This window comes from Melanostigma gelatinosum (genome assembly GCF_949748355.1).
Source record: "Melanostigma gelatinosum genome assembly, chromosome: 1".
Classification (NCBI taxonomy): domain Eukaryota; kingdom Metazoa; phylum Chordata; class Actinopteri; order Perciformes; family Zoarcidae; genus Melanostigma; species Melanostigma gelatinosum.
This window is the reverse complement of record NC_136634.1, coordinates 28,568,876-28,640,964: the sequence shown is the minus strand read 5'-3', so window position 1 is coordinate 28,640,964 and position 72,089 is coordinate 28,568,876. Positions and strand designations below refer to the sequence as shown.

The 72,089-nt window shown below is 46.0% G+C and overlaps 2 protein-coding genes across 3 annotated transcripts; both read right to left on the bottom strand.

Moving 5' to 3' along the window:
- Positions 1–22,188: 22,188 nt before the first annotated feature.
- On the bottom strand, positions 22,189–57,846 carry far1 (fatty acyl CoA reductase 1). 2 transcript variants are annotated; one of them, XM_079272049.1, is made up of 13 exons: positions 57,725–57,846; positions 45,046–45,161; positions 44,486–44,602; positions 43,693–43,868; positions 40,457–40,636; positions 38,601–38,778; positions 37,368–37,412; positions 36,595–36,722; positions 36,429–36,496; positions 34,619–34,790; positions 32,045–32,174; positions 27,804–27,931; positions 22,189–24,059 (listed from the first exon to the last, which is right to left on the bottom strand). In XM_079272049.1, the coding sequence occupies exons 2-13, from the start codon at positions 45,115–45,117 to the stop codon at positions 23,900–23,902; spliced, it is 1,554 nt and encodes a 517-aa protein (XP_079128175.1). In that variant the 5' UTR covers positions 45,118–45,161; positions 57,725–57,846; the 3' UTR covers positions 22,189–23,899. The 2 variants fall into 2 exon arrangements, with proteins under 2 accessions (XP_079128175.1, XP_079128176.1); XM_079272050.1 differs by lacking the exon at positions 57,725–57,846 and adding an exon at positions 45,309–45,420.
- Positions 57,847–61,282: 3,436 nt separating this feature from the next.
- On the bottom strand, positions 61,283–70,945 carry dkk3b (dickkopf WNT signaling pathway inhibitor 3b). The gene is made up of 8 exons (XM_079278774.1): positions 70,391–70,945; positions 67,749–68,185; positions 66,951–67,076; positions 66,608–66,688; positions 64,298–64,390; positions 63,443–63,587; positions 61,975–62,125; positions 61,283–61,817 (listed from the first exon to the last, which is right to left on the bottom strand). The coding sequence occupies exons 2-8, from the start codon at positions 67,938–67,940 to the stop codon at positions 61,793–61,795; spliced, it is 813 nt and encodes a 270-aa protein (XP_079134900.1). The 5' UTR covers positions 67,941–68,185; positions 70,391–70,945; the 3' UTR covers positions 61,283–61,792.
- Positions 70,946–72,089: the final 1,144 nt, after the last annotated feature.

Here is a 72,089-nt window from a genome sequence, read left to right as displayed (position 1 = left end):
AACGACCGTTACTCCTGACGTCTCCCCTGCTTCCTCCGGTAACGACGCACTCGGCTGAGGGTCCACCCTACCCCGGGCGCACCTACCTGTCGCGTCAGTTATGGTAGCTTCCTCTTTTAGATCCGTGCTCTTGGTAAATTGCCAGGTTTGGTTTTAACGGCTTGGATTACATATAAAGCCTTAAGGGATTGCTTCTTCGTCTTTCAATCTTTGCTCATATAAGGGCCGTCTTCTTCTTTCATCTTTTCTCGTCTTTCTTCCTTCTCACTTGGATTACCCCTCTTGGTTGGATCGTCCTTCTCACTGTGGATTCTTCCTTCTTGGTTGGATCGTCCTCGGTTGGTTTTCGGTCTTGCTTCTGTCGTCTTTCTTCTTTTGTCTTTCCTTCTTTCTTTTCTTCATTCTTTGTTCACAAAGGGCCGTCTTCTTCTTTCGTCTTTTCTCGTCTTTCTTCCTTCTCACTTGGATTTCCCCTCTTGGTTGGATCGTCCTTCTTACTGTGGATTCTTCCTTTTTGGTTGGATCGTCCTTCTCTGTTGGTTTTCGGTCTTGCTTCTGTCGTCTTTCTTCTTTCTTTTCTTCATTCTTTGTTCACAAAGGGCCGTCTTCTTCTTTTCTTCTTTCTTTTCTTCATTCTTGAGCAGAGACGAAGTCCACCGCTGCGTCTGTAGAGCGAAGTCCAGGGTCCTCTCAGGTGGAGCACTCGAATGGCTCTTACGACGTTATCCTCTCGTCTGTTAGCGTGTCACTTCTTTTATAACACCTTTGGGTTATCTTGACCCCCCTCCTTTCTCACTCGGCACCTGATCCAGTCCTCATCATAATGTGTGTGCGCTTGTGCTGTGGACGTGTGGAAATCACCTTGCCTTCCATTAGGCCTGATTTTGCAATCCCAACGTCTCTGCATTCTTACACACACACATTTCTAACTCAGACTGGTTATCTTAATCACAGTTACAATTGTTATAATTAGTTACAGTTGTTATAATCAGTTACAGTTGTTAACCACTTTATTCAGCACAGGCTTGCTTTTAAAATAATTATTAGATTTCCTCTTCTCTCTGCAGCAGTTATTTCCACATCCTTTCATGCCTGCACCCAGCTCACTTCCTCTTTTCTCACACACACACATTTCTAACTCAGATTGGCTATCATCATCACGGTTACAGTTGTTAATCGCTTTATTTAGCACACGCTTGCTTATAAAATAATCATTGATTTCATCCTTCCTCATTATTATGCTTTTTTTTCCTTATTCTTTCTTTTCTTCTCTTCTCAACGGCCGATATTTCCACATCCCTTCAGGATTTCACATTCCCCTCACCCTGCTTACTTCCTCAATTTAAACACTCACACAAGCTGCACTCTTTCTCAGATACACATATTATTATTATTATCAGGTTGACATTTGTTAAAATCACTTTACATTTGTTATGTAATACATGCTTGCTTTAAAATAATTATTCTATTTCATCTTTTAACTCTTAATTTTATGCTTTGTGTCCCTTTAACCTAATTTACAGGCCTACCATGTATTCCTCTTTTAAGGCTGGTCCTGGGATCTCAACTCTTTTTGACAGTAGGTAGTTATAGGAGTGTGGCCGGAAGTGGGCGAGTGGCTGAGGTGTGGTCCTGCTCCTGAAATTCAGCTAAGTTTTATCTCCAATTCACTAGCTTAGGCCCCCACCTCGGCCAGAGCGAGCCTTCGTCGGTTGTTTGGAGTGTTGAGGAATGGTTGATGGAGATTTGGCCTGATGCGGTTTGGGGGAGGCTTAGCTGGAGAGCGGACAGGTAACCGCAATTTATATTTTCTTCTGGAGCAATGCTCGGCCGGTTTTACGGAGTTTCTGGAATATGAAATCGATACTTGTGATTCAATAGATTGGCTGTTTGTTGATGGGGCTTCTAGCTCGAGGCTAGGTGAACAGGAGGCTTGTCTTTGTGAGATTTGTTGACAATAAGAAAATTAGAGGAGAACACCAGCCTTATCCTCTGAATTAAGTGGTTCTAACTGTTTATGAACAAGTGGACATAGTTGAATTATTTCCAGTATTCATTTTCTGCAGCTGTACACCCCTTATTGCAATAAGTAGAGGTCTCAGATGTATCAGTAAAGGTGGATGACTCATGGAAAATACAAATGGCATGTTCTAAATCTGTCAATCATGGCTTTGTCCCATTTGGAAAATCCACTTTTTCTAGGTTTATCTTTCTCTGAAAGATTCGCATGAATAATTTGATCTTGAAATAATCAGAATTTAAGGATTTCGAATGGAAACTGGGACAGAACTCAGCAGCTGAAGAAATATAGGACAGCATTCACTGCTGAGGAATGCAACGAGACAGACCTATACATGTGAATACCTGTCACCTTTACCCCGAACAAAAGTAGCTGAACAGCAGCTGGACATAATAGCAGGTCATTAGGGAGGTGCACCGTTAGCTGGGAAAGGAGGCAATGGCTGATAGCAAAGGTTTTACCGCTCAGCTTCACCTGGTTTCTCTTTACAGACGTTTCAGAGCTGTTGGGTGGAAGACGCAGGTACAAGTTAAGCATGAACGTGAGAGTCAGGACTCCCCCGTTACCTCCCCAGAGTGGCTCTCCGGTATCCAAATGTCAAAAATACAAACCTGGGTCAGGTAATATTGTCTGAGCACACATTGATCTGAATGGGACACATTTACCACAAAGAAAATCGCATGAAACAACAAAACGTTTATAGAATCACAAGAAAGTATTCATAATTCAGGCTGTGAAGTTTCAGTCTTTTGGATTTGTTCAACTTGTCTCATACTGGTGTTTTTTTTAAACCTCACATCTGTGTTTCATGTTCCTTGAAATAAACAATACTAAGTATTTAGAAATGCAAGACGTGACTCAAGTTTGTTCTTTTCTGTTGCTATTATTGAAATATAGTTCTGTTTTCAAAACATTTCCTTTCCCTTGATGTTCTTTTTTGTCCCTTTTCAAATATGGTTCAGATTATACAGAGCATTTTGGTAAAGTTGATCTTTTGTTGTGTCGTGGTTTTGGTTGTAGCTCGTTTTTCTCAACCACTTACTTTCTGGTGTTTATTGTTTCAGACAAAGTTTCTATTCACTCTGACATGAAGGACACACCTGCACACATAATTAAAATGAGCAATTTGACCTTCATGAAACTCGAATTAAATTAAAATAAATTAAACTTGTATGTTGTGTTTCTTTTTTTTGTTTACCTCCTCTATTTTACAGTTTATAAGAGTAACAACCTCTGAAAATGTGTCCTCTTATTGTCAAACTATGATGCCAACACTCAGCGTTGGTTAGTTCTCTGCAGGTTATATCTTATGACCTCAGGATCTCTTAAATACTTCCAGAGTGAAGCTGTAAGAGACTGACCCCCTGCCCGACACGGACGATGACATAGCCTCCATCTGACTTAAAGTTTGCCTGTTAATTAAGGCTGTAAACAGGTGGGTGAGAGAGGCTTTGTAGCTGACTTTATACTTGACAATCAAACTTGCTCACTTGAAGTTGAATGATGTTTACCTCCTCAGGATGGAAATGTACCTTTCACAAAGCACACAAGCACATGAACACACAAACACACGTCTGTACGCAGACACACAAAAACATGCAATGTGAGGAATACCCACACAGCTGGTTGTAGTGTGTTACATCTTCTTGCTTCCACAGCAGAAACTCGTTTTCAAAAATTCAAGTACATTTTGACATGAAAGCACATGGGGATAGCTGTGATGAAAGAAGTACTCAGATCCTTTACTCAATTGAAAGTACTGATAACACAATGTAAAAATATTGAATTACAAGTAAAGTATTATGAGCTAAATTTACAGTTTTAAAAGTAAAGTACTTGTATTCAGAAAATCCCTGTTATAAGATAAATGACATTATTCATACTGATGCTTAAGGCTACTTTATATACAGTTAGGTTTAGGCCATCCATGAACTGCATACTGGAGATATCTGCAGATCCTGTAATGTCTGGCGCCCTCTGCTGGAATAAAGTGGTATGCCTTGTTAGTCCAGTGAAGGAATGAGGTCACAAATTGTTCATTAGAGAGACTTCCAATTACCCCTGGACCACCACCATTTTTTACTGTATGCCTCCAGTTGTTGTGTTAGCCTGGTCTCAGATAGAGTTTGTGTTGAAGTGATGGCCTTGCACTGTTGTCTTTAGAGCTTAGAGCTGGAGAGTTAACTGGCTTCACTCTGGGGGTCCGAGGGAGAACTGACGCCAAAATCAACAGACAAAAGAATGAGAGACAACAGTGGAGAGCTCGAGGTAAGTGGGGAAACGCAGAAAGAGAGCATGCATGCATTCTTCCACCAGAGAACAGAGGCCCTGCTGTTGGCAGCCACAGGGTGCCGACAAAACACCTGGTAGAGAACAGGAGGAGAGGATGCCAGGGATTGTCAAAGCGCAGAGAGACCAGGGGGATATTTGACACAAAGATCAGGGGAGCTTGAGACTGTGTGTCTATGCGTGTGCGCCAGTAAAAGAGAAATAAAGAGAATGAACAAAATTTGATGAAATGCAGGAACATCATCGTGTGTGTAGCCTATAGAAATCTGCCTATGTAAGCTCGTGTGTGTCTAGACAGACAGCTAATGTGTAAATGTGCATGTGTGCTTTTGTGCACACCATAATCCCCATCAAGGGTCCTGTGGGAAAGCAGTGTATGTGCTTCCTGCAGGAGCTCCCCTGGCCCCAGCTGAAACGTGGCTGTGCTCTATCCAGGTCCTCAGCAGCTCAGCTCAGCAGGCTGTTGCTGCAAAGCACTGGTTTCCTGTGCACATTCCCCACCTCCCCGGCTGTGTTATTCTTGGCCCAGACAGAGAGGAACAAAGCTAAGAACTGGGGGTCTTGCAGAAGCCTTCTCGGCCCCTACTCCTCAAGGCCTGCAATCCTCAAAGCCTGCAGGGAAAGGTGGCCGGATACAGATGAACATGGTGGTTGTGTTTTTCTAAGCCCTGGTAACAGCATTGCTCTACGGATGGACGGAGGCTGCATTCGTAAACCGGTTGCGTCACAGCGCTGCGACTAGTGCTGTCCCATTTCACATTTTTGTTGAAGAGTCCTTCAATGCAGCCGATGAATGCAGCCTTCTGGTCCCAGATTTGGAGGACACATCTGATGTATCCTTCGTGGCCCACCATATCCCAAGATGCATTGCGTGCCGGTGCGCTATTACCGGCAGCTCGGCTGCCTGCATCCGACCGTAGTAAGCCTTGTAAAGTAACTTTTAATAACTTCACTTTCAAACCTCAGAGGTTGAATAATATCTTACTGAGTTTGTGATGATTTTACAGATGATTTATACTTTATTTATACTAGCTTAGGCAACCACCTCGCTTAGGCCCCCACCTCGGCCGGAGCGAGCCTTCGTCGGTTGTTTGGAGTGTTGAGGAATGGTTGATGGAGATTTGGCCTGACGCGGTTTGGGGGAGGCTTAGCTGAGGATCCACTGCGGCTCCCGGGCCTTGCAGACCCCCGATCTCCAAGGGATAGGAGCATGATGACTATGGGGGGAGATAACCATTAACAAGAGGGAGGGAGGGTGGGGTGCAGAAAACGCGAGTGTGCCGAGGCTTAGAGTGGGTAGGTAGTTATAGGAGTGTGGCCGGAAGTGGGCGAGTGGCTGAGGTGTGGTCCTGCTCCTGAAATTCAGCTAACTTTTATCTCCAATTCACTAGCTTAGGCCCCCACCTCGGCCAGAGCGAGCCTTCGTCGCTGGTTTGGAGTGTTGAGGAATGGTTGATGGAGATTTGGCCTGATGCGGTTTGGGGGAGGCTTAGCTGAGGATCCACTGCGGCTCCCGGGCCTTGCAGACCCCCAAAATAAGCCTGCGCTGGTCGGCAAGATCGAGTGAGGATTTTTGGGTTTAAAGACGGCGTTGGATATGGCCGAACCGATGTTGGACAGGTGTCTGCAGGAGGGCTGAACTCCTGGAATGGGAAACGAGAAAGCCATGGCGTTGCGGTGGCCCAGACGTGAGCTGCATCGAGGACGCGCCCTTGGCGGACGGGTGTCGCAGCGTCATTTGATGATTGGGTAACCGACTGCTAGGTTGTCAGGAGTTTAAGGGATGGACTTGCTGGGCCATCCGCGGCCCCACGTGATGCTGTGGCTACTATTGGTCCGATTTCCTAGCATGGGGGGAAACGACTTGGCATCTGCATGCAAGATCCGAGCTGGTCTACGGCAAATGTCGTCCGTCGTGGAAAACCCCCCAAAAGACGGCAGAGGGAGCGGCATCGTTGTTGGCCAATTGTGTGGGTCCATCGCTGGAAGTGGGCGGGGTGGGGGCACTGGCATCCCGGTGCCCGGTGTCCCGGCTATGGCAAGTTGCTGTGGTTGCTGGAAGTAGGTGACCAGGGGGCGCTGGCGTCCTGCGTTCTGTTGTCTCTCTTTCTGTTTTTTCTCTTTATCATTTTCCCTTTTTCTGTTTTCTTTTTCTTTGTCTTTCTGCGGTTCGTTGTTGCTTGCTGCGTTCAGTGGTTGCGTCGTTGCGTTCAGTGGTTGCGTTGTTGTGTTCAGTGGTTGCATTGTTGCGTTCCGTGGTTGCGTGTTGCGCTTAGAGAGGAGGACAGCTTAGAGAGGGGGACAGAGGCAAGAATACCTGGCAACCCGGTGCCAGGAATTTGCGTAGTAGGAAAAGCGGGATGGGGGAGGGGGACGGGGGAGAGTTGAGTTTGCCTGAGGTGGTGGAGGGGGATGAGAGGTGAGGCGCTGCGACCTGGCAACCCGGAACTTTGTGGGTTGGGGGCGGAGTTTTGGGGTGCGTGGTGGCGTCACGGTCGCTGGCGTCACGCCGGTGTGTTTGGATGTTGGTACGTTTGTGTTTGTTTGTTTTTTCCCTAACGTGACTTTGGGAAAGTTGTGAGGAGTTGGGGCGGTTTGCTTTGTTGTTTCGATGCTCTTAGCAGGCGGACTGTGGTCCAGTTGGAGATATCAGCTGGTGCATCTTCGATGGGGGACCTGGCTGGAGCGTGGAGGGGTGGCGGCGTCTTTGAGCGCTGCGTGCCGGGTAGCCAGAGTCGTCGGAGCTGGGTCTGGAGCGAGCGAAGGAGAGAGCTGGATTTACGTTTCCGTCTGGAGGTAGCGGGTCTCCCTCTGCCACCGAGATGTGAGTTAAAGGAGGACGGCCGTGAGTCCGACTCTTCGTATTGTCAGATTCTGGCGGGTGGATGCAGCTGGTCGGCGAGGTGGAGATCGCGGGTTTGGCTGCCCGGACCCTCTCGATGGCGGTTGGCGGCGTCCTCTGCCGAAAACGTGAGTGTGCCGAGGCTTAGAGTGGGTAGGTAGTTATAGGAGTGTGGCTGGAAGTGGGCGAGTGGCTGAGGTGTGGTCCTGCTCCTGAAATTCAGCTAAGTTTTATCTCCAATTATATCATGTACATAAACGGACCAACGTGAGCTCAGGTAGACAGGTTGTGAACCTGAAATATCACTTTAAGTCCGGTAACGTTTCAAACTTTGAGATTAACTACACGAGGTGACAGTTGTGACTGTCACCTTTTTGTCTCATTCATTTAAATTGACATAAGACATCCATTTAAATGATTTCTATGTGAATATGTATATATTCTGCTGTGTAAAATGCGTCAATCTTCTAAGTTTACATCCCTGTGTGAACATTATTGATAAATGTTTCTCTTTTCATCATTTTCTCAATGCGATTTGGACAATTTTGGAGAAAATGTGCCTGAGGGGGTGGGGGGGGGGGGGGGGGGCAACTTATTTAAAAAAATTTAAGTATATGTACATGTGTTACTGCAAGTTAATAAACACGTTTGCTGACATTTGTTTTGTTGCTATTAATGTTAACTGTCTTGATTGATTTCCTCTGCTTTAGGATTGCAATATATACATATATATATATATATATATATATATGTATATATATATATATATATATATATATATATATATGTGAATGAAATGAAATAAAGTTATTGATAAATGAATTAAATTACAAGAACTATAACTGATTGAAAATGAGTTATTAATATCTGATTTAATTAACTGATAGAACTCAATATAGAAAAACAATATTATGAAAAAGATCTATGAATTAATTATTGAATATATGATAAAAAACGGATTAAAACACTAAATTAAAACCTTTCCAGCATATATACTGAATAGGATTTCGTTTAATGTATTTATATGGATATATATTTATTTTAGGGACGGGAGCAGCAAGAGGGGGGCGGGGCGGGAACAGCTGTTGACGTAAACAGGAAGTCCTCTGTGGCATAGACCGTCTCATTTGTCTCATAGACGTCTAGATGCGTGTGGAACGTTCCGTTACACCACGAATGATGTCATCAGTTCACATTCCAAATGTAGCTTTATTTACACTCTGATCAGTGGGTTCTATCTGGGCGATGGAGATTCCCCCACAATGTCAAGACATGTTAGGTTAACAGACTTTATAAGTAAGTCTAAGATTCACTGATCCAGTGACTTGGGTCCACCAGATTCCTTAGATGGAATGGAATGCCACAGACCTCGACCCACAGAGGTGTAGGCCAGGGTGCTTCACCTCTGTGGGTAGAGCATATGCATTCCATCTCGTTGGCACGCTGGTGCTGTGGCTAGCACAGTCACCTAACAGGAAGGCCCCCCTGTGTGGAGTTTACATGTTCTCCCCGTGTCTGCGTCAGTGGGTTTTATCTGGGCGATGGAGATTCCCCCACATGTTAGGTTGCGTGAATGTGAGTGTGAATGTCTGTCTCAGTCCTGCCAGAGTCTGGATCCCTGTCCAGGGTGAACCCTGCTTTCGGCTCCGCCCCCCACACGCAGTCCAGAAGAGGATAAGAGGTTACAGACGATGGATGGAAAAATACTACGTGAAACAGTCGACTAGTGGAGCAACGGATCATATCAGTCACGGTCCAGATCAGCACGAAAGAAACAAGGCAGGAAATATAACTTTTACATATATGATCACATTGTTTTGCCACCAATACTCATTTTTGATAATTAATGATCAATATTAACAGTTACTGTTCTCTTTGTTGTTTTACAGCAGCTGGTCTACAAGGATATCATTTTTTTGTCACCGTCCCAAAAATCATGTCAATGCTCTGGTCAATAAACCATCAAAAATACTAAATGTTGTACTTTTACTTTGTTATAGTGATTTATAGTGTTTTTTTCTTCATAAAAACAATTCAAATGATGAAGAAATAAAAGATTGTATTTGTATTGTCTAAAACAAATCAGTAGTTTTGATGATGTATAATAATGTGCTTCGAGTTTATGTTCGGAAGTTAAACAGCTCATATGTAAAACAAGGAAAAGCATTCTCATATTTGAGAACCTTGAACGAAATCATCTTCGGCGTTTTTTCTTGAAGATTTACATAAACAATTCATCAATTATCTAAATAGTTGCAGATTGATTTCATTTTGATTGACTGGTTAATGGACTTATAGTTGCAGCTCTTGATATCTGACTGTGTGCTCCACTGGTATACGTTAGGGGTGGGGAAATCGATACAGCATAGTATCGCGATATTTTGTGCGGCGATATTGTATCGATACACGGACGCCAAGTATCGATCTTTTATTGTATAAACTATAAAAAACATTTACTAGAAAAATCAAATCAATTGCTTTTTCAGTCCACTAGATGGTGCTGAGTTGTTTTCTGGTGAGGTCATCAGAGGTGCCGGGTCAGCGTGATTGGTAGGAAGTTGGTCAAAACAAAGATAGAGACATCGGAGAAAGAAATCAGAAATGCACCGTCCGCGTTTATATCAGACGTCTGGACTTATTTTGGATTTTTTAACAAGGAAGGGAAGAAGGACATGGATATGACACATTGATATGACACATGAATATGACACCGTCGCGGCATTTTTTCACCGACACAGCCGTGCCCAAGCTCTACAGAGAAGTGAAGCTTAAAGTTGAGGAATCTTTGAGTACAGCAGAAAGAGTTGTATTCGCTTGCGATGTGTGGATGTCAAGCGCAGTGGATTCCTATGTGACTATAACAGCACAATATGTCACAGAGGACTGCCGACTGCTGTCTCACGTTCTCCAAACTAGAGCAGTACACAAGTCACACGGGCAAACATTACAGACCTGCTAAATGCAGCGCAAGAATGGGGGATTGCCGACAAAAACCTGGTGGTTGTAACCGACAACGCTTCTAACGTGGGCGTTGCCGGTCAGTTAGCGGGATTCCTGCATGTGAAGTGTTTCGCTCACACGCTCAATCTGGCCTCACAACGGGGTTAAATCTGCCAACAGTAGCCGGCTCATGGGGAGAGTGCAGCGCATCACTGGCTCTCTGCCTTGACGTCCACGCATCGCAAGTTATACTGAGTTATATAACTCTAATATCCTACTTATGTAAGTTATAGACATGTTTGCATTCAGTTAAGTTGGACTATGTAGTAATAGAAACAGTTCAGTTTGTCAGGTGCAACATTTATGACCTTGTTGGTCTGTCGCTCTCCAATGTCTCGGTTTATTTCCCTCTGCTCACTTTTCAGGAAATATAACAAGGGGAATCATTCAGGCTTTGTCATTAAATGGCAAATGTGCGCGAAACTAATTCTTTTGATTTTAAAAAGAAAAAAACAAAAGCATGCAAATGACTACAGGAGCTAAAGTAGATGCTGAGCTCCTGTAGTTTCATCATGTTATGCATTATAGTGATTCACTGAACACTGCAAAACATATTGTTCCTCAATAAGGCCTTTGAAATCCAAAATATGAATATCAGAATTAAATGTTGACTCATTTTTGTGCATTAAAACGAACAGAATATCGTAAGCAGAAGATTGCTGAATATACTGGACCGCTTTTTGGAACTTTGTTTGAAGTAAATGACAAGGAGGATTATCACAACAGACAATGACAACATGAACTAAAACACAATATCACAAGTAGGAAATGACAACCATGATGCTTATCTCATGCAGGGTGACACAAAACTCAATGAAATGACGTCAATGACAGCGCGTGTCTCTCTCCTCCCTCAGAAGGAGCAGGTTGCGTCAAACAAGCTCCTCCTCCACCATTTGCTGCTGTGCGCTTCCCATCTCCATCGCTGGAGAGCGGACAGGTAACCGCAATTTATATTTTCTTCTGGAGCAATGCTCGGTCGGTTTTACGGAGTTTCTGGAATATGAAATCGATACTTGTGATTCAATAGATTGGCTGTTTGTTGATGGGGCTTCTAGCTCGAGGCTATTTGGTTGCAGCGGAATGTGAGAGGTGGGCAGACCCATGTTTTCAGCATATAACCTGATTTATGTGTCTCTGTAGGTATGGAGCTCGTCTGTTGTGTCTCTGCTTGCGCCTCGCTGTTACGCGCAGGGGGCTTTGGTTTGTACTGCCAGCAGCTCGCATGGAGGCTTTAATAGACGCTATCATGCTGACCGCCGAAATCAATGTGACTCTGTAAAAACAGCTTTTGAACTCAAATCGATCGACAATCTATGATTGTAAACATGCCCGAGTGGCCATGGAGTCAAATGAACAGTTCAGGAGTCCAGAGAGGTTTCAGAAGACACTTCTTTTATTTTTAAAAGTCGACCATCGCACCAACGTTGACACCAGTCTCGAGTTGCCTCCACTAATTCTCCCACACAAACGCTCTGCCATCTACAGGTAAATATATTTCTAACCATTGTTGGGGTCTGACCATATGGCTTCAACATGTGCTGTGTAACAAAGAGAATCAGGTCTTCCCTTTTGCAAGCAAAGGTTTCATCCTGATTGTGGTTTGATGAGCACAAAACCTCCTCTGAAGGAATTTCACATTAGGGTGTGATTTTCCTCCCCCAAAAAACTATGCGTTCCTGAAGTCACCTGAAAGCACCGCTGAAATCTCATTGGCCGAGAGCCAAGACACCCCAGGACCCCTGTGGCTCAGCCACTGTTCTACAAAACTACCTGCAGCCCCCACCTCAACGCCCCCACCAACGTTGATTCTCTTTTTAACCAAAAACCTAGGTTTAACAGTTTATATTCGCTGGCCGAATTCACCAAACGGTCTATTTTATCTTTGTTCGCATCCACGAAGCGAACCCGTTTAATCCTGCAGAAGTGAAGAAGGAAGATTCCTTCAGAAAGAGAGAGAGAGATTCCACTCTCACCCAAGCGCCTCGTCCGCTCCGGCAGCAAAAGGACGCGAAAGTCCCTTCTCCAGACGACAGCGATTCTCTCCCACCGAGAGAAACACGGCTTCCGCAGCCGTGCTGCCCGAGCCCACCGAAGCTCAGAAGGAACCCCTCAGAAGAACCCCCCTCAATCACCACCATTGCATCGTACCGTAAGGCAAAATAGAGTCTGGGCAGTTAGAGAGAGTTCATTTGTGTTTATTTTACTTTTTACACTTGTTTTGTGTGCTTAAAGTGCTGTTCATTTTTATAACGAGGTGTATGCTTAATAATCGCCGACACTAACGATCGCTGAGATCGTAGGGGTTGTGTAGAAGTAGCGTGTATTCCGTGCTACTGTGATCTGTGTTGAGCGAGCCGCCCAGTGAGGTCGAAGCTGCTTCTCATCAGTTCAGGAGGTCAGAACCGCCGGCTGAGACAAAGAGTCGCTGTTCTCTCCGCTGGCTGAGAGAGCAATCCTCCGTACTCCCGCGCGGCGCAGAGGATCGTAATCGCTTGTTTTATTTCATTTTGTTTTGTTCCTTTCCCTTCTCTTTTACAAACCCACACACACACATATAGCTTTGAGCTAATCTAGCTACGTGCTAAACAGCTACCGGCACATGTAGACACCGGGTCTCCTGTTGGCTATCCGCCATTTTGGGTCTCACGCATGAGAGACGTCACCACGTCCCAACTACGTCACACGTCACTGAGCTGTTCCCTCGCTCCCCCCCCCCTTGCTCACTCACACACACGCGCACACACACACACACACTCTTTTCAATAGTCTGTTGATTTTAGATCGCGTGCTCATGAATGTATAGTTGTTGTTAGTTTAGATATTAGTTGACTAGATCATTAGCATTAGAACTTAATAAACTCTGTTATATTTTAAAGAGCAGCTGTCTGTGATTACTTTGTGCATGCGTATTGTGATAATAACTGTATATGTGGTCTGTGCTCGAACTTAAACCTTCACTTTCATTCTGAATGTGTAATAGTACTCAGACTACTGACATTATGAGTGAACACTAATTATGAGACTTAGTTTTATCGTTTGGTTATTGGTCCCTGTTCGCAGGGTGGTGCCCCGTTATTATTAATAATCATTAATAATTGTTACTTACATCAATAATTCTATTAATGTCCAGAATTTAGTTTCTTAGAAGCTGATAACCCAAACACGCTCCTTTACGTTCCCAACACCATATATGTACAATAAATATTCACCTGATGTTACCTACACCACAAGTATCTATAATAATAATGAACATCTAATTATAATGCCTATGAATAAAGTAAATTATAAACACCATCATTTATCGAACTAAACACAGCAACACATATCTTCACTTCCCCCTACCTGCTTCCTGTAGTTGGTATTTCCCAGAACAATAACAATATATATATATATATATATATATATATGTGTGTATATGTGTATATATATATATATATGTATGTATATGTATATATATGTATGTGTATATATATACATATGTATATATATATGTATATATACATATGTATATATCTATGTATATATGTATACATATATATATATATATATATATGTGTATATATATGTATGTATATATATTAGTGGTGTCACGGATCACGGATCGATCCGTGATCCGTTCGGATCAGCCCTCACGGTTCGGATCACTCGTGAACCGCGGATCAATCGAGTATTTTTTTTCATTTTTGTTTTTTACAGCGTAATCATCATAGTGTGTAATAAAGTTCTACTGCTGCTGTTCCTTTTCAAGTAACAAGTCCCCGAATATCAATGCAGAGTGTCAGTGAACAGATATGAAACAGTAGTGTGTTCACGTGAACGGAGCAGCTTAGAAGCATTTAACGGTGAAGTCATGGCGAGCGGAGGAACGTCAGAAGCCGCGGAGTCATTTAAGTCGCAAGTTTGGGAGCATTTTTTCTTCCGTGTAAGGTATAATGACGGATGAGGGTGGTGGACAAAGCGTTACGGTATGTAGGCGTTATTTAAAGAGAAAGACACACGACAACGGTAAAAACATCGGCATGTCCACACATATGAAGAGACACCATCCCATACCTCATGTTGCACTTCAACTTAACAGAATTCTTGAATGCATTATTTTTATTTATTTATTTCACTTTGTTTCAAATTGGACATCTTCAATATTTTTGTTTTCATGTAAGACTATAGCCCAAAGTTCTTTGCTTTAAGTGTTCTTGCGGTTCTTTAATTAATAAATGGAAAGCAAAGTTATATTTGTTTTCTTTGTTGATCCGAACCGTGACTCCTGAACCGTGATCCGAACCGAACCGTGAGGTTTGTGATCCGTTACACCCCTAATATATATGTATATATATATATATATCTATATGTATATATATATGTATGTATATATGTGTATGTATATATATGTATATATATATATATATATTGTCAGAAGAGTTGAGATCACGAGAGCTGCCTCCATACACGTTCAGGGGAAAGTCAGGATATAAAAGCATGAAGCATATATTCAGAAATCAATAGTTAAAGTATAATCGAAAGAGAAGGATTGTGATCATTATATAATGAATGTTTAATGCATAGAGTGATTTAACAAATGTAAAAACTGATTATAATAATGTTCTGTGTACTGGAGCTGAGATGTGGAAAAAGTGTTAAGTCATGGTGTGTCAGCAGACTGAGTGAGTCAGGAACAGATGTTTTTGGGTGTGGGTCGGAAATCAGTCATAAGACATGGAAAACTGTTGCAAGAGATGAGTCACACAGGCCAGAAGAAAGTCGGGTGCTTTCCGGAGACAAACGCACACACAAAAAGGAGGGGTGAAGATCATGCGTTCAGGATAGGTGGGGGGAGAACAGATAGCCCAAATCAAGGATAAAAGGAGACGCTTGCAAGCCCCAAACTGGGATTTCTACACGAGAGCCGTCCAGACGCTCTGAGAAGATACGGACAATCGCAACTGAAGTATTCGAGGACTTCGTCTCTGTTCACGGAAAGAAGACCGCAGTTCGTGGACAAAGAATTGAAAGACGGAGATTTTCCTCTCCCCACTGCTCGACTCTAACAACTGAACAATGGAGAAAACGCAGCAGCCCTAGAAAGACTTTGTACTGAGTTTTGAGGACTGTTGGCCGAACTCTGTTGCAAAGAGCAGGAGGAGCCCGAGGGTCTGGCCAGACCATCGCTCCTAACAACTCCAAAAGAACCTTTTCATCGCACCTTTGGAAATCCAGCTCCAGCCGAGCCGTCTCGGCATCTAAAAACCAATGAGTATAACCTAAGAAGAAAATTAAAGTAACGAATCAAGTGTTGTGACATTTTATGTGAGCTGGAGCTTAACCCTTGCAAATTAACTAAATATAACCTGCAATAAATATCTAATCTGCATTTAAAGTAAAATTCTCAAGTGCATTTATTTGCTCAAGTAGTAAAAGTTCCTCGTGGCAGTAAAAAGTTAAATCCATTGTATGTCTAACAACTGAGTTCTGTAAGGTTATCCTAGAGACTGAATCCACTTAACAATCCCTCACGGTTTTAGAAGTAATCCTAGCCGTTAAAACCTAACCTGGCATTTACCAAGAGCACGGATCCAGAAGAGGGAAGCTGCCATAACCGACGCGACTGGTAGGAGCGCCCGGGGTCAGGGTGGCCCCTCGACCGAGTGCACTCAGACCGGAGGAAGCAGGGTAGATGTCGGGAGTAACGGCAGTTAGAAGAGCCAGGCGAGTTCCCTCGCAAGAACACCAGCTCGACAATCTTTTAATAGAGAGCTGAGTCAGTAAGTAGCCCCGTATCGGGCCAGAAGTACCCCAGGATCTAACAATATGTATATATGACAATAATGTTCTGCCACATAGACATTTACCACAGTCAAGTCTATTCACTTTGTCCCTGACTGCAGTTGTCAGTTTGTTGGCAGGAGAACAAAAGGACCATCTCTGTGTCCTCGCTGTGCACATGGCTCCCAGCATCCAGTCCAACAATAAATCCAAACAATAATTTGTGTTCTCCTTGACTCCATCACACCCCACCTCACACTATCCGTGGTCTAAGTAACGGCGGTGCGTCGTTACAATGATATACGGCTGAGTACCAACTCAGGTAAAACATCACTTTCTTTGCGACAGGTGACACTATAGATATAGATCATAGAACGCTGGACGGGTTGGACAATCTGCTAGAACTCTCCGGGGCAGTGCTCGATTGGTGCTGGTCTTATTTAGAATACCTCGTCGCCTCCTCTTCCTCTGTTTACATTCATGTCACATTCATAACCTGCTTTATTATTACTAATATTAGTCATATTTATATTACTCTTTCTGCTATTATTGCTTTTATCATGCAGTTATTAATATCATGTTTTATTATTCTGCTATTATTGAGCTATTACAGCTACCTTTTATGATATGAATCATATCTGTCCTATGCATTGAATGTGTTGTAACTCTGTTGTTCATTCTGTACACATGACATCTATCACACTTCTGTCCATCCTGATAGAGTATCCTCCTCTGTTGCTCTCCCTCTTCTCTCCCCGTTAAGGGTTTTGGGGAGTTGTTCCTGTTCTGATGAGAGGGTCCTGGTCCTGGGACAGAGGATGTTGTATGTGTACGGATTGTAAAAACCTCTGAGGCACATTTGTGATTTTGGGCAAAACAAATAGAATGGAATTGAATGAAATGATAAAACAGGCTCAGCAGCATTGGCCTGAAGGTTCCAGACTGTGAAGAGGAGACCAGCAGAGAAAGCGCTCAGCCTCAGAGGGCAGCGGCGGATGGAGCCGGAGAAGATTCACTGTAAACGACATGCAGCCAAAATATCTAAAAAGAATACAGAAATAAATAGTCTGGGGGAAATTAATAGGTGAAATACATAAAAGTTAAAAGATGTAAAATGAAATAGAAAAGTAGATAAATAGGGGAATTAAAACAGAAATATCAATGTCACATTTGATCAATAAATGATTATGAAAATCTACATTCAATATTATTCTGGCTCAATTAATGGACAATTCATTTGTTTTTCAAGTCATTTATTTATTATTATAGGTTCCATCCATATTAAAACAGACAGCAATGTAAGAGCTAAAGAGCCCACTCATCAACAATCCATAACATGAAGTGTGGTTCAGAGTGTGTGCTGCCTTTAATTGAACCTGATTCAACTAATATATTAATACATTTTACGACTATTTTATTTCTTACTGTTTTTTAATGTTTCAATCAACATTCTTGTTTTTAAATCTCCTTTTCTTTTGCCTTATGGTTTGATGCTTTTAATGGTTTTATGTGAAACTTTGAATTACCTTGTTGTTGAAATGTGCGATACTAATGAACTTGCCGTGTGTGTGTGTGTGTGTGTGTGTATGTGTTGTCAGCCCCTGGATCCTGTTCATGGAGCCCGGAGGTCCCACTGGGTGTCACAGCTGGTGGAGACATGGTTGCTGGGTCACAGTTGCCATGCGGCAGTTGCCAGGTGTTGCAGAGAACACAAACTGAGGGTTGACTGAAGGACTGTTTCCACCATCGAACACATGGAGAGAGGCCAGCCGCCAACCAGAGCCGATGACTGTCTCTTCTTCCTCTGTCCAAGTAAAGCTGCACAAGAGTTGGTCCCTCACACATGCGCTCAGATCAGATCTCTGGCTTCACTTCAGACAGTTTACATCTAATGTCATGAATTCTTTATGTAAAGCCGGAAGCAGCCAAAGCATTTCATCAGTGTGAGGTCATCGCTGTTAAAGTGAAGTTATCTGAGCTGAAAGGATGCCAGAAAGCAGACGTTTGAGATAAATACCGGGAGCATTAATGTCTAATATTCTCTACATTGGTCTGTAAGACAGCAGCTGCTCTCACACCTGCAGAGGTAAATGTTGGGAAGTAGATGTGAGTAAGAACTATAGCTCATCAAAGTGAATAGTGGGAAAACATTAGTTATTCAAAGCAGAGTATTTGTAGGACTTCAAGAGTTATAGAGGATCTTTAATCTAGTATGTCAAAATGTACTATTAGTGTTTTCACCTGTCAGAGTTCTCCTGCAGAACTATTCCATGAGAGTGATGCCACCTTCCATATGTACTGTTCAGTAGATTTGTGTTCCATGTTCATATCCTTGTTAGGACAGTGTTGACTACTTTTGGTTTACACCACCTTTGCATCAACATGATTCAATTACTTTTCTTTCACTTCTGAATTTGTTTTATAATCCGGTGAGGAGCGATCGTCTGCTAATCACGAAGTCGGTGGTTGGATTCCACCGCGCGCACGCACACACACACACAGCCTCCCTGCAGGACTACAGACACACACACACAGCCTCCCTGCAGGACTACACACACACACACACACACACAGCCTCCCTGCAGGACTACAGACACACACACAGCCTCCCTGCAGGACTACACACACACACACACAGCCTCCCTGCAGGACTACACACACACACACAGCCTCCCTGCAGGACTACAGACACACACACAGCCTCCCTGCAGGACTACACACACACACACAGCCTCCCTGCAGGACTACAGACACACACACACACACAGCCTCCCTGCAGGACTACAGACACACACACACACACAGCCTCCCTGCAGGACTACAGACACACACACAGCCTCCCTGCAGGACTACAGACACACACACAGCCTCCCTGCAGGACTACAGACACACACACAGCCTCCCTGCAGGACTACAGACACACACACAGCCTCCCTGCAGGACTACAGACACACACACAGCCTCCCTGCAGGACTACAGACACACACACAGCCTCCCTGCAGGACTACAGACACACACACAGCCTCCCTGCAGGACTACAGACACACACACAGCCTCCCTGCAGGACTACAGACACACACACAGCCTCCCTGCAGGACTACAGACACACACACAGCCTCCCTGCAGGACTACAGACACACACACAGCCTCCCTGCAGGACTACAGACACACACACAGCCTCCCTGCAGGACTACAGACACACACACACAGCCTCCCTGCAGGACTACAGACACACACACACAGCCTCCCTGCAGGACTACAGACACACACACACAGCCTCCCTGCAGGACTACAGACACACACACACAGCCTCCCTGCAGGACTACAGACACACACACACAGCCTCCCTGCAGGACTACAGACACACACACACAGCCTCCCTGCAGGACTACAGACACACACACGCAGCCTCCCTGCAGGACTACAGACACACACACGCAGCCTCCCTGCAGGACTACAGACACACACACAGCCTCCCTGCAGGACTACAGACACACACACAGCCTCCCTGCAGGACTACAGACACACACACAGCCTCCCTGCAGGACTACAGACACACACACAGCCTCCCTGCAGGACTACAGACACACACACACACACACACAGCCTCCCTGCAGGACTACAGACACACACAGCCTCCCTGCAGGACTACAGACACACACAGCCTCCCTGCATGACTACAGACACACAGCCTCCCTACATGACTACAGACACACAGCCTCCCTACATGACTACAGACACACACAGCCTCCCTACAGGACTACAGACACACACGCAGCCTCCTTACAGGACTACAGACACACACGCAGCCTCCCTGCAGGACTACAGACACACACACACACAGCCTCCCTGCAGGACTACAGACACACACAGCCTCCCTGCAGGACTACAGACACACACAGCCTCCCTGCAGGACTACAGACACACACAGCCTCCCTGCATGACTACAGACACACAGCCTCCCTGCATGACTACAGACACACAGCCTCCCTACAGGACTACAGACACACAGCCTCCTTACAGGACTACAGACACACACGCAGCCTCCTTACATGACTACAGACACACACACACCCTCCCTGCATGACTACAGACACACACAGCCTCCCTACAGGACTACAGACACACACACAGCCTCCCTACAGGACTACAGACACACACACAGCCTCCCTACAGGACTACACACACACACAGCCTCCCTACAGGACTACACACACACACAGCCTCCCTGCAGGACTACACACACACAGCCTCCCTACAGGACTACACACACACACAGCCTCCCTACAGGACTACACACACACACACACAGCCTCCCTACAGGACTACAGACACACAGCCTCCCTACAGGACTACAGATACACACACAGCCTCCCTGCAGGACTACAGACACACAGCCTCCCTACATGACTACAGACACACAGCCTCCCTACATGACTACAGACACACACAGCCTCCCTACAGGACTACAGACACACAGCCTCCTTACAGGACTACAGACACACACGCAGCCTCCCTGCAGGACTACAGACACACACACAGCCTCCCTGCAGGACTACAGACACACACACACACAGCCTCCCTGCAGGACTACAGACACACACAGCCTCCCTGCAGGACTACAGACACACACAGCCTCCCTGCATGACTACAGACACACAGCCTCCCTACATGACTACAGACACACAGCCTCCCTACAGGACTACAGACACACAGCCTCCTTACAGGACTACAGACACACACGCAGCCTCCTTACAGGACTACAGACACACACACACCCTCCCTGCATGACTACAGACACACACAGCCTCCCTACAGGACTACAGACACACACACAGCCTCCCTACAGGACTACACACACACACAGCCTCCCTACAGGACTACACACACACACAGCCTCCCTGCAGGACTACACACACACAGCCTCCCTACAGGACTACACACACACAGCCTCCCTACAGGACTACACACACACACACAGCCTCCCTACAGGACTACAGACACACACAGCCTCCCTGCAGGACTACAGACACACAGCCTCCCTACAGGACTACAGATACACACACAGCCTCCCTGCAGGACTACAGACACACACACACACACACTCCCTGCATGACTTCATATGGATTCAGATACATCTGGATCAAAATGTGCTGACACATCATCAATCAGTTGTGAGCCTCACAGTCCTCATGATGCAGACTAGTGGAGGTCCTCATTCATCTACGAAATGGATACAGATGTCACAGGGATAGTGGGCAAAAAAAGTTGGCAAATATGTTAATTATCTTTCTTGCCAAAAGTTAAATGAGGCTGTAGCATTCATGTCTGCACAATAAACAATAACCGCTTTTTGATCAGATTTGATGAGCAGCATCTGAACTAAACTCGCTGCTGGTTTCAGGGGAGGGCTTTCGTCAACATAAGGTTACTAGGCAACCAGCAGAGACTTGAGGAAGTCCAGAGCTTATTGCGTATTTATTTAGTCATGAATAGGGGTGTCACGGTATGCGTATTCGTATTGAACCGTTCGGCACGAGGCTCACGGTTCGGTACGCATGACGAACCGAATAAGTTTGAATAAAAAATAAAAAAAAGAGGATTTTTTTTTCCTCTTTAAAAACCTTTAACCAGGTAGTCCCATTGACATTAAAAATCTCTTTTGCAAGATGTCAGTAACAATACTATATAACATTAAGGAGCAGTTTTAGTTTTTTATGCTTATGTGTTGCTAAGAAGACACCACAGAAGATGGGTCACTCAGGTATAGTTCCATCATTGTTCAAAGTCAAAGAATAACTTCATGATGTTAGTTGTAATGAATAAATATATTTTAAAATCAAGTACATTTCTCTGGCATTTATAGTTTTCTACTGTACCGAAACGTACCGAACCGTGGCTCCACTGTATCGAACCGAACCGTCAATTCTGTGAACAGTTACACCCCTAGTCATGAATATTTAAGGTCACACTCAAACACCTGCACATTTAAAACCATGTTTTGAGGGTCCGTCAGTGATTAGAATCATGTATCAGCGTAACTGGATCTAGGATCTGTTGAAGTGGAGAAGATGCTGATGGAACAAACATCGGGAGGATTCATACTCCTGAGCAGGACAGACAGTCACACAGCTGAGCTCCTCATTCACACCATCACAAGGACATGGCACTATACAGATAAACGTTCCCACAGCACTCCAACGAACAACCGCCAGCTTCATCTTTACGCATCAGCTGATGGTGTCAGGAGTCATTCACAGAGGCACGATACACGTTCACACTACACATGAAAGTCATTTTAATTGAGCGGTGGACATATTTACAGCAGCTGAAGTTGGTTCAGTGAGCTTCTTGTAGCCACGCAATGTCGTTAGATAAAAATACATCTGGATTTTGAAGTCTCCCTTAATAGCGCTGTACACAAAATAATTAGAAAACATAGATCTGATTGCTCTCTTTTCACATTTTTAGAACATTGAAAAAAAGTTCAGGCACAATTCAAACTTGCACACTTCTTTCCATAGGGTGCAACCCTCCACCAGGTCACGTGGTCCTTTGTGAAGTGGCTCCCCCTCAATCCAGGACAGACGCGTCTGAAGACGCTCTGAGCAGACGCATGCAAGCACAGCCAGAGATGAGCCCTGCTCGTAGAGACACTGTGTGCTCCACAGAGGTAACAGACCAGACACATGTGCACAGGTAAAGCTCAGGTACGTTAGGTGAAGACTTAATATGGCAACAAGGGTTCATTCCTAGAAAAACAGAGTCGCCAGTTGCAACAAGCCAACATGTGTTGTCTGAAAACACACATGCGGTACGTAACGAGGCAACAGAACATTCCAGGAGTTTAACAGCAGGTTATAAACATGAGCACATAAATCCTATATACACACGGGCATTTACTGAAGCAACTAAGAGGGGAACAAGACCAACTCTGACCCATAACAATGACTTAAACCTGAAAAGACCAATGAAGGAGAGTCCACATCAAAGACCCACTCTGACCAGTACACTGAAACATTACATTCTCAAGCTTCATGGAGAAAACAAGGAAAAGGGAGGATACGTCTGCTCTCAGCTCCACCCGCTGGCAAAAAGAGCTTTAAGACTTCCAGACATGACATGAAGGAACCTGTAGAAGAACACGCTTGTTTGCAAGATGTGCTGACGCGAGCATAATCCCTTTGTAGGCACTATTACAGTCCACATTGTGCTTGGTCCGAATTAGGGAACGAGTCACGGCAGTTTACTGTAGGAGGCGGAGTCAGCCAATGACGACTCTTGGTGGGGCACGTTGCACCAAGCCAACGTGGTGGAATGGATCTGGTCTTAAGGATGACAGAGGTGAAACAGTGGTAGGCTAGCCTGCTACCCGTCAGTACAGAACCATCCTTTAACTACCTCCAAAGACATGTGCAGAAGCGGCTCCACAAGCTGAGAGCAGCTTCAAGCGCTGCTGCTGGGTGGAAACCCAGCGGAGAACTACTTTTGTAAAAGGTTCTGAAAATTCAATCGGCTTTACTAGAAGCAAAGACAAAACATCAAGGGACAAAAAGGTAAATCATGGAGTTATGTTTTCAGGCGACGGCAGAGAAACATCACTAACACAGCAGTCAAAGTGTTACTCCTCAATCAAAGATGACAGATACAGAAGGAGGCTGGAATGACTCAAAACCAACGGTGCATTAGTGCAGCAGAGCAATGCATAGCTGTGTGGCAGGCGGGCGAGACGGAGAGCTTAACGACTGCAGCAGTGAGGGTGTGCTCCTGCGTCTTTAACGAGTACACTGGACACTGACAGATCCAACCCCGTGGTGTTTGACATGCTGGAGATGAGGTGAGATAGATCCCAGATATGAAACATTCAGAGCACTGTGGACTCCGTCTGTGTTCCACTAACTCTTTGAGGCCAACGGCACGAGACCCTCTCATCCTCAGCCAGTGTCACGTCTTCCCCTCGCCACCCGCCGCCCTGTCCAGGACCATTATCTCATGGTGGAGGAGGCTCTGAAGTAGGAGAGGAACTTGAAGCAGAGGCTCACCACGAAATACCAGATGTTTCTGGCCATCTGGGATCGGGCAATGAAGACGCGCCAGATGAGCACCACCAGGACAGTGTTGAAGGTGTAGCGGATGTTCCTCAGCCTAAGAAACACAAACGCAACAGAGACTAAACCTCCACTTCACAGGACTCCAACAAAGTGCAAAGGTGAAGGTATGAAGAGTGAGCCTGTGTCTCAACACACAGCTCACATCCTTTCACACAGATGCATCACTGCTTTTATCATCATCATCATCATTACTATAGCCACTGCTGTTAGTAGTGTTAATCATCATTCTGCTGTTACTACTCTAATATGGATCATTTCTATCATATGCTTGGACTATCTTGTAACTGTTATGTTGTTCATTTTGTACATCTGACATCTACTTCCGTCCATGCTGGAGAGGGATCCTCCTCCGTTGCTCTCCCAGAGGTTTCGTCCTTTTTCTCCCCCGATAAAAATGCATTTTAGGACTTTTTCCTTTTCAGATGCGAGGCTCCTGGGACAGAGGACGTTCTACAGAGGGTAAAGCTCTGATGCTGCGTTCACACCAAACGCGTCAATTTTTTGACACGCCGCAAAATCGCGTCTAACGCCGCCGGTCGTGTTCACACCAAACGCCGCAAAATCGCGCAGCGCCGGAGAGGGGCAGGAATAAGGACAATTGCTGCTTTGTACGTGTTGTGGAAGTCCCTCAAACGCCGTCATGCCAAACGCCGTCATGTCTGGTTCATAATATTGTTCAGAGGAGCTCCGTGGATTGTATCGAGCTGTATTCACTGTGTCTAGCAAGCCACCGGTCGCTGTTTACTACAGCTGTAGGAACACAAAATAAACTGATTTGGCTGTGATTCAACGGCAATAAACAGACAAAAAGGGACTCCGAAATAACCGATTTGTAGGCTACCGTACTTTACGGGCTACAGAGCGCACCGGTATATAGGCCGCACCAGCTGATTTTAACAGAATAAAGAATCTGTACATAAATAAGCCGCACTGGTCTATAAGCCGCAGGTGTCCCCGTTGAACAGCAAGATGCTTTTAACAGTACTAAAGTTGTCTTCTTCTATGAACATCATAACATGTTGCTAGCTTCTAAGCTAATTTTAACATTGCGGCCAATGGGGAAATGCTAACCGCGATTAGCATTAGCGAATATATAATATATCTTTGTACATCTTTTCATGCAGACATACTTGCATTACAGACTAAGGTCTCTCACGGCTACCAAACAAAAAGCAATGAGGCAATAACTGTTGTTGCTCATAGCTCTGAATAGCTGTTGTTGCCAAGCCAGTTAGCCATAAATGCTATTCAGAGCTATGAGCAACGTAGACCCGCTGCATGAGAAGATCAGCTTTTTCTCAAGTCTGCCAGTGGATCCTAACAGCGCGGAACAGTGTGAAAGAATCCACCATCACCAACGGGTTCCGAAAGGCTGGGATAGTACTAGATTAAGGGGACAGCGTAATGCGTGTTTTTGTGTGCGTGTTTTTGAGGTTTGCAATATAACTGCTGTCCGGAGTCTGCATTTGGGTCCTTGAACACACCACATCATGTAGGTACCTTCATGGCTGAATAACAACGAATGGCTGAGATAAAGCAGACTATCATCATACCAGCCATTGTAAACACAATTATACATTAACTAAGATCATATCTGGAAGATATCTAGAAGATTTGCCACAATTGTGGCCAACAATCAACGAACTATTGATCGCTGTATGGCGCTCTCTCCGCTGTCTCACCATGGAGCATATGGAGCATTTTTCTCCGTGACAAATGCTTTCAACAACACGCTGAATGCTACACTTTTCAGCGTGTTGTTGAAAGCATGTTACTGGCATGCTGTGGGGTGGGGGGTACAGTTAGGACTATGTTTAGAAAAGTGTAGCATTCAGTGTTGTTGAAAGCATGCGTCACGTGACAAATGCTTTTTGCCGGATAGTGGCTGGATAGACACAGGATCGCTGTCGCCTTCGTCCTCCTGTGCACTAAAACCATCAAAGTCATCTTCTTCAGTGTCGGAATTGAACAGCCTCAGAATTGCTTCGTTCGTGCTTTCAGTCAATCTTTCGGCAGTGTCACTTTGCTCCCGAGGCAAATCCGCCCTTGCGCTGTCATCATCTCGCAGTAGTCCAGCCTTTCGGAAGCCGTTGGTGATAGTGGATTCTTTCACACTGCTCCACACTGTTAGGATCCACTGGCAGACTTGCGAGAAAGTTGCTCTTCGCATGCGGCCAGTTTTTGTGAAGGATTTCTCTCCGTCAGTCAAATCACGAGCATGCATTCATCCGGCGTGTGCGATCGGCTCCGCCCAGTGCGAATACAGGTGTTTTATGTATTCATCCCCCATATGCTCCGTGGTGAGACTGCGCCATACAGCGATCATAGTTCGTCGATTGTTGGCCACAATTGTGGCAAATCTTCTAGATATCTTCCAGATATGATCACCGGAAATAGTCCAGACATATTAAAATAAAAGTCTGGAAAAAAAGTCCGCGCAACATCATCATACCAGCCATTGTAAACACAATTATACATGAACTAAGATCATACAAAACATTTTTCTCTCACTCAAAAACACGCACACAAAAAAAAAAACTCTTGAACAAGTTTTGTAGAACTGTAGAAAAAAAAAAAAAAAATAACTGTAAAAAAAATTAAAAATGGAAAAAACGAGTCTGCATTTGGGTCCTTGAACACACCACATCATGAACTGGGGCAAAGCCGCCCCTGAGCTTGCGTTGTCGTCCTCATTACGCTGTCCCCTTAATCTCATACTATCCCAGACTTTCAGAACCCGTTGGTGAAGGTGGATTCTGTCACACTGTTCCGAGCTGTTAGGATCCACTGGCAGATTTGAGAAAAAGCTGATCTTCTCTGCTCATAGCTCTGAATAGCATTTACGGCTAACTGGCTTGCTGCTGTTAGACCGGAACCGGAAGTTGCGGTTGTTGTTGTGGTGGAGAAAAGCTACGGAAAAATCCTTATATAAAGCGCACCGGACTATAGGCAGACGCCTCAAAGCGTGGGGTAAAAAGTAGCGGCTTATAGTCCGAAAAGTACGGTACTCTTCTTCTCAATGGAGCTCTGATGGATGTTAGGCTATGCTAACATCGTAGCAGCTCCACCAGCACTCAATAACGTCATGTAGACGTAAATACGGCAGCATGTATTCATTGTTTGTATCATATGGTACACACACAGAGTTTGGTCCGGTCCGGTCTCTATTGATATGAGGTATCGTAGAGCTCTGGGTGAACACAGACGGCTACAGGATTTATTTCCTGATTCAACAACGGCAGGAAGCCAGTGATGACAGGGGGAGCACCTCAACGCTGATAGGCTATCGCGCCACAGCGTCACGCGATTATTTCGCTGAAGTTGAAAAATTTCAACTCACGCGTTGGACGATTTTGCGGCGTCCACCGCATCGCAAAAACGCGTCCAACTGGATTCAACAGGACTGGCGCGCCGCGATTTTGCGATGGCGCGCCAGTCTCATCGCGTCTGTGCATACTTTGTATGTAATCTCGACGCGCGTCAAAAAATCGATGCGTCCGGTGTGACCGCACCTTGAGGCAAATGTGTGCTTTCTGATATTGGGCTATACTAATAAATTGAATGTTAGACTTTTTTTAAATTCATGCCCTCTCCTTTTAATTCCCTGAAAGTTTCTGCATGCCGATTATTGCCACTCCGACTGTACGATCCACTTAGTGGTAATCTGAAGGGAGAGCTCATATTCCTGACAGATGTCAAAGACGTGAGTGGTTCATGGAAGTAGGACTTCTGAGTATTGCCTCCCGAGTCAGTGTGGCAGATGTGACTCCACTCTTACTTGGTGAGGTGTTTGCGTGCAGCAGGCAGGCCAGACAGCTCTTCGTTGAGGACATATTTCTTGGTGCCCATGCAGTAACTCTCCATGTACTCGGCCCAGTGCAGCTGACGCACATCAAAGTTAAACACCTGCAGAAACAAAATCACAACAAACATTCTCGGTGAACTTTTGAACAACGGCATGTTTTATCTGAGATGTAACTGATTATTATAGTGTCTTTTTCTGGCAGGTAACAGATATTTGACGAAGGGAAAAAAATATATATATTTTTTTTTTTAAGTAAATAATTGATGGGATGACTTTTTAATAAATATGAAATATTTTAGTATCCATTAAATCTTTTTCAAAGAACAGGAAATATAATAAAACACTACAAATACATATCTAAAAAATAAACTTAGAACTTTAAAGATGCAGGTAAGAAGTAAGAAGAAGATGCACGGCTCTTTCTTTATTGTTGGAATGCTTAACAGCATTCCAACAAATATGTTTTCACAGCCAGGAGCTGGCCGCTCCAGCTGGCTTTGGCCTAATTCAACCCACAGTGGTGCCTTCCACAACGAGGGGGGAGAGAAACCAGATCCGACCAATGATCCCCGACCACCGACCAATGATCACCGACCAATGATCACCGACCACTGATCGCTGACCAATGATCCCCGACCACTGATCACCGACCACTGATCACCGCTCAATGATCACCGCTCAATGATCACCGACCACTGATCACCGCTCAATGATCGCCGACCACTGATCACCGCTCAATGATCGCCGCTCAATGATCGCCGACCACTGATCGCCGACCACTGATCGCCGACCACTGATCGCCGACCAATGATCACCGCTCACTGATCACCGACCACTGATCACCGACCACTGATCACCGACCACTGATCACCGACCACTGATCACCGACCACTGATCACCGCTCAATGATCACCGACCACTGATCAACGATCACCGACCACTGATCAACGATCACCGACCACTGATCAACGATCACCGACCACTGATCACCGCTCAATGATCGCTGATCACCGACCACTGATCACCGCTCAATGATCGCTGACCAATGATCCCCGACCACTGATCACCGACCACTGATCAATGATCACCGACCACTGATCAATGATCACCGACCACTGATCACCGCTCAATGATCGCTGACCAATGATCGCTGACCAATGATCCCCGACCACTGATCACCGACCACTGATCACCGACCAATGATCACCGCTCAATGATCACCGACCACTGATCACCGCTCAATGATCACCGACCACTGATCACCGACCACTGATCACCGACCACTGATCACCGACCACTGATCAATGATCACCGACCACTGATCAACGATCACCGACCACTGATCACCGCTCAATGATCGCTGATCACCGACCACTGATCACCGCTCAATGATCGCTGATCACCGACCACTGATCACCGCTCAATGATCGCTGACCAATGATCCCCGACCACTGATCACCGACCACTGATCACCGACCACTGATCACCGACCACTGATCACCGACCACTGATCACCGACCAATGATCACCGCTCAATGATCACCGACCACTGATCAATGATCACCGACCACTGATCACCGACCACTGATCACTGACCAATGATCCCCGACCACTGATCACCGACCACTGATCACCGACCACTGATCACCGACCACTGATCACCGACCACTGATCACCGACCACTGATCACCGACCAATGATCACCGACCACTGATCCCCGACCACTGATCACCGACCACTGATCACCGCTCACCGACCAATGATCCCCGACCACTGATCACCGACCACTGATCCCCGACCACTGATCACCGACCACCGACCAATGATCGCTGACCAATGATCCCCGACCAATAGTGGTGTCACGGATCACCCCTCACGGTTCGGATCACTTGTGAACCGCGGATCAATCGTTTTTTTTCCTTTTTTTTTTTTTACAGCGTAATCATCATAGTGTGTAATAAAGTTCTACTAAAATATCTCCTGAGTGGTGGTCTGGCCATGCATTGGAATCACTGTGAGCAACTCCTCCATCACTTCAAAACTGTCATCAACTCCGGACATACATTGCGAGCTGCGCAGTGTCAGTGATGTCTGTGCTCTCATCAAGAGCAACTGAGAATGCACAGAAATGTTTGGCTTTCTCCCGCAGTTGATCATATCTGTCACCTGACAGGTCAGAAATGCGCTCTGCCACTGTGTTGGCTGAAAGGCTGATGTTGCGAAACTGACTTTTTTTCCGGACAGACTATACTTGCAGCCTGTAACATGCACATTTTTATGAACTCGCCTTCTTTGAATGACTTTCCCGTCTTGGCGATAATCTCACTCACCACGTAGCTCGCTTCGACTGCCGCGTCACTCGCTGTGCTCGCTTTCTTAAAAAAAATCTTGTCGCCTCAGGAAACATGTTTTAAGATCGCCGACCCGGGCCTCGCGCTCATCTCCTGGTATTTTGTATACTCCTCGGCATGTCTCGTTGAGTAATGACGTTTGAGGTTGTACTCCTTATGTACCGCGACTTTCTCTGTGCATATAAGACACGTCGGAGTGCTCCGGTGCTCAACAAAAAAAGATTCCGTCTCCCACTTTTCCTGGAAATGTCTGTGCTCTTCGCCAACTTTTCTCTTCACGGCAGGTTTTGCGAAAGACATGACTGGGAGAGATATATTATATTTTCCTTCCACTTGGTGTCACTCCTGAATCACGTTTCAACCAAGTGACGAGTTTCGCTAATTCACGTTGTAAATATAAAACTCACAACGACTCGGCAAAAAGGTGCGCGTGAGAAAAACGCGCGGGCCGCATTAACATTACACTTTTATGTTTGGTAGGGGGCCGCACAATATCGGCTCGCGGGCCACAATTGCCCCGCGAGTTTGAGACCCCTGGTGTGTAACGTATAATGGCGGATGAGGGTGGTGGACAAAGCGTTACGGTATGTAGGCGTTATTTAAAGAGCAAGACACACGACAACGGCAAAACATCGGCATGTCCACACATATGAAGAGACACCATCCCGTCTGTCAGCGCTCCGGTGTAGAAAACAAAAGATTTCTAAATCTGGTTAAAGTGCTTGAGCCACGCTACGAAATCCACTCACGCACCCACTTCAGTGTGAAGCTGTTCCAGACCTCTATGAGAAGGAAAAGACTGTAGAGACTGCTTTCACCACGGCGGAGTGATTCTTAGTCTGGGGCTGTAGACACGCCCCCTCTGTGAGAGTCACACAGACACACACCTGGGGCAGGTGCTGTAGACACGCCCCCTCTGTGAGCGTCATGCACACACACACCTGGGGCAGGTGCTGTAGACACGCCCCCTCTGAGAGAGTCACACAGACACACACCTGGTTCAGGTGCTGACAGAAGCATCAGAGTGAAGCTGGACAGGCCCAATAATATTCCAGTCACCACAGAAAGGTCGACCCTCTCCCCAGACAATGGAGATATTCTCATCTTTTTGAAAATAATGTCACAGTAATGTAACATTATTGTGTGTTTGAATGACCTGACAGGAAGTAAACAGACCCAAGTTGTTGCCGAGCAGTTCAGTTCAGTGTAAACAGTGGAAGCTCACTGGCTGTTTCTTTCAGTATTGATGAAAGGACGAGGATATCAACATACCTCATGTTGCACTTCAACTTAACAGAATTCTTGAATGTATTATTTTTTATTTATTTACTTCATTTTGTTTCAAATTGGACATCTTCAATATTTTTGTTTTCATGTAAGACTATTGCGCAAAGTTCTTTGCTTTAAGTGTTCTTGAGGTTCTTTAATTAATAAATGGAAAGCAAAGTTATATTTGTCTCCTCCCCTTTTCTTTGTTGATCCGAACCGTGACTCCTGAACCGTGATCCGAACCGAACCGTGAGGTTTGTGATCCGTTACACCCCTAATGACCAATGATCCCCGACCACCGACTGATCACCGGTGGTCGGTTCTTCTATTCAAGAAGAGAACCTTCAAACACTGTTCTAGACTTGCTTATACAATACACAGTGTTTTGTCATCAGATATGAATGTCAGAGTCTCTCACAGTGTTGGAACAACGGCTCTAATGTGTACAGGACATACAGTGAAAGTCCCTTTCAGTCTGAAAAACATCTCTTCACTGACATCAGCAGGAAAAGAATGAGTCGCTCCATTGTAGCCAGCCTGCTATCAGACACACAGCCACCAACCCGTCTGAGGGTCCACAGCGCTTTCGCCTACCTTCTTATCCTCTGGGCTCATCTGGCCAATCAGCATGGCCACGTTGTCATTGTTCCACACCCAGGAGTGACTGGTGAAATACTCCAGCACCATCATGGCTTTGTGGAGGCGTGTGATCGTCTTCATCATCCTATGACACATGAGCGGGGAAAGCAACAGGGAAAAGGAAGGAAAGCAGCAATGAGGTGAGGAAGATGAGAGAACATTGGAACGGATGAAAGATGGTCGTGTAGAGACAGACAGAAGAGGATCAGAGAGAGGAGGAGTCATGAATGAAGAGCAGGACAGGGCCGCATGGTGTTGGAGGAGGGGAGAGCAGAGGCAGAAGTTGACTCCACAGTTAGAGGAACACAAAGGAGCCTTTCTATCAGCTGTTATACAACGCAAGCTCTAATTCAGTCTCAAAACTGATCATGGAACACTGTCAGAGATGTGCATGAATGAGTTCTACTAGATCCCTACATGTTTGACAGTATATGCCGTGGATTCCCAAAGCCTTGGATTAGGCAGATTTTGATTCTCATAATTGTAATGAATGCAGCAGACCTTGTGAGCTGTACAGTGCTTTGTGTTTGTTCACCTCTTCAACTTGAATCACTGTCCTTTTGGTTGGTTCATTTAACCATCCACCCAAAAGTCAAGGAGACATTCACTTTACGCATTTCCCAAATAGTCTAGGTTTGTTGAGACGTTGTCAAAGCACTGCAAGTGGTCCGGTCTGTGATTGGTCCTCTGAGGACAGCGACTGAGACGACTCAGCTGAAGACTAACTGGATGCAGCCTGTGTGACGACCAGGAGGACATACAACTCAATTTAGGTCACACACAGTACTTACAGACTTCCTGCATCAACAATGTTGCCCACCTGTTCACACAGTGCATCCAGTTAATATACTTCATTAGTGTGTTAGCTCAGGTTCAGTGTTGACAGTGTTGACTATCAGTAACCAGTGTTGAGGAAATCAGGGCGAGAATGGAAAAGCAGAGCTCATTACTGCGAAGATCATAGGAGGCTCTCCGAGTCTTCAAACGGCACTTGTCTGGTAACTTTTACTAAAAAGCTCTCCAGAAACATTTCACAGTATTTTGAATACGAAGGCCTTGATCCAATGACAGGCCTGTTCTACCATTTGGAACATTTAGACCGATTGAGCAGATCGAGAGGACTCGGATTCCTCCTGTGAATGCTTCAGAGGACGTGACAGACATGCATGTTGATCAGCACATAGAGGCAGAGATGAGTTACTCACATACCCAATCAAATCAAAGCGCACCCAGTGTGAGCCAAACTCATTTCAGACAGCCAAACAAAGCAAGGAAGGCTGAGAACGGGCTGCTTGGCACTGCAGGACATGTTGAGATACCTCTGGCTTGCAGTCAAGAGAGAACACGTATGTGGACACTTATCAATTAACATGCAGCGGGGTTGTATTCAGTGGGACATGATCCGTCTCCGACTGGACACAATGTTTTAAATGACCAAGATGTCCCATGGTGCCTTGGGATTTTCCATGATTGGGTGAGAAGTGTGTGTGTGTGGGGGGGTGGCAATAATGGATGTCATGTTCACAAAAAGGCAAGTCTTCTTTAAATGAAACATGCTCCCATAGAGGACTTAGGGTCTTCACTAAGAACAAGACACCAAACGTTTTGCTTCTTCTGCTTGGACCCCTCCCTGATCCCACATAACCAGTCGGTGAAAGACACAGTAGGGGAGGGGGGGTTGTGGGAAATGTGGGGGCTGACTGGCAGGGGAGGGGGGCAGTTGCAACCTTACCGGGGCTTGCGGCCCGTCAGCCTGAGATAGCCGTCATAGAGCAGAGCCGGCAGCGTGTGGCTGACAGCGGTCCAGTACTGATTAGTAAAGGGGTTGGAGCGCAGATTGACATTGGGCCTTCTGAAGGCCTGCTCTAAGGGATTGGTCTTGAAGGTCATGTTTATACAGTACTCTGTAGGAGAGAGATACACATACGACAGGACAAGGAGGACACAGAGCACGAGATGAAGCACAATGCTCCTCCTACTGACACTGGGCCAGATGCAGGGCCTGTGTAAAGGCCGGACCACTGCTGGTCGTTACAACAGTGGGACCAGATCTGAAGGGCTTTCAGTATCTGGACTACAAAAGGTGACAGATCCAGCTCACATAACTGACTACTAAGCAGCTAGCAAAGGATCCTTCAAAGGGCCAACACATGGGTTGGGTTCCCAAAGCGTCGTCAGACTGAAGTCCACCTTTGTCCGTTCAGCGGTCGGACTGAGACGACCTCAGTGCTGACATTTTGAAAACCCAACCGAGAATACGAACATTGCAGGTAGCAAGATGTAAAGAGTGCAGAACCCATCAGTAACCCTATGTGATCAGGAGAGCAGCTGGGTTATACATTCTTCAACTCCCAACAGAACTGCACACAAGCAGCATGTAAGACATTAGCACGGCAGCTACGTTAGCCTGCTACACCAAAAGAGACGTGACAGGACTAAAGCAGCAGAGATGTGTGTGCACGTGTGTGGGGGGGGGGGCGTTAAGACAGCAGTGGTGCGGCGCGTCCGAGTCGGCGATGATGAGGTTACCTGGGCTCTCGTCCAATCAGCCTGAGGTACAGATCATAGAGGAAGGCCGGAGCCTTGTGGCTCACGGCAATCCAGTACTGATTGATTAGGTGATTGGTTGTGAGATTAACATTGGGCCGACGGAAGGCCTGCTCAAGGGGGTTCCTCTTGAACGTAGATATTACATGGTACTCTAAAACACAGAAGGTTGTTTAACACAAGTCATTAATCAACAGTTCAAAACATTTTGTCTGTGTATGCTTGACTGAAAGCTGCTGGCAAAGCAAATCTTTAAATCTAGTCCACAATCCAATCCAGACCTAGCTGCTCAACCCGTCTACAGAGTTCAGATGTTCCCATCGGCTCCACAAAGACATTCATTATCTGGCAAAACAGTTTCTCCAACACGGTCTAATAGCAGCTCTTCTGGAGCTTTTGATCATGTCACATGTCATGTAAATATAGACATTACACACATTAGCTTTCATCCAAAGCGACTTACAATTCAGATTCTATCACATTTCTACACCTATCGGGAGCAATTTTGTGGTGTTAAGTGTGTTGCTCAAGGACATGTCGACATGCGATCCTCTGATTGAAGGACGGCCCTGCTATCTACTGAGCCACAGTCGCCCACATTCACGTTCCTTTCCTGATGTTTTGTGAAGTACCGAGCTGTGGTCAACAACCAGCCTGCTGTAGAGGACGGGACATGAGACAACGGCTACTAACATGGACCTTGTGGTGAGAATGCTTCAGTCAGCTAAAAAGGTCCAGAAGGAACTGTAGCCCATCACTAACAGTACGTGAGACTCATTGTAAGGCTGGGCCATGAATCAGTATGAGAATTTATCATCTTTCAATCATATCATGATTAATCATACATCGAGATAGATTGATGCTAAAAAGCACAGACTGACTCAAATCCTTTAGACAACCTGAACCGATCAGAGCTGTGGGGAAACCTCAGTGTAGTTAAACCCAACGATTGTCTTGGTCTGATTACACAGTTTGTGTGCATCATGTAAAGTCAGTGTAGCTGGACGCATACGTTCATGTTTTCATTTTCCACTCAAGTTCTTAATCAAATGCGAAAATACTTCATACTTATCTTATGCACGAGATAGTTTTTTCCATATTGTATCGGCATATGAAATGACCTACATCATGCTAGAAGACTGGGGCCATATCATCCCGCCCTCGTGTATTGTATCGGTCTGTAAAGGTGTTCCTGTTATTCTGTCCAATCCCTTAAGCTAACATCTAATAAAAACAGAGCTGCACAACACAAGTTTGGAGGTAAACTGTATCACAGAACAACTTTAAAGCCATTTATCCTTTCAACTAAATGTGTTTCCATCCTGAATCCAACATTAATCTCAGACTCTCTCCTGTCAGAGGATAACAAGCTTGAATGGTTTGGATAAACCTCTTCACGAGTTGTAACAAGGTGATCTATGGTTGCACCACAGTGCTTCCAAATTAAACTTTTAGGGCACACGGTCATGTTGCAGTTAGAGTAAGAGCCCCGTGTTTCACTGCGAAGCTCAACGGTGTAAATCAAACCGGGAGGTCTAAATCACGGATTTGTTTGAGTTCAGGAGTCCATATCACTCTGTATGTGGTGATTGGTTACATGTCCATAATCACTAGCAGTGTGTGCCTTTACTCTACAAAGATCCAGCAACAAAGCAGGATCTAGGAGGAACAGGTGAACCAAGCCCTTGGTTTGGGTGTGACAGGCAGTGGATCAGATTACAGTCAGAGTTAAACATACAGCCGCCATTGTCTTTACAGAGGCTGTGCTTAGGTTAGATAAGAGGCATCATACCGACTTCCCCCCAGCGAAACGGGTTGATCCCTCCGGTTGTGCAGTTGTACACCAGGATGTTTTTAGACCTGTAGTATGGAGGGAAAGGGACACACACACACCTCATCAATACAACTTGACCAGAAGACGCATGTGAGAAGACGTGATGAATTGTTTGCGTCTCTACCTGTTGAGTGTCTGTGATCCAGAGTACCAAGCTGCAGCCAGCGTGGCGTTGATGACCACGTCCACAGGCACCAGGTCAGCCACAGCATCATTAGATGCTCTCATGGTACGCAGGATCCCCTTACCGGCCTAGAGGAGGTCAAAGACACGTCAGTAACGCAAGCATAAAGTTTCAGTTCAGACACAAAACAGGCTGATGACCAATATCTATAGAGATGGTCTCACAGATCCCAACTTCAAGACTGAGAGTGGCTCCTCATTCACTTCTCTGTAGAGCGCTTCCTGTCACAGACTGACCCGCCTCCTTCCATCTGAAGAACTCTGACACATGAAATCACAGAGATGTCCAATGTCCACCCAGTTTGAATCAGAAAATATTGTTTATCAATATTCATAACTGCACTGGGACATAATGTGCTGCAGTGAGTGTAGAGACGGTGGTTCATGACGGGAGAATGCATGATGAAAAGCAGTACGATCTGAAACGTTGAACTGTTAGCCTGCTCGCTCCACCGTTTGATTCTACAACCGTTCAAACTGCGGTTTCCTCTCCCTCCTGCTCTTAGCCACACCGCCTGAGTCAACATCTCCAGGCAGTACCGGTTAGATTCAGAGAACCAGCTCACTGTGTACCGCTACGAGGACTAGAGACCAAAAGAAAACAGTCAGCAGTTCAAACACGTTGGTTTGAACTGTAGTTTAAAGTAAGACTTGACACCAGACGGGCTTTAGCGCTGTCCACCGAGCATCTGACCAGCTCCCGCCTGTACTTACTGCTATGAATATTCCACTGGGGCCATTGAAGTTATCAATCCAACCCTGAAAGAGAGGAAGAGGACAGAGCAGAGCGTTAGCACCGGCCCTATTAGCACATTCATTGATACATTTGGACCTTTTCCATAACTGACATTGTTCAAACATTTGCTGGTTATAATTACTCAAATGTTAACATGTGAGCTTTAGCCTGGTTACTCTAGTAGAACATATATTCACACACTTTAATGAGTGATTCTGTTGCTGTCCGATATCCAGAGTGTGAGAAACATTCCTAAACCAGAAAAACAAGAGTCTTCTGCTTTCCACAGCAGCAAAGGTGTGCAGAGCTTCGTTCCGCTACGTTCCTCATTCATTCACTGCTCGACTGCCCGTGCACCTCTGCGCTTTCACAGACAGGGTTCTGTTGGACTTTCGCTACACGTCAGTTTGTCCATCTCTGGAAACAATGACTTCCTCCACTTTACCATCTCCCTGCTCACTAACTCCTCCCAATCCCTGGGTTCATATTCCAAGTAGTGTGCCATGTTCTGATGAAGGAATAATATTTCTACGAGTAACTTAGCAGCAGATAGGACAGGTGACAGTTATCTTTTTGCAAGTGTCTTTGGAAAATGAAATAAGTTTAAAAAAGGTAAAAGTGGAGAATGTGTGACCATGCTTGGAGAACAGATGTGCACACAGCTGGCTGTACTGTGAGGTGTTCAGGTTGCCCGCCGTGTTTGAGTCTCTGTCCCTCTCATTCAGCAGCACTACCTTGTCCCTCACCGTCCCGCTCATGTGACACTTAATGTCTTCGTCACACAGAGGACCAGGAGCTCCTGCATCTCAACGTGTTTCCACATGTCCACGACGTTCACCTAAATGTAGCTGAATACATTACTGCTGCCGTCGCACCGTTTGTTTGAGCAACAGAGGCATGAGAGTGTGTGGAGCCGTTTCACAAAATCCAGCCTGGTTGAGCCCTCGCTGTGAAAGGGTGCATGACACTCAGCTTCATGCTCTGCGCTCTAAAGGCAGCAGCTCTACAACGATTTTACATTTCCTTTTTCTAACAAAGTATATTTCTGCCTCAAACACTCAAATGCATTTATAAAAAAAAAAGAAAAAAAACAAAAAAAAACACTGTTGCAGACAGGCACATATTCTAAAACAGATGATTTCTGCAGCATGCGTTGCTTCTTCTTGGTGCATTTTAAAACAGCATCCAACATGTGTTGAGGAACCACTCACTGGGAAGGGCTCTTTCCAGCTGGCTCCAACTATGGAAGGTCTGACAATGGCCACGTTGAGGTCTCCGGCCTCCTGCTGCACCAGATACTCCGCCAAGGCTTTGGTGTAGGTGTAGGTGTTGGGACGCTCCCCGATCAGCTTGGGAGTCAGAGCAGACACCAGCTCGTCATCCATCCAGCTGGCGCACAAGAAACAGGAATAAGATCGGTCTTATATTGGCTACATTTATTTAACCACCGACAGTACCAATACAAAGCAACGCAAAAGTGTCTATCGTATGACCGACACAGCACCGGATACAGTCAGCATGTCAGTCAGTGCCCTTTCATGTAGCCCAGACCTCCGTGTTCTGATTAAATGAGATGAACAGATATGAATTACCTCTCTTCATTTAAATATTGAATTATCAAAATGTAAGATGACGCTCAGTGAATCACTGACAATCTTAAAAAATACTTTCCTACTTGCTTTTTATTCATCTACTCCACCCGGGGACAAAAGCTGAGAATGACACAAGTATTTGTTTTCACAATGTTTGCTGCTTCAGTTTTTATGACGACAACTCCAAAACATTATGACGAGTGATCAGATGAACCGCTAGTAAGATTGCACCTAAATCAACCATTTGTCGGATCATCAAGAACTTCAAGGAGAGAGGTTCAATTGTTGTGAAGAAGGCTTCAGGGCGCCCAACAAGTCCAGCAGGAGCCAGGACGTCTCCTGAAGCTGATCCAGCTGTGGGACCGGGCACCACCAGTGCAGAGCTTGCTCAGGAGTGGCAGCAGGCAGGTGTGAGTGCATCTGCACGCACAGTGAGTCGGAGACCTTTGGAAGATGGCCTGGTGTCAAGAAGGGCAGCAAAGAAGCCACTTCTCTCCAGGAGAAACATCAGGGACAGACCGATGTTCTGCAGAAGGTGCAGGGATTGGACTGCTGAGGACCGGGGTCAAGTCATCGTCTCTGATGAATCTCCTTTCCGATTGTTTGGGGCATCCGGAAAAAAGCTTGTCTGGAGGAGAAAAGGTGAGCGCTACCATCAGTCCTGTGTCATGCCAACAGTAAAGCACCCTGAGACCATTCCTCATGTGTGGGGCTGCTTCTCAGCCAAGGGAGTGGGCTCACTCACAATGTAGCCTCAGAACACACCATGAATAAAGAATGGTACCAAACATCCAAATATGGACTTTGCATAAATGTAATGTAATTGTCAATAAAATCCTTTGACACCTATGAAATGCTTGTAATTGTACTTCAGTAACCAAAGTAACATCGGACAAAAAGATCTAAAAACACTGAAGCAGCAAACTTGTGAAACCAATACTTGTCATTCTCAGAACTTTTGGCCACGGCTGTAATCTGAAGAAATTAAGAATCCTAGATGGATGCCATTTATAAAAATCTGGGTTTTTATACCACCATGTGCGTTTTTCACAGCACCTAAACGGGGTGGACGGAACAAAAAACTATGCTGCATGTTCTGGTGTCCTCTGAGACGGCTAGCTTAGTCCACACTCCACCACTTTAGCCCCGACTGTCTACTCGCAGACACCAGAAGGCCAGATCAGAGACACACTGGCGCTGGCTCTGCTGTGTGGGAACGGTGTGATGCCTCACAGATGGATCCACCCAGCAAGCGCAACGTCTGACCCGTCAGGAAGTTACAGCCAATGAGAGCTCAAGACATGAGCTGAGGCCAAACGTTGAACCCTCAACCATAATCCCATGCTACTGTATACTGTTGACAACAAAAGAGCCTCCACACATCTGCTCATAACACGAGGCCATCCAAACCACCGCCACAGCAGTTTGTCCACTGTGCAGGAGACGTTCATTGGAACCGGTCCAGATCCACTTACTCCAGAGAATCGATGAGTCTGCGGTAGTCTACGGGGGGAGGGTACACCATTTCCTCAATCAGCTCTCGGTCACAGTTGGCATAGGCTGTGGAGATGTGAAGGAAGACCTCCAGGTGCTTCATCCTGTGGGCCAGTGCCAGCATCTTCTGGGTGGCCAGGACATTCAGCTGCATTGCATCTCTGGGAGGAGGAAAGGAAGACATCAGTCAGTGGATGAAATAGATGGACCAAACTAAGTGAGTACAAGTCCCAGTCATGTGTTATTAGCATTGGGGGAATGAAGACGAGGGTCACAGTGAAACATCACGATGGACGATGACACCATCCTCTAATGGGCTACTCCTATAAAAAGCTACTAGAATCTTAACTTCTTATTCAAAATTGATATTAAATAATATTCAGGTTTCCTGCTCCGTGTCTCTGCCACTCAGACAGAGGACTGCACCAATCATCCAAACTGATGCTACATGGACGGCACTTTTATTTCCCTTCAAAGCACTTTAACACTACACGTCATCATTCACCCATTCATAGGGTACACCCCGAGTATCTTAATTGCATCCCCGTTTCCATAACTTGCGTCTTTTCCAAGGAAACCATGCAAGGAGAGACGAAACAAGGAAATGTGTTTTAAGACGTCCTTTCCTCTGAAGAGTCACGTGAAGAGTCACGTGACGCAACGTCTGTTTCTGATGACGGCGGCTCTGATCACAGCTGGATCAGCCGTCAGTCGGCTTTAACATCTGGAGAGACTTTTGAGAAGTTTGTGTCTGTTCACAACATCACTGTACAATAATAGCTACTAATAACTGATGGTTATGTCTGTATGTATTGGGAGCCTACCTCAGGTGGACCACGGTGGCGGTGTGGATGAGTGGGGCAGGTAGTTAGTATATGGGGCACAGGTGCAACAGACCGCTAATGATGCATGGGTGATGGGGAGATCACACGGTTTTTACTACACGCAAGACACCAGAGGGAGACCAGGAAGATAAGTTCTATCTTATCGTATAATTACCTGTCAACCGAAAACCTAATTAAAACAGGAACCCAAAGTGAAAGAGCCTGCATGTCTTCATTGAAGAGTAAAGAACGCGATCTTCTCCCGCACCCAGCAGTCACTATAACTAACAAAGACACATTTATCATCACTGCCAGAGTAGAGGTGTGTTACCTCTTTAACAAACCGTGTTCTGTTTATAAACGCAGGATACATTTCTACCGCCGGAACGCGATCGTCTTATTTATGATTTATTTGCGTCTGTACATTTTGAAATTGTGATTGTGACGTCATTATCAATTAACCCAGAATGTGATTATGGTTTCTTTTGAACACTGCAATTCATTTATTAGGCTCCATGTTTCAGGTTGAACTTAAATGATAAAACTCATCGAACACTCAGGAATGATCCGCCTCACGTGACTGAATGAGATGTTGAGAAATTATGTAAAAAGATCTCTCTGACTTTAATTGTTTCCATAATAAAGTTATTGAGGGAAATATCAGATCATGAAAACACAAATCTTTCTAATAAATGAAGAAAGTTGTTTGTGGTCCTTATATTTGATTTAAACAAATCAAATATAAACTTGAGTTTAATCTGTGATCCGTCGTCACTCTGGTGTTAAACTCCAGTCAGTCAGTCAGTCAGTCGGCTGCTCCTCAGAGATCCCTCCTCGCTCTACCGCATGCTACCAGTAGTGACATGGGCACTAGCAACATGCTAAACTAGAGAAAAAACCAGCCAGGAAGGATAAGGAGAGAGAAACCCAACCCCTTTTTGGGGGTTGTCTTGCCATTTCCTCTCCTGTTGTCACTTCCATTTGCACCAAAGCAGGTGAAACTGATTCACAATCACAAAAACCCAAAGTCTAGTCTGGTGCCAGTCAGGTACCATCACGCCCGTACTTAAAATGCCACTTAAAACCACCAATAGTCAGTTTTACATTTCTGATACAAACAAACGCGATACTATACGAGTTATCATCTGACAGAAAGCAGTGAAAGGCAGGAAGAGGGTGAGCTAGAGACAGACAGACAAGTGAGATTGGGAAATTTTCGTTTCTCATTTAGTTGCATAATAATTGTGCACACATAGATATTCTCCTAAGAAAGCCAAAACCTCACTTTTACTTCCTTAAATATTCAGGTTTATTAACATTTTAGATCGACTTTGTAGTTCTTCAATAATAAAATGAATCCTCAAAAATATAACTTGCCTAATAACTGTGCACGCAGTGAATTTGTGCTATTAGATTATATAAATAAAGTTGAATTGAACACGCAACAAAAAGGTCCAACGGCCAGAATTGAACCCACACTGTCCACTGAATGGTTTAGGGCCAAAACACATCTCTGACCTGCTGTTCCCTTATGAACCATCCGACCCCTCAGGTCGTCTGGGATCGGTCTACTTCCTGTTCCCAGAGTCAGAACTAAACATGGAGAAGCAGCGTTCAGTTGTTCTGCTCCACATATCTGGAACAAAGTCCAGAAAGCTGCAGGTCTGCTGAGAGCCTCAGCTCATTTAAATCAAGATTGAAGACCTTTCTGTTTGCTGCCTTTAATTCAACCACATTCAAGGATATTCATCAATTTCTGCATTTTACTGCTGTATTTTACTTCTTACACTGATTTCTAGTGTTTTAATGAATGTATTTATTGTTTCAATCAATGTTCTCAATTGTTTTTAAATTTCCTTTTCTTTATGTTTTGATGCTTTTAATAGTTTTATGTGAAGCACTTTGAATTACCTTGTTGAAATGTGATATACTAATAAACTTGCCTTGATTCTATTGCCATTCGACTACCCAAGAACCATCCTGTGTACAGATACGCGCTTCTTACCCCAGGGACATCAAATTGACAACAGACGGCATAAAATGTAACTGCCAATGATAACGCAGACGTCTTACTCCAGAGACGCTCTAGCGCCTCCCTGAGGTCGTCAGTAGAGTGTCTTTGGATGAGCAGAACAAACGATGAGCCAACGTCCTGCAGAAAAGGGAGGAGTCTCAGGTGTGGAGCCCCATGTCGCCGCTACGTCAAACAAACATTCTCCTGTCTGACCGTCACTCATTGGGCCGAGTTAACACAACATCGCCATACAAGACGCGGAGGAAACGCACTGATAAACATGGTTAACTAACGTGCCACTAGAGACACAATGCACTGCACATGTTACCAACAAGGTCCTCCAGAAAGAAGAACCAATCTAAAGGAACAGACCACTCACTTGAGCGGCTCATTGAAGCGGATGGTGGCGGCGCAGTGGAAGATGATGTTGACGTTGTCAGCCAGGATGCTCTGGTCCTCTTTACTCAGGTCCAGCTCCGGCCTCGTCAGGTCACTGGCCACCGCTATGATCTTCTCCGCGAAGTCGGGCTGCTCGTCTTGCAATCTTTCAAACAGCTGAGTGAGGAAATGATGCCCAAGTTACAGTCCATACTAAACTGTAGGTGCATTCATAGAAATGGAATTCAGTGCGTTTCCATACAAGAACAGCTTCTACTCCCACGCCAACTGCTGCAATTGGCAGTCGTGGCAGAACGGCTGACTTTTCAGCTCTACACATCTATCTAGAGCCGAACTACAGCAGGCTGCTGCCTCAGCGGTCAACACTAACATGTGAACTGTTGGAAGGGGCTTCTAAAGCCACTCCTATGGTGAGACGTTGGACTGCAGATGTAGGGGCTTTCATCACCGGGCCATCAGCTGACCCTCCATCATGGGACCTCATTCAGCAATAGATGGTGACTTAACAGACATGCCGATGGAACTCTTACAGATGATGAATCACACTAGTGCACTCATCAAATCAAAGAAAGCAGAGAGCAAACACTGGGTGTGCGTGTCAGAGTCATAAGTGAGTCAGGATGTCTACAGTTTAAGTGGCATCTTAACGGTGTGGTTCAGCCTGTTAGCACATTATTATGCTCAAAGTAAGCTACGTTTTAAGCTCACACAGAGCTGCTGCATCAGGCTTCTCCTTCACCTCCTCCACACACATCTTTCAGCCCACTTCTCACCTTGCCGTTGATCATGTCAGCGATGCGGGCCTCGGGGCTCTGACCAGCTTTTGACCTCACCATCACATAGACACCTTTGACTCCTGGGCAGGACCTCAGCAGCTTCTCCAGCAGCACCTTGAACCACGAGGAAGGAGGATGTACCAACATGTTGCATCACACACACACATGGAGTACAGACAACGGCTGCTGTGTTTGGTAGACCGACGCAGTAAAACGTCGGCCGTGTGAATGCTTTGCTACATTTATATTAGCAGTTCAACAAGAAGGTATTCATGCATCTGCTGTTGAACTAAGACTGTTCTTACACATGCCTTCACAACATGATACCCGTCACAGTCTTCCTGCTTCACTTCCTGGTGTGAAGAAAAGCAGCAGACCTGGACTCTCCATGTTTAGATACTTCCTGTGTAATGTGGACTGATGAAACCCTTCAGTCTCTGATAAAGCAGAGGTAGAGCTCGCCTCTCTCTCATCTGATCCCTCATCTAGTTCAGCAGCTCACCTCCATGGTTCAGTCACATCCTATTGGCTACTTGCCTATTCAACTACTACTGTACCTTGCCCATGAAGCCGGTTGCTCCAGTGATCAGCACAGTTTTCCCAGCATAGTATTCTGGGATGTTCACCATGATGACGGTTGTCCTGTTCAGTAGCTACTTTAACACCTCTTTACCTGCACAGAAATAAGAAACACAAAAGGGAGGGTTACCACTGTGAGGCCGACGTCATGCCTGAACTCGTTTCATGGGGGGGTTCCCAAGTGGAGGCCGAGGATGGGAATGGAAAATGACTGGGAGTGAAATCAGGAAGTCAAACACACTTTTACGTGTAGTCTTTCCCTGTGCGATGCCGGCCGCCACGATCAGTTTTTTTTTTTACATGACAGATTTCATGAAAAGTAAAAAAAAGTTCCAGGAATAGAATCTTCACTCACTCACTCACAGACAGACAGACAGACAGACAGACAGACAGACAGACAGACAGACAGACAGACAGACAGACAGACAGACAGACAGACAGACAGACAGACAGACAGACAGACAGACAGACAGACAGACAGACAGACAGACAGACAGACAGACAGACAGACAGACAGACAGACAGACAGACAGACAGACAGACAGACAGACAGACAGACAGACAGACAGACAGACAGACAGACAGACAGACAGACAGACAGACAGACAGACAGACAGACAGACAGACAGACAGACAGACAGACAGACAGACAGACAGACAGACAGACAGACAGACAGACAGACAGACAGACAGACAGACAGACAGACAGACAGACAGACAGACAGACAGACAGACAGACAGACAGACAGACAGACAGACAGACAGACAGACAGACAGACAGACAGACAGACAGACAGACAGACAGACAGACAGACAGACAGACAGACAGACAGACAGACAGACAGACAGACAGACAGACAGACAGACAGACAGACAGACAGACAGACAGACAGACAGACAGACAGACAGACAGACAGACAGACAGACAGACAGACAGACAGACAGACAGACAGACAGACAGACAGACAGACAGACAGACAGACAGACAGACAGACAGACAGACAGACAGACAGACAGACAGACAGACAGACAGACAGACAGACAGACAGACAGACAGACAGACAGACAGACAGACAGACAGACAGACAGACAGACAGACAGACAGACAGACAGACAGACAGACAGACAGACAGACAGACAGACAGACAGACAGACAGACAGACAGACAGACAGACAGACAGACAGACAGACAGACAGACAGACAGACAGACAGACAGACAGACAGACAGACAGACAGACAGACAGACAGACAGACAGACAGACAGACAGACAGACAGACAGACAGACAGACAGACAGACAGACAGACAGACAGACAGACAGACAGACAGACAGACAGACAGACAGACAGACAGACAGACAGACAGACAGACAGACAGACAGACAGACAGACAGACAGACAGACAGACAGACAGACAGACAGACAGACAGACAGACAGACAGACAGACAGACAGACAGACAGACAGACAGACAGACAGACAGACAGACAGACAGACAGACAGACAGACAGACAGACAGACAGACAGACAGACAGACAGACAGACAGACAGACAGACAGACAGACAGACAGACAGACAGACAGACAGACAGACAGACAGACAGACAGACAGACAGACAGACAGACAGACAGACAGACAGACAGACAGACAGACAGACAGACAGACAGACAGACAGACAGACAGACAGACAGACAGACAGACAGACAGACAGACAGACAGACAGACAGACAGACAGACAGACAGACAGACAGACAGACAGACAGACAGACAGACAGACAGACAGACAGACAGACAGACAGACAGACAGACAGACAGACAGACAGACAGACAGACAGACAGACAGACAGACAGACAGACAGACAGACAGACAGACAGACAGACAGACAGACAGACAGACAGACAGACAGACAGACAGACAGACAGACAGACAGACAGACAGACAGACAGACAGACAGACAGACAGACAGACAGACAGACAGACAGACAGACAGACAGACAGACAGACAGACAGACAGACAGACAGACAGACAGACAGACAGACAGACAGACAGACAGACAGACAGACAGACAGACAGACAGACAGACAGACAGACAGACAGACAGACAGACAGACAGACAGACAGACAGACAGACAGACAGACAGACAGACAGACAGACAGACAGACAGACAGACAGACAGACAGACAGACAGACAGACAGACAGACAGACAGACAGACAGACAGACAGACAGACAGACAGACAGACAGACAGACAGACAGACAGACAGACAGACAGACAGACAGACAGACAGACAGACAGACAGACAGACAGACAGACAGACAGACAGACAGACAGACAGACAGACAGACAGACAGACAGACAGACAGACAGACAGACAGACAGACAGACAGACAGACAGACAGACAGACAGACAGACAGACAGACAGACAGACAGACAGACAGACAGACAGACAGACAGACAGACAGACAGACAGACAGACAGACAGACAGACAGACAGACAGACAGACAGACAGACAGACAGACAGACAGACAGACAGACAGACAGACAGACAGACAGACAGACAGACAGACAGACAGACAGACAGACAGACAGACAGACAGACAGACAGACAGACAGACAGACAGACAGACAGACAGACAGACAGACAGACAGACAGACAGACAGACAGACAGACAGACAGACAGACAGACAGACAGACAGACAGACAGACAGACAGACAGACAGACAGACAGACAGACAGACAGACAGACAGACAGACAGACAGACAGACAGACAGACAGACAGACAGACAGACAGACAGACAGACAGACAGACAGACAGACAGACAGACAGACAGACAGACAGACAGACAGACAGACAGACAGACAGACAGACAGACAGACAGACAGACAGACAGACAGACAGACAGACAGACAGACAGACAGACAGACAGACAGACAGACAGACAGACAGACAGACAGACAGACAGACAGACAGACAGACAGACAGACAGACAGACAGACAGACAGACAGACAGACAGACAGACAGACAGACAGACAGACAGACAGACAGACAGACAGACAGACAGACAGACAGACAGACAGACAGACAGACAGACAGACAGACAGACAGACAGACAGACAGACAGACAGACAGACAGACAGACAGACAGACAGACAGACAGACAGACAGACAGACAGACAGACAGACAGACAGACAGACAGACAGACAGACAGACAGACAGACAGACAGACAGACAGACAGACAGACAGACAGACAGACAGACAGACAGACAGACAGACAGACAGACAGACAGACAGACAGACAGACAGACAGACAGACAGACAGACAGACAGACAGACAGACAGACAGACAGACAGACAGACAGACAGACAGACAGACAGACAGACAGACAGACAGACAGACAGACAGACAGACAGACAGACAGACAGACAGACAGACAGACAGACAGACAGACAGACAGACAGACAGACAGACAGACAGACAGACAGACAGACAGACAGACAGACAGACAGACAGACAGACAGACAGACAGACAGACAGACAGACAGACAGACAGACAGACAGACAGACAGACAGACAGACAGACAGACAGACAGACAGACAGACAGACAGACAGACAGACAGACAGACAGACAGACAGACAGACAGACAGACAGACAGACAGACAGACAGACAGACAGACAGACAGACAGACAGACAGACAGACAGACAGACAGACAGACAGACAGACAGACAGACAGACAGACAGACAGACAGACAGACAGACAGACAGACAGACAGACAGACAGACAGACAGACAGACAGACAGACAGACAGACAGACAGACAGACAGACAGACAGACAGACAGACAGACAGACAGACAGACAGACAGACAGACAGACAGACAGACAGACAGACAGACAGACAGACAGACAGACAGACAGACAGACAGACAGACAGACAGACAGACAGACAGACAGACAGACAGACAGACAGACAGACAGACAGACAGACAGACAGACAGACAGACAGACAGACAGACAGACAGACAGACAGACAGACAGACAGACAGACAGACAGACAGACAGACAGACAGACAGACAGACAGACAGACAGACAGACAGACAGACAGACAGACAGACAGACAGACAGACAGACAGACAGACAGACAGACAGACAGACAGACAGACAGACAGACAGACAGACAGACAGACAGACAGACAGACAGACAGACAGACAGACAGACAGACAGACAGACAGACAGACAGACAGACAGACAGACAGACAGACAGACAGACAGACAGACAGACAGACAGACAGACAGACAGACAGACAGACAGACAGACAGACAGACAGACAGACAGACAGACAGACAGACAGACAGACAGACAGACAGACAGACAGACAGACAGACAGACAGACAGACAGACAGACAGACAGACAGACAGACAGACAGACAGACAGACAGACAGACAGACAGACAGACAGACAGACAGACAGACAGACAGACAGACAGACAGACAGACAGACAGACAGACAGACAGACAGACAGACAGACAGACAGACAGACAGACAGACAGACAGACAGACAGACAGACAGACAGACAGACAGACAGACAGACAGACAGACAGACAGACAGACAGACAGACAGACAGACAGACAGACAGACAGACAGACAGACAGACAGACAGACAGACAGACAGACAGACAGACAGACAGACAGACAGACAGACAGACAGACAGACAGACAGACAGACAGACAGACAGACAGACAGACAGACAGACAGACAGACAGACAGACAGACAGACAGACAGACAGACAGACAGACAGACAGACAGACAGACAGACAGACAGACAGACAGACAGACAGACAGACAGACAGACAGACAGACAGACAGACAGACAGACAGACAGACAGACAGACAGACAGACAGACAGACAGACAGACAGACAGACAGACAGACAGACAGACAGACAGACAGACAGACAGACAGACAGACAGACAGACAGACAGACAGACAGACAGACAGACAGACAGACAGACAGACAGACAGACAGACAGACAGACAGACAGACAGACAGACAGACAGACAGACAGACAGACAGACAGACAGACAGACAGACAGACAGACAGACAGACAGACAGACAGACAGACAGACAGACAGACAGACAGACAGACAGACAGACAGACAGACAGACAGACAGACAGACAGACAGACAGACAGACAGACAGACAGACAGACAGACAGACAGACAGACAGACAGACAGACAGACAGACAGACAGACAGACAGACAGACAGACAGACAGACAGACAGACAGACAGACAGACAGACAGACAGACAGACAGACAGACAGACAGACAGACAGACAGACAGACAGACAGACAGACAGACAGACAGACAGACAGACAGACAGACAGACAGACAGACAGACAGACAGACAGACAGACAGACAGACAGACAGACAGACAGACAGACAGACAGACAGACAGACAGACAGACAGACAGACAGACAGACAGACAGACAGACAGACAGACAGACAGACAGACAGACAGACAGACAGACAGACAGACAGACAGACAGACAGACAGACAGACAGACAGACAGACAGACAGACAGACAGACAGACAGACAGACAGACAGACAGACAGACAGACAGACAGACAGACAGACAGACAGACAGACAGACAGACAGACAGACAGACAGACAGACAGACAGACAGACAGACAGACAGACAGACAGACAGACAGACAGACAGACAGACAGACAGACAGACAGACAGACAGACAGACAGACAGACAGACAGACAGACAGACAGACAGACAGACAGACAGACAGACAGACAGACAGACAGACAGACAGACAGACAGACAGACAGACAGACAGACAGACAGACAGACAGACAGACAGACAGACAGACAGACAGACAGACAGACAGACAGACAGACAGACAGACAGACAGACAGACAGACAGACAGACAGACAGACAGACAGACAGACAGACAGACAGACAGACAGACAGACAGACAGACAGACAGACAGACAGACAGACAGACAGACAGACAGACAGACAGACAGACAGACAGACAGACAGACAGACAGACAGACAGACAGACAGACAGACAGACAGACAGACAGACAGACAGACAGACAGACAGACAGACAGACAGACAGACAGACAGACAGACAGACAGACAGACAGACAGACAGACAGACAGACAGACAGACAGACAGACAGACAGACAGACAGACAGACAGACAGACAGACAGACAGACAGACAGACAGACAGACAGACAGACAGACAGACAGACAGACAGACAGACAGACAGACAGACAGACAGACAGACAGACAGACAGACAGACAGACAGACAGACAGACAGACAGACAGACAGACAGACAGACAGACAGACAGACAGACAGACAGACAGACAGACAGACAGACAGACAGACAGACAGACAGACAGACAGACAGACAGACAGACAGACAGACAGACAGACAGACAGACAGACAGACAGACAGACAGACAGACAGACAGACAGACAGACAGACAGACAGACAGACAGACAGACAGACAGACAGACAGACAGACAGACAGACAGACAGACAGACAGACAGACAGACAGACAGACAGACAGACAGACAGACAGACAGACAGACAGACAGACAGACAGACAGACAGACAGACAGACAGACAGACAGACAGACAGACAGACAGACAGACAGACAGACAGACAGACAGACAGACAGACAGACAGACAGACAGACAGACAGACAGACAGACAGACAGACAGACAGACAGACAGACAGACAGACAGACAGACAGACAGACAGACAGACAGACAGACAGACAGACAGACAGACAGACAGACAGACAGACAGACAGACAGACAGACAGACAGACAGACAGACAGACAGACAGACAGACAGACAGACAGACAGACAGACAGACAGACAGACAGACAGACAGACAGACAGACAGACAGACAGACAGACAGACAGACAGACAGACAGACAGACAGACAGACAGACAGACAGACAGACAGACAGACAGACAGACAGACAGACAGACAGACAGACAGACAGACAGACAGACAGACAGACAGACAGACAGACAGACAGACAGACAGACAGACAGACAGACAGACAGACAGACAGACAGACAGACAGACAGACAGACAGACAGACAGACAGACAGACAGACAGACAGACAGACAGACAGACAGACAGACAGACAGACAGACAGACAGACAGACAGACAGACAGACAGACAGACAGACAGACAGACAGACAGACAGACAGACAGACAGACAGACAGACAGACAGACAGACAGACAGACAGACAGACAGACAGACAGACAGACAGACAGACAGACAGACAGACAGACAGACAGACAGACAGACAGACAGACAGACAGACAGACAGACAGACAGACAGACAGACAGACAGACAGACAGACAGACAGACAGACAGACAGACAGACAGACAGACAGACAGACAGACAGACAGACAGACAGACAGACAGACAGACAGACAGACAGACAGACAGACAGACAGACAGACAGACAGACAGACAGACAGACAGACAGACAGACAGACAGACAGACAGACAGACAGACAGACAGACAGACAGACAGACAGACAGACAGACAGACAGACAGACAGACAGACAGACAGACAGACAGACAGACAGACAGACAGACAGACAGACAGACAGACAGACAGACAGACAGACAGACAGACAGACAGACAGACAGACAGACAGACAGACAGACAGACAGACAGACAGACAGACAGACAGACAGACAGACAGACAGACAGACAGACAGACAGACAGACAGACAGACAGACAGACAGACAGACAGACAGACAGACAGACAGACAGACAGACAGACAGACAGACAGACAGACAGACAGACAGACAGACAGACAGACAGACAGACAGACAGACAGACAGACAGACAGACAGACAGACAGACAGACAGACAGACAGACAGACAGACAGACAGACAGACAGACAGACAGACAGACAGACAGACAGACAGACAGACAGACAGACAGACAGACAGACACAGACAGACACAGACACACACAGACACAGACACACACACACACACACACACACACACACACACACACACACACACACACACACACACACACACACACACACACACACACACACACACACACACACACACACACACACACACACACACACACACACACACACACACACACACACACACACACACACACACACACACACACACACACACACACACACACACACACACACACACACACACACACACACACACACACACACACACACACACACACACACACACACACACACACACACACACACACACACACACACACACACACACACACACACACACACACACACACACACACACACACACACACACACACACACACACACACACACACACACACACACACACACACACACACACACACACACACACACACACACACACACACACACACACACACACACACACACACACACACACACACACACACACACACACACACACACACACACACACACACGGTCTCTAGTGTTTACTCAGACCGGCCTTATTAAAAGTCCCTAAAGTTCAGCAGACTCTGGCTGTGTTGATTGTAAGCTGAATGTCGACAGCAGTGTTCTCCTGTAGGACGACCATCTACCACTTTAAGGTTACACACTGAGTCATTTGTCCACAAAAGGGCTGCAACCAACACTATCAATTAAGCAAACACTTCTTCTGTTTTACAAACCGATGAATATTTAGTGTGACTGGATCTTTCTAACACTAGAGCCGATATATATTAGGCCGATATCACATGCGTTGACTATGCACGAGTATATTGGGCCTTATCAGTCACATTGTGTTGGTTTAAGCCGATAACTCATCTAATCATTAACTGAGGGCAGTTTGTGTTATCAGCCATCATGTGACCAGAGGCTCTATAACACTTATCCACACTATGTAAAACCAAGTGCGCTATTCAAACAAACACAAGTATGCTGCTTTAACACAACCAATGGCAACCTCTTCACAACGCTGTTACAGGCAACCAGCGGTTCACTGGAAACTCATTGTGGCTCCGAACAAACTGCAGTCATTTCAAGTGAGAAAACCCACCTCAACATGGCCAATACAATATAATAAGAACCATCTATTCATGGTGTGTTGTCTCTTGCATGGCTGAATGACATGTACAACAATGTTTGAGATACAGGAACATGTAACTTCTGTGAGGAGTGCTCTGCTGCTACACACCACCAGTTCCAGAGCGAGCCAATAGCTGGCGTCCACAGTGGACTCATCTAAAAGCAGCACTTAATAGATGTGGATGACGGAGGTTCAACTGCATCAACAGGTGGATGAAGCTGCAGCCATGTTCGGTTTTCATTGTGAAAGCATGACAACGATCCAGTGGTGTCTGCAGACTTCACAGAGCTAACTTCAGTCACATGAAGAGTCTGCAGCGCTGCTGAGCAGCAGCTGAACCAGCGACTCCGCTTTCATGCAGTCAGACTTTAAAGCAGACCACTAGCCTGGGGTCACCATTCTCTCAATCCACCATTCCATTAGACTTTTATTATGAGAGTAGGATTCCATTCAAAATTATTTTTCAGCACTGAAGGCTCTGCTATTGGTAGACCAGGGAGCCCTGATTGGTTAACGTCAGATCATCGGTTTCATGTCGGACAGTTCTCATTTACATTTACTGTTCCAAACCTTTGTCTTTAAAGAGAGTCGTTACATGGTATGAAGCCTGTTTTCTTAATATACACATATATGATCAAATATAAATAATTCATTTAATATAACAATAACTTATTTCACCAGTCAGCTGGGAAAAAAGGATCCACTAGATGGCAGGAGGGAACTTCACGAGGCACACCTGAACGCACCATTCCACATGCTGATAGAGTGATGGAGACACGAGATGATTGGTGGAGATGCACCGTGGCTGAAATCAAACAGTTTGCTGAGCACGGCTGCGGTCTCCATCTTCTGCAGCCTACAAACTATAGTTTTTCGTTCACCGACTCAGTCGTTTACAGTCAGGGCCAGAAGTATTTGGACTGAGACACAATTTCTCAAATTTTTCCTCGTTACACAACTCTAATGGATTTGAAACTAATCAGTCAATATGTGTTTGAAGTGAAGACTTTCAGCTTTAATTCAATGGATAAAACTAAAATATCACAATAACCGTTTAGGAATTACAGCCACTTCTACACAGTCCATGTTCAGAGGCTCAAAAGTTATTGGACAAACTAACATAATTGTGAATATAATCATTATTTGTAATACTTGGAGGTAAATCCTTTGCAGTCAATGATTGCCTGAATTCTGGCTCCATAGACATCACCAAACACTGAGTTTCCTCCCTTGAGAAGCTTTGACAGACCTTTCACTGCAGCCTCCTTCAGCTGCTGCTGTTCGTGGGTCTTTCTGCCCTCAGTTTTACCTTCAGTAAGTGAAAAGCTGCTCACTTGGGTTGAGATCAGATGAGTGACTTGGCCATTGAAGAATCTTCCATTCCTTTGCCTTGAGAAGCTCTCGTGTTGTGTTCATCACTAACGTGATATCAAGCTGACCAGCTTCCCATTATAAACAGGTTGTGAAGACCACAACGACCGAACCCTTTCTCCTCATCTCACTCCAAGCTGAGAAACACTGGCTGGCCACCAGCCAACTTGCAGGCTGGTGTGCAGAGCTTGGCCGACAGCCTGTTGAAATCACACATTTCTCAATCATCCAGTCGGAATACAAATTCAGCACAAATAAGAGGTTCAACAGTGTCAGTGACTTCAGCCTTCACACAGAGTGATTGTTCCAATCCCAGCAGAACACACATGCACTGAAAACAGGAAACGTGAGTGAGAGTGGATATCAACAGAACTTAGTGTGCTACGCTCTGCAGACAGACACCTGCTCAGGTGGCTCCACCTGTAAGCCTGCCTCACCTCGACCATACGGACAGGGGGTTCTGACTGAAGGCTGCTTCTGAACAGACTCGCACAAGAGGAGACCAGGGTCACATCTTAAAGAGAGGACAATGAGGGCAGTTGGTGACAATAGGACTAGTGTGGGCCTCTGTCCTAGGGACAAGCCCTTATTCATAGCTTCACACATGCCTTCTTGGGTCTGTGCCCCCCCCCCCCCGGGCTGCATGTTGAGGATGATGCGGTTCTGCTAACGTGTCACAATTAGCTTAAACCAAAACCAGCGTGCAGATTGATGATATTGATGCCAATAATGCCTCAGAGTGGATGAGAGCAACACAAACTAGATTAATCAGGCGCATACCAACCAGTTAGGCTATAGGAGGCATTGAGCTCATCGATATCTAGGATGCAGTTCTATCCTCTACAAACGCTGCAGTATTTCGTGTCTTGGGTGCCCCATATATGCAGTTCAACCCCAATACAGCTGATGGACAACATGTTTGTCTGGGATCAAGAAGTACTGCCATCCAGCCATTGAGGTGATACAAGGCTGGTGTGGACCTGGCGGTCTCCTTTCTGGACAGCCCTGAAAGCTGATCACCCAGGAATGAAAAACTAAAATCTGGTCTCGTCTGCACACTAACAAAAGCTCAAATAGTTTTCAGAAGAAACTTTACGACTAATGTGAAAACTCACTGGCAGGCCACGGTAAACTATTATAGATTTAAAAGTTAGTCACAGAGGCATTCACTCACACACAAGCTAAAAGAATCACAGCCTCAGGTCATCCAACCCCTCCAGGAGAGCGAGTCACTCAGCAGGTGAGATGTGTAGAGACCCTGGTGATGGACACATGCTCCAGCAACAATCACATCAAGGTGCATCCTCTGCAGCAACCTGCTCCTTCCAGTAGGAAACACCGACGTCACAACACCCGTAAAGAGGTTTGTATAGACTTCTATTCCAGGTCAACGGCTTAAACCTGAGGAGGGCACCATTCCCCTTCACCCGCCAAACGAAACATTCGTGCATTAGGAGACATCGCTGTTCTTAACGGTACCGTGAGGCATCCGGGCCAAACAGAGGAGTGTTACCAGAGACAACATGGAGCAAGGAGGCGGACTGAGCGCGGACTCCTACGGGCTACGTGGAGGATCCGAATCCCGCGATTCTCATTATGCACAGCCGCCTCTCATCGTGACCGCTCACCGTCCATTTGCACGGGGGAAACCACGGCGAGTCTTCGGCTGCGACAGCCCGAGAGTAACGGTGAAGCAGGCGCGAGGCCGCTCACGGCTCAGCTAGCCCTCGCCCCAAATTCAAAGTGCCTCCTGCAGTCAACTGCAACTGTCAACTGAGAAGCAGGGACCATTACGACTGTATTTCCACAGAAGAGGCCCCGTGCTGAGCGGGAGGTCGCGTGGAGACTGGCTGGCATGGATGTGGTGCGGGGGAAATGCCACAAAGTGGAACTTGGTTCCGGTATCTGCGTATGTCTCAGACTAACACTACGGTAGTGTTCAGCCACCCCTCCCTCGTCTTGCTGCATCTCTTCCTACGCGATGTCACACGTTGAGCAGCAGCCAGACACGCCACAGTTAGCGCTTTGCAAACCAGCATCGAGTGCCCCGGTTGACTACGAGGAACATGCGGCTCGTGGACGTAATGTGAAGGGTATACGTACCCACAAAATGTCGATGTTTCCCCGGTTCCTGAACTTGGCAGTCTGTTGCGTGGCGGAGCAGCAGCGTGTAACGTTCCAGCCGTAACCGACAAGAGTGGAGACGCAGCAGGAAGCCCGCAGCCTGGGCGGATAAACGCACCGCCGTGACGTCAGCGGGAAAGCGGTGTCCGCCACAGAGAGGCGGAGAGGAGGTCTCACTCCTCCGTGTTTCGCTTGCAGAACATCCTATCTCCACCAGACTGCTTAGCCCGAGCACACATTCCTGTTCCTAAACTAACTGTTCTCTACCTGCTGACCTCCTCATCCGTCTGTGAAATGTGTACACAGTCAAGAGGAACCGGAATACTCCAAACCAACCTCAACTAATGTCTTAGAACCACATTTTAACGCAGGGCCTCTCTAAAAGCCCAAACTGACCAAAGAATGCTGGACTACAATACCTGAATGGTACACATTTCTCCTCTAAATGTGATATTTAATTACCAAAACCAAGTGACATGCACTGTACCTGGGACATCTGAGGCCCCGGGGGGTCTGGGGTCCCGGTGCTTCTTGCGCGCTATGAACGGTTGGTACTCCAGCGTTAAGGACAAGAGCGATGAATACATGATATACAGTGAGTTTTCACATAAATCCCCGAATTAATCTGGTTGAGCTCACGTTGGTTTTTCGATTAATTTTGGATGACTGTATAAAATGTAGTTATTGTAAGGAAACACTTACAAGAACTCTGGCTGCTATCTTCACCATGAAAGGAGGTGAGACTCAGTACTGTAGTACTAACTAAACTGACAGAAATAAGTGCTGTGTCTTGCTGTAGCTCTCATGCATCCCAACAATGAGACTAAGTCACAACCTATGGCTGGATGGCCATGCTGTTACACATCTAGTCTGTGGTCGTGTTTGTCATGTGAATTTCTGGATATTAAACCTTTGAGTCAAATAATTGAGGACTGTCTGCACCACACTGCAAACGCCTCCTGGGAAGTAACAGAGCACTTGCACAGTGTTTGTACTGAGCCAGAGGTGTGTTTGTGTCCCTCTCTCAGGTCTCCTGTCCTCTTCCACCCCCACGCTCCATGTCCCCTCTGTCTATCAAGGTCAACACTGTGGGTTGATGCGTGTTAATGTCTCCAAACTGCATTTTGTGGGAACAAATAAGTGTCACAAGATTGCAAAGATCAGAAAAGGAGGAAGCTTCACACTTAAACAAGACCAATACTGATCAATATGAGATATCAGTTCAGTAAGTTCAGGTTAATAAACAGCAGAACAGAAACACTGTCACACCTATTCATTATGAAAGTGCAACGACCAACACTCGACTGACCAACGATGTCACTTCTTCGCTCAGGAACAGACGTTCACTGTCATATAGGCTTCTCTCTGCTGCGGTCCATCCTCAATAGAAATGAAGCATCTGTGTCCATGTCAGAGGAGACTTCCCACAGACGCAGATGCTTCTCTTTCTGTAGATCAAGCAGCAGCAGCGACTTCTATCAGCCAACACAACAGTTAGCTTGTAGCAGCCCTGAAGGACTGCAGGCTGACGGCAGACAGGGGAGGACCAGAGGAGGAGGACTCTGTGTTCACATCATGAGGACTCTGGAGGACCAGAGGAGGAGGACTCTGTGTTCACATCATGAGGACTCTGGAGGACCAGAGGAGGAGGACTCTGTGTTCACATCATGAGGACTCTGGAGGACCAGAGGAGGAGGACTCTGTGTTCACATCATGAGGACTCTGGAGGACCAGAGGAGGAGGACTCTGTGTTCACATCATGAGGACTCTGGAGGACCAGAGGAGGAGGACTCTGTGTTCACATCATGAGGACTCTGGAGGACCAGAGGAGGAGGACTCTGTGTTCACATCATGAGGACTCTGGAGGACCAGAGGAGGAGGACTCTGTGTTCACATCATGAGGACTCTGGTGGACCAGAGGAGGAGGACTCTGTGTTCACATCATGAGGACTCTGGTGGACCAGAGGAGGAGGACTCTGTGTTCACATCATGAGGACTCTGGAGGACCAGAGGAGGAGGACTCTGTGTTCACATCATGAGGACTCTGGAGGACCAGAGGAGGAGGACTCTGTGTTCACATCATGAGGACTCTGGAGGACCAGAGGAGGAGGACTCTGTGTTCACATCATGAGGACTCTGGTGGACCAGAGGAGGAGGACTCTGTGTTCACATCATGAGGACTCTGGAGGACCAGAGGAGGAGGACTCTGTGTTCACATCATGAGGACTCTGGAGGACCAGAGGAGGAGGACTCTGTGTTCACATCATGAGGACTCTGGTGGACCAGAGGAGGAGGACTCTGTGTTCACATCATGAGGACTCTGGAGGACCAGAGGAGGAGGACTCTGTGTTCACATCATGAGGACTCTGGAGGACCAGAGGAGGAGGACTCTGTGTTCACATCATGAGGACTCTGGAGGACCAGAGGAAGAGGACTCTGTGTTCACATCATGAGGACTCTGGAGGACCAGAGGAGGAGGACTCTGTGTTCACATCATGAGGACTCTGGAGGACCAGAGGAGGAGGACTCTGTGTTCACATCATGAGGACTCTGGAGGACCAGAGGAGGACTCTGTGTTCACATCATGAGGACTCTGGAGGACCAGAGGAGGACTCTGTGTTCACATCATGAGGACTCTGGAGGACCAGAAGAGGAGGACTCTGTGTTCACATCATGAGGACTCTGGAGGACCAGAGGAGGAGGACTCTGTGTTCACATCATGAGGACTCTGGAGGACCAGAGGAGGAGGACTCTGTGTTCACATCATGAGGACTCTGGAGGACCAGAGGAGGAGGACTCTGTGTTCACATCATGAGGACTCTGGAGGACCAGAGGAGGAGGACTCTGTGTTCACATCATGAGGACTCTGGAGGACCAGAAGAGGAGGACTCTGTGTTCACATCATGAGGACTCTGGAGGACCAGAGGAGGAGGACTCTGTGTTCACATCATGAGGACTCTGGAGGACCAGAGGAGGAGGACTCTGTGTTCACATCATGAGGACTCTGGAGGACCAGAGGAGGAGGACTCTGTGTTCACATCATGACGACTCTGGTGGACCAGAGGAGGAGGACTCTGTGTTCACATCATGAGGACTCTGGAGGACCAGAGGAGGACTCTGTGTTCACATCATGAGGACTCTGGAGGACCAGAGGAGGACTCTGTGTTCACATCATGATGCTTGGTGCTCAAACACAGTCACAGTTGATGGACGGTGTTTTCCTCATGTTGAGTATTTAATGTGAAGATGAGAATTGTTGCTGTTGCTGCTGTTTACGTTCCTTATGATGCTAATCCAAAAACTGCACGACAGGAATGTGAAGCTGGTTTTGTTTTCTGTTGTTTGTCGTGTGTTTGTCGGGCCACCACTGAATTGTGCATCTCTGTGTTGCATAATGACAATAACTGATCCTTGAATCCTTGAATTAGCCAACTCGTGACATGACACCGTGGGTTGGTTTTTCTTCTGGCCTCCCCTGATGTTCGGAGTCACTGGTCCACATTTAATCTGTGAATACCACAACAGTGCTTTGCTTGGTTCTCAGTCAAAAGTAAGAACACGTCTTTTATTAGCTGCATGATAATACACATTGGTCATAAGCAGGGTCTCAAATGAAGTCCTTTCCTCATCACTGAACATGTCTGCCAGCCGTCCACTTCTCAAATCTATGTACAGCACTTCAGAAGTGTAAATACTGAGTCAGCAGCACTATACTGTAGAAACATGGACTATATCATTAACCTTCATCCACAACTACTTAACCAAGGAATTGCTTTTTTAAAATAATATTTCTTGAAATAAGGAAACCCTGTCTGCCATGCTGGCAGGTGAACTGAAGTCTCTGGCAGCAGCCAACATTCACCCTGTATTTGGCATGTGCTCATTTCATTCATTCATAAGGCATAAATAATACAAGTTAACAATAAGTCCTGCCCTGAAGCAACATCCTCTTCCTTTCTAAACTGTTGATCAGCAGGTGGGCCGTTCTGCGGGGAATGTTCTGTAAGGAGGTTAGTTTGGCTCCTGGCCGGTCATCCATCTCCAGTACTACTCTCCACAAACAGATCCTCGTCTGAGTGAGAGAAAGAAGGAGCAATTTAGAGAAACAACACATTTGCAGATATAATTTGGCTGACTGTTCTATTCCCCCATATAAACCTAAGATCTGAACTTCTGCACATGCTCATTGGGGGACTATCAGTGTAAACGTATACCGTGTTTGCTCTCACCCATGAGGTTGGCACTGGAGGTCGTCGGCACAGGGGCAGTGGTCACGGGGACCCTCCTGGTCCCAGGCCAGCATGTCCATCAGCAGGTTGGGGTGGCTCAGACAGGACTCCCCCTTCTCTGGTTTGGGATTACACACCGGAAACAACAGCTCTGTAGGAAGCAGCAGAGAGAGAATAATGCTCACAGGCCACTTCATCACTGCTGTTGCTGTTTCAAACAAATCCAAAACATTAAGCCCACGTCAGATACCCAGGCCCTGTTCCACAGACATTAAGACCAGAATACAGAAGCATTGTTCCATGGATGTTTCTATTCCATGTTTGAAGAGTTTAGACCGAGTACATCAAAATGTATGTATATGAAACACCACATATAATTACTTCAAACGGTCTATGTCGGTATGCTACTTGGTCCGAGTGTGATGAAAAAAGAATCAATATGTTGTTAGCTGCAGGTCAATCCCTCAGCTCTGTAACAGAGCGCTGCAGAAATGAGTCCGGCCATCTTTACACTTCCCGTTCCTCCGTCTGAGAGGCAGTGTGTTTTTGGGGAGATGTCTGAAATGAGGTCAGTAACACAAGCTGCAGATATTTGAACGTTTGCTTCTACGATATCAAATATGTCAGTAAATACTCCTCTGGTGATTTGAGAAGCTTTTATATGTCGGTTGCTAACAAGTGTCAAAAAGAGCCTAAACGTCGTCACGCCGACTATCCTCCATCACAGCCTCGTGGTGTAGTTCCTTTATAGCCTAACGTTAGCTTCTTACTTCTGAAGATTGCATTTACATTTCAAACATCATAAAGTGGTGTTCATTGTGAAGATTATTTTGCTGAACAGAACATGTAAGTATCAAAAACATTTGCTTGCCACACAATGGAAGAATCGCTTTTATGGGATGGAGCCAGTGTGACGCTCACGTCCTGTGGATAACTGCTGTTATCATTTGGCACTGTAGATACAATTGAATTGAATTGATGGCCAGTATGTATTCCTCAGCATTTCCATTTGATACTGGATGAGCTTTACACTGTTTAGCTGACCATGTGCTGCACATGGAGGGAGTTTGACTTCAGGTCAATTGAAGCTAGAGAGACAAGACGTTGACCTTGCTGACCTCCAGTGGTTCAAACACCTCCACTGTGTTGGGGTGGAACTGAAACCTTAGAGACACTGGGACAAATAAAAGCTTCTAAATGACTAGATGTCTCTAGTGTCAGTGAGCACTATTTCCAAGCAATGTAAAATAAAGGATCATAGAAGCAATAGCAGATACAACTGTGCTGCTACAAATATAATATAGTACAATATAGTGTAGATAAGAACAGGACATTATGAGAAAAGGGACATGGGAAATTAGAATTGATGTGAGGGACAGCTCGACAGACAGTTCAAATAGAAGCCGAGAGTGTTTGAGCACACAGTACAGATGTGAAAGAGTCTCTGTTCAGTTAATGTAGAGCTCACCTCGCTGAAAGGCACAGCAGAGGTCAGTCCTGCAGTCACCCTGACCCTGACAGATAGATCCCTCCGCTCCTTTGGTGCCATTGACCGTACACTGCCCCCACACACACATCTGGTCTGAGCAACACTCCTCGTCCTTAGTGCAGGGCTAAGTGGACACACACAAGGATGTGAAGCACATGTGGTCTGTTGCTGCATACACGCTTCTGTGGGTGTACCAGCATCCATTATTTCATAGTATTTCCAGTAAAAGGTATGTGTAGCTGTTTAACATTGAGATATTAGTGAGATTTGATTGAGTGCTGCTGCTTTACTGAACATGATGAACACTTCAGCTGTCACTGTTTTTATCATTATCACAGCAAGGCGGGCCAGGGTTCAATAGACATGTCTCCCCATGGCAGCGTGGATCCTCTCCTGGTTCTCTGGCTCGCCCCCAACAGTCCAAAGACATGCAGCCTCGGTTAGTTCACTGACGACTCTAAATGGCCCATGATGGATGGGTGGATGGCAGCCTCAACTCTCTGCAGATCAAAAGTGAAACTGCTTCATGGCCCAGAAGGGGGCGCTCTTTCTGCTGTGGAGATTCTGTGAGTCATGATCTCATTTGATTATGGCTATTATCACATTCTATGACATTTATTTTCACAGTGATGTGCTGATATTCGAACAATCCAGATGTTGCACCTTTAAAGGTGCGTTGACTATTTTTTCTGTCACTTTGGGGGAGCGGCTGAACCACGCGAGTAACCACGTTCACATTAAACAGACATTTCATCCATTGTTGAAATAACAAATGGATCGATGAACTTTTAACTAGACAAACAACCACAAAAGCAACGCTGACTGATTGCCCACCATGTCCGTTGGGATGCAGGGGAGGCACTTGGAGTCCTCGATCTCATACAGGCAGTACTTCAGGTGACCACAGTCCTCGTCCACCATGCACTCCTGGGTCGAGAGACAACAGCAGTTACACATACAGTCAGTTCTGTTAAATCATCAGCTTCCTCTGTCTTGTGGTTGTCATGATCATGATCAAACCACACGTTTAGAGCTCTGAAACACGTTCTACCGTCAAACTCCACTGCTTATTGTTATTTATCTCATTTCATGGTTTCAGGGCAGACTTTTCCAGTAGTATACTTCTGACTAGTTTTCTTGGAATGCTAACAGGGTATTTGAGGTTTAGTTCAACTCTTTTCCAGTGGTCAGAGGAACAGTGTCTGCCAGACAGCCCCTGCTGTGATCTCACCACCTTTCTTCAGTCTGTATCTTTACACGGGCTGCCTTTGAGAAATCAGTGCAGAAACTAGTAGCCTCCCTGAAACCATGCATTACTGCAGCAGCTCTCAGACCCAACAGCCGGAGCATAATAGGTAAGAGCTGATTCACCAAAGGTTCCAGTCACCTCAGTCAGTGTCGTTCACGACTGCACATGTGCCCGAGGATGAAAGCTCTTAGAGGGCAAAGCCTTCATGATGTAGAACCAGAGAACCCCAGAGATAGGCTGGGAAAATGTGCCATCTTGGCTCAAACTTCACTTCCAGGTTCCAGTGAGCTCTGGCTCGAGTATTCTGATACAGCCAGTCGATAACGGCAGACAGCAATGAGTCTGATACCATCCTAATCCCCTCATTCAGATTGATCTAATTACACCTGTTTCAAATGTACAGTTACAGTTAAGAGTATTCAGTTCCATCAATAGCCATTATCCATGGGATCTTGCTTATAATCCATTATAATTACATTGCAGTTGAAATTTAGATTTTAAACTATGCACGGATTGAAATATAATGAGTTCCTTTGTTGCAGCTCCATTTACTCTGGGATTGTAATAGAAATAGTTCTCCTTACAGTGGATTCATATTAGCTTATACCTTTCAGAGGAGGCCTGATGGTTGAGGAGCTATTCTTCATGCATTATGGGTAAGTATGTTCCAAGTGACAGGGCTCAACAGGTATCCTCATAACTAGAAAGCCATCTCAACATTGCAAGATCTGTAACGTGTAACTGGATCTGTTCTCATAGTTATCGGATACAAATCTAAATCTAAGGGATACTTCATCAGGATTAATGTTAAAAATACGGAAAGCGTGATTAAGTTATGAAAAAAGGTCTTTGTTTTTGTTTTGTTTTTTGAATGCAATTATGCTTTTCTTAGTGTCATCATTCTGCTTTACTGTATTATATGGTGATGACAGATCATCTCATAAGTGGAGGAAAATGATCCAATAAGGAAAAAAGACGACAGTTGTTGATAATCGATTTGATAAAAGAGATGCAAATCTTGTTCTTTTAATGCTTTAAGATGCTGAGTCATAATTACGAGACAACTCATAATTAACTGTAACTGAATTACTTTGAAACAACATGTAAACGTAGTTGCCACGGATGTCTATAACATTTTGACTTTGACTTATACCGTATGAAGCTTTCGGTGACAGTTATGGGTATATGTGCATATGATCAACTACTGTAAACATTCCAGCTGCTAAACTCCATTCAAAGAAAAGTACTAACAGCTACACATATCCAAACCGACTGGATATCGTCTATGAAGTGCTGAGTCCACCAACTTTACTGCGACTTCCTTGAGTGTAATTTGAGTTTGACTCCATGCAGAGGCTGGAATTATACAGTTAGTCATTTCAGAAGAGCAGACCTTGTCCTGCCTGGCACGCTGGCTTTCCTGACATTTTTTCCAGCAGCGAGGTCTATTAACATAACCACTCGCTGTGCAGCTGCCAGGAAAGTAACAGATCAAAACCGCCGTTATGAAGGAAAATGGCAACACAGCAAGCAGCAATAATGACCTCAATCCAAGATTGTGAGAAGTACATGTTATGTCTGTGTGCTGGATGATCTCATTCTCTATAACACAAGTTGAGTTTTAGAGAGCATTCCACCTCTCGGTCTCTTCTTACAAACATTATGAATATCTACAAACCTCTTACCGTAGAAACAATACATTTCATTTAATTAAACCTCTGAGTATGTCGACACGTCTTTCAGTACACTGCTTTGCTCAAAGAGCCCACCCTATGAGCATTATATCTCCATCAGCTGTTCTGTTCAGTTGTAATAATGTCAGCTGAAACACAGGCCACAATGCATTAGTTCTCTAATTACTCACACAGACCAGACAGAGGAAGCAGAAGACTCACGTGATCCGCACTGTTCCAATGGCCAGACATCTCCATATGGATGTGTGAAAGATGAACATCTCCTGTTCTATTATAAGTCTCCTATAAATGGCAAAAGGAGTGACATGTTGTATCAGAAAAGGGAAAACTACCATCATCCCTACAATCACTTGAATAACAACCACAGTCTTATGCTCATCATGTGTGTATCACAACCCTTCAGCCCATTCATAAACCCATTCAGAGATGTAAAGGGAGAAACATTGTCAACGCTTGTTGTATCCATTCATGAAATCATGACCTGTCAGATAAAAGGGTTTTGTCTGAGATATATTTGACCACGTTGTCATGAGTGAACTTCTACCTTGTCAGCTCCATCAAGGACCTGGACCACTCTGTCTACCTCCGTCATCATCTTCTTCGTCTCATTGTGGGAGTTACTGCGCAGATCCAGTGACGTGAGAGATGATTTAGCACTCTCAGTAGTTATCTGTTGGGTTGAACGTTTGGGTACACATGGAATCCATTAATTCATCTTACAAAATAAAGCACACAGCATTTACATTGTGTCCACATCAGATTTCCATGTGGGGAGGAAGAGTATGAAGCCTCAGGGTGGCTGCTGATACACAGCAGGATGCTGATCTCCATGTATTGGATGACATGAAAGGAAACTTCCTCGTAGGTCACAAATGATCAAAACCAGACAGTGCCCTGAAACATGAGCCCACTTATTAGACCTGCAGACCTCCAACTCTAAGGGGACAATAACTGACCTTAAGGCTGCCTTCCAGGAGTCTCAGCTGGCCAACAGGAGATTGGTTGTGTAAAGTTCTCAGTCACACAAGTATAAGGGGTTATAAGGTTATCCATCTTTCTATTATTGAATTGAATGGACAAAATCCATTTTGAGTCACCATTATGATGAGGACTATTGGTATTCAGACGTGGCATGTTGGTCAGACACAGCTGAGATGGAAACTATGTGTGGTGTCTCAACAGCAGCCTATTTCAGCCTGGTAGTCAAAATGAAGCAGACTGCCAAAACACTTCAATGTGACTGCTATGATTAAGATCTGATGAATTTCACTACTTGTGGTAATTATTTGTCAAATAACCGACAACTCTTCCCTTGTTTGAATGAATAAAATATGACACAGACCTGGTCCACAGCCTCCTCCAGTATGTGCTGGGTGTCCTCCATCAGCTCCTCCACTTCCCGGAACATGTCGTTTAGACTGACCGGGCCCCGCTCCAGGGCGTCCCGCAGGTCTACTGCCTCGCCCCGCGCCGCACCATCCATCGCCCACAAGCACAAACTCAAAGATACCAACAGCAGCATGATAGCGGACATCTTTCCTTCTCTCTCCGTCCGACAGTCCACCAAGCAGCAGATCCGTGTGACGCACGGAGGGCGCACAGCCGCGCACAGCCGCACACAGCTGGATCTGTTTTATTTGGAAAGTCTGAGGAGTGGTGGCGGGGTTATAAACTGGAACGGATCAGGTTTAATGGCGTGGAGTAGGCTACATGTCAAAATCAAAGGGCTGGTTATGGTGAGCTGGACATGTAAAGCTGTTAGCAGTTACCAGATGTGATCTGCAAAGAGAAGTTCACCCCGCAAACAATCAACCTTCATACAGGAAGAACCTCATTGCACTTTGTGAAACTCTGACCAAACCTCGGTAGCTTTTGCACAGTTTTGACAAACTAATGTAGTTTCATATGCTTATACCTTTAATATATAACTCAGCTAACATATCAATTACTGACTGCATGAACTTTCAGAGCAGCGTTTCTGAATAGATATGGTTATAAACTACAACAACACATTGTTCTTTTGTCAACCAGATCATCATTACAATAAATACATATGAATAGATTTTTCTAGGATGGAATATCTTTCATGTTTCATAATGTACACTGTAGGTCTATAATACATCAAAATCATATGGACAACATGTGTTTATTGTTGTTTATTTCATCTTCACAATGACTTCGTATCTGTAGGTGGAGAGCCTCCTCTGGGATGTTTCTGGAAGAGCTGCGACACGTCGAGTGAAATCACTATTCGTATAAAGTGGCCGTAAAGCGGATTACATGGTCGCAGTGGAGGGCGATGCATCTTCTACAGGGCTGTCTTACTACAGTTGAACCACCACAGCTACGGTTATTGTTTGCTTCGTGACAACACCTCATATTCACAGAACACTGCAACAATTGACAACTGAAATAAAATGTTACATGAAGCTCAACACCTACAAATACACTAACTGCAGAGTGCAGGTACATGAGTACGCACATGACGGGATGGTTCGTCATTAACGGACAATGCATGTAGTTAAATCAATGTAATTAACACAATGACAAGAACAAACTCACAAGAACAGTCACATATATTTACAACAAAGCAACAAATCAATCCATCAAACCTGCGGCACTAAAACACCGAACACTCGCGAACACTCGAAGCGCACGAGCCATTCAAATATTATTCACATCAGAGGGAACAATATTAACCAGTGGTGGGCCGTCAGGGCCTGCAAGGCCTTCTCTGCTGGCCTAAACAGAATCACAAAGTTATAGTTATTTTATAATTTAATAATTTTAAATATTTTTCCCATTATCTTATGTTCTCATTGCACAGCTACTGTCTTCCTCAGTTGCTCTGCTTCCAGTGCAGCTTGTTTTAAGTCAAGCTTTTATCCAATCAGATCTCACCTCTGTGTCTCTAGGTAGAACAGAGCCAGAGGCCTGCAGACTCACAAGTGCATCCATGTGCACTTTAAGTGAATGGGGACGATATTGTTGATTGTCATCGTGTTCAACCAATCAGATCTCTAGTTTGACATGCTGGGCGTATTCTTTGACGTGTCAGAGCTGCTAGCTGGCCTACAAGTACGTGATTGGTCAGTGGGCTAGCCTGACGTGTTGGGCGGTGACAATCCCAAAATCTGCTGCCTCTGTGAGCGGACATTTTCAGCCTCAAACGCATTAAAACGTATTCAAGAAATACAACTGGGGAGGCTCGACTGTCTTCACTGGCGTCCATGAATGGAGAAGGACTTCTTACTGGAACTAAAACACATGGATGTACTGAACAACCGTGAGATTAAACTCTTTGTTAACAAAGAAAGGAGGAAGCACTTTGTCTTTAAATAGTGAACAGCAGCTCTGGTAAGTTAAATGCGTTTGTTTTTACATCTGCAGTAGCTTTAATATGCTTGTTTATGTGTTATTATTTGTACAACTTGTTTTTATGAAGATTTTTGTTTGGTTTTATATGTGATAGGAACCATTGTTACGTCCAATGTTGCTCTGGGGACATATTTAACCGCTGCCAGTGTTGGTAATTTGGCGACTTTCTCACTAAATCTGGTGACTTTCAAAACCCTCATGGTGACTTGTTTTGTCAAAAGCTACTAGTGACAAATCTAGCGACTTGTTCTGGTGTTCTTGGAGACTTTTCTGGTGTTTAGACATTAAAGTAGTGTGTTCTGCACTGTGGTGAATGAGCAGCGGTGCTGCCGTCAGCCCCTCCCCCGCTGCCCACAGAAGCCTCACGCTGCAGTCAGAGCAGAGAGGAGACGCACTCTCTGCAGATAGTCTATCTACAGGTGTTGGCTTCATTTTTACACGATACAAATAACAACCGTAGCTGTGTTTCAGCTGAAGGACAGCAGTGAAGGCCCAGGTATAACATGCACGGCCCGCCACTGATATTAACTATACAATAAAAACAACACGATCGACAAATGAACACAGCGCTACTGCAGATGTAAAAACACAAAGCAGTTCACTTACCACATGCTGTTCATTATTTAGAGACAAAGTTCATCCTCCTGTCTTTGTGTACAAGCAGTTCAATTACGCGGTTGTGCAGAACATCCGTGCGTCTCAGTTCCAGCCAGAGGTCTCCCCAGTTGTGTTTCTGGAATATGTTTTGATGCGTTTGAGGGCTGAAAATGTCCGCTCGACAGAGGCAGTCGACATTGGGATCGTCACCCCTAAACATGGCCGAGATCCTCCTTGTGGCACCGCAGTGGCTAGTCCGTGGCAAGCGTCAGTCAGGTGTCACAACAGCGGCAAGCGAGCGGCACTCGTTCGGCACCCGTCAAGAAACTGCCGAGCTGAGCGGGAGGAGCCACATTTTGCTTTTCCATGCTGTGTCAGGGCTGCTAGCTGTGGGGTTGGCCGATGTTTTTCCTGAAATGTCCTCCTCGAGAAAGGCTTCGTCAGTAACTCCGCCACCATATTGGTTTCTCCTCCTCCTTCAGCCATTGAGTGTTAAAACACAGCTCGGTAAAAAAAACAGAATCTACACCAAGCAAAACGCTAAGAATATCATAACTTCTCTTATGTTTCAACCGGAACTCTTACTAAACACTAAGATCTGCTAGCTAGCTTCCTGTTTGACAAAAGTCACGCTGGCTCACTGACCAATCACGGTGCACGTTAATGCAGACGTACTTAGCAGGCTACCTGGGTACCACTGGCACGTCAAAGAATACGCCAAACATGTCAAACTAAAGATCTGATTGGTTGAAGACTATGATAATCAACAATGATGTCCCCATTCACTTAGGCCCTGTCCACATTACTCTGCTTATGTTTGGAAACACATATGTTTTGCTACGTTTACACTGAGCGGCCACACTACGCCGGAGTTTTGGAGCAGCCTAAACGGAGGAGTTTGAAAACACCCCCGAGGTTGGAGGTGTTTGAAAACTCCGGGGTTGGGTTTGAGTGTGGACGGTCGGAAACTAATGTGTTTAGAAAAAATTACGCCCACACCCGTGTTCACCACTGGATTGGTTCTTATCAGCCATGACGTGTCCTTCCCTGATTCATCACATGTCTATCACGTGACCCTTACCCGGAAGCTCACAAACGACAACATTGAATACCGATCGACTACCAGTTCAACAGACATTCAATTAACATGGACAACTGATTACAGGTGTAGCTGACCCTGTTGTCTTTACTAGCAGCTGTTGTTCAGTAAAAGTCTGCATTATTACGGAGGAAGCAGCTGTTAATGGAGCGATCAGTGACTAGCGTGACCAGCAGGATGCAGGAGCATCGCTGTGGTGGACCAGAGTCTTATCCAACAGGATCATGTAGCGGTTGAGGAGAATTCAGGGAAGTTTTGGAGAAGCCCCAGTTTCATGTCTCTTGCTGCTGGCGGTGCACCACCTCAGTCAAGAACGGAGAAGTCCTTGGATTGGCTCGTTTTGGTGTGGAGCTATGGTCCGGGGCCTTGGCTTGAGTGCAGACCCATGGATCTTCTGACAGAGTCAGCAGTGTTGTAGCGCTCAGGTCCAATGCAGCAGTGGTGCCTGCTGCTCCTACATCCAGCTCCTCTCCCACTAAACTCTCAGGGCGGACCTTAAAAGTGCCATTGTGCATCGAGGCCAGCCAAGGAAGAGAGGCCGCAGAGTCCGAGACCAACTGAGACACCAAGGAGGTGGGTGGCGGGCTGCCGGTACAGCAAGAGCGGAAG

Excerpts from the sequence above, each read along its gene's own strand:
- dkk3b (XM_079278774.1), bottom strand. The coding sequence starts at position 67,940 with ATGTCCGCTATCATGCTGCTGTTGGTATCTTTGAGTTTGTGCTTGTGG. Across the intron at positions 63,588-64,297 it reads CCTGCATCCCAACGGACATG|CCCTGCACTAAGGACGAGGA; the intron begins GTGGGCAATCAG and ends GTGTCCACTTAG. Across the intron at positions 61,818-61,974 it reads CTCCAGTGCCAACCTCATGG|ACGAGGATCTGTTTGTGGAG; the intron begins GTGAGAGCAAAC and ends TCTCTCACTCAG.
- far1 (XM_079272049.1), bottom strand. The coding sequence starts at position 45,117 with ATGGTGAACATCCCAGAATACTATGCTGGGAAAACTGTGCTGATCACT. Across the intron at positions 36,723-37,367 it reads CCAGTGGAATATTCATAGCA|GCCGGTAAGGGGATCCTGCG; the intron begins GTAAGTACAGGC and ends GACCTCCTCTAG. Across the intron at positions 32,175-34,618 it reads CTGATTGGACGAGAGCCCAG|GATGATGAAGACGATCACAC; the intron begins GTAACCTCATCA and ends CATGTGTCATAG.